At 42.9% G+C, this 69,567-nt stretch overlaps 2 protein-coding genes across 4 annotated transcripts; one reads left to right on the forward strand and one right to left on the reverse strand.

The window, feature by feature from the left end:
• Nucleotides 1-1,776: 1,776 nt before the first annotated feature.
• Nucleotides 1,777-37,362, reverse strand: SOCS6 (suppressor of cytokine signaling 6). Of its 3 annotated transcripts, none has more exons than XM_086372187.1 (3): nucleotides 37,314-37,362; nucleotides 31,172-31,362; nucleotides 1,777-7,413 (listed from the first exon to the last, which is right to left on the reverse strand). In XM_086372187.1, the coding sequence occupies exon 3, from the start codon at nucleotides 7,282-7,284 to the stop codon at nucleotides 5,710-5,712; it is 1,575 nt and encodes a 524-aa protein (XP_086228313.1). In that variant the 5' UTR covers nucleotides 7,285-7,413; nucleotides 31,172-31,362; nucleotides 37,314-37,362; the 3' UTR covers nucleotides 1,777-5,709. The 3 variants fall into 3 exon arrangements, with proteins under 3 accessions (XP_086228313.1, XP_086228310.1, XP_086228311.1); XM_086372184.1 differs by lacking the exon at nucleotides 37,314-37,362 and adding an exon at nucleotides 36,856-36,992; XM_086372185.1 differs by lacking the exon at nucleotides 37,314-37,362 and adding an exon at nucleotides 32,593-36,138.
• Nucleotides 35,363-39,847, forward strand: LOC147345875 (uncharacterized). The gene is made up of 2 exons (XM_086372077.1): nucleotides 35,363-35,454; nucleotides 36,324-39,847. The coding sequence occupies exons 1-2, from the start codon at nucleotides 35,363-35,365 to the stop codon at nucleotides 37,414-37,416; spliced, it is 1,185 nt and encodes a 394-aa protein (XP_086228203.1). The 3' UTR covers nucleotides 37,417-39,847.
• The last annotated feature ends 29,720 nt before the right edge of the window (nucleotides 39,848-69,567 follow it).

Below are 69,567 nucleotides of genomic sequence, written 5' to 3' on the forward strand. Positions count from 1 at the left end.
TGACTACAAAATTCAGCTGTGCTCAGATACAGATTTAATGGAGATGCCGCTGCTACTGGGCTCTGTCCGTGTCAGGCTCTGGTGCTATCAGGAGGCCCTGGATTCAGGGGAGGTAGCTTGGGGAAGGGGGATGGGCAAGGCAGATGAGGCAAAAACATCCATTCATAAAACAAGTCATGCAAAAACAGCAGGAAAAACAGAAGTCAAAAAAATTTTTTTAAGATGTTACAGGTTAGGAAGCCCTTAAAACTAGAAATTGGAATACAAATACACTAAAAGAATTAAAGGATTTTTTTTTAATGAAGTTTAAATGAAACTAAAGAGTTGAAAAGAGATTGGAGATGAAAATAGCAGACAATAAGGACTAAATTCAAGTGAAATAAAAGTTAAAATATTTTTGATTCAGAAAAGTTGAAAAGCGTAAGTAAAACCTGTAAAAAACCTGTAAAAAAAAAGGTTTTTTTAAAACCTTTTTTTTTAAAAAAAGAATTTAAAGATGAGGTGGCAGTGAGTACTGTCTGCGTGACCATCAAGTAGGAGGAACTTCATCTATATTATTTCATCTGATTGATGACTGTCATTTATCACTTTATAGATACTTCTGTCTCGGGTATTCTTTTGGAAAAGGTGTACGGATTCATTACATATTCTAATGTATTGTCTATAGATTATAAGATAAAATCAAGCATGTATCTTCTGATACTTTTTAAGTTGACCTGTCTTTATACTTAGAAATGTCTCTTAATAGTAAGCCTCCCTGGTGGCTCAGATGGTGAAGGATCTGCTTGCAATGCAAGAGACCCATGTTCTTCTATCCATGGCTCAGAAAGATCCCCTGGAGAAGGAAAGGACAACCCACTCAAGCATTTTTGCCTGGAGAATCCCATGGATAAAGGAGACTGGCAGCTACAGTCCACGGGGTCGCAGAGTCGGACGCGACTGAGCGACTCTCTCTACTGTAGTAACAGGTCTGCTGTTTGAATGAGTAAGAGTCTTTTTGGCTAGGGTGTTAAGTCTGTAAAGTCTAAACTTCTGCAGAGTCCTTGAGGCCTGACCATCTCTTTTCCTTAATTTCCCATTTCATTAGCACCACCATCAGCAAAGTCTGACACTGGAATCAATGCTGTCAATTGATACCAGTTCTAGAAAATGTGGTTAGAACAAGACATTATTTGCATTCTATGAAAGTCAAAATTTGTGATATATTCTCAACCAGGTCATTTAAAACTTTATCTTTGTATTAGCCAGGATAAAAGACCTGTTAAAACGTAACTGAACGACAAATTTTCAAGTGAACGTTCAACCCGATGTGGTGTTTTAAGAACTTCAAAACATATAAGGCAACTCAGTGGCTATTAGATATCATTGTCTATGAAAGGATTTTTAAGTAACTCCTACAGAAAGATCAGCTGATTCTATTGAATACCATGAAGTAATAAGGGGCATATTTTTTAAATGTCAAAATCCAAACATTTTTTATCATTTGGCCTAACATTCTGTTAAGAGAAGTTTTATTATTACTGTGTTCATTTTAATTAGTCTTTGTTTTGCAATGTTCTGCCAACTGGCTCCAGCCTTTGTGCTGAAGGCTTTAGGATATTAGCAACACTGGCTGTCTCCCCGTCACCATTTCACTTTTCCTGTTTTACTAAAACTTGTTGGTCCCTACCTCCAGTCTCTGCCCAGTTTATGGGACATCCAGAAATAATCTAGTTAGCCCTATACCAATTACAAGTCAAACTCTGCATCTGATTATTAAATAGACCACAAGGCAGATCTTGTGAACGAAATTTTTATTTACATGTTGTATCTAGAAGCAGATACATAAATTTTTTATACGATTAATCTCCAAAAATGTGCAAGAAATTACTATAGTTTGTTTACAAACCAAAACACGTATTAAAATCAATGGACTTTGGATAATTCATTCTGTGGTGTTCTCAGTACAAATGGAACACACCTGATTCGAAACATACAGAAAAAGTGTAAACTACAGCAATCTGGATTGCAGGTATTAATTCCATGGCACTCTGACGACTATAAAATTTCTTTAACCCAACACGTATACTTAGTACAAAATTCTATAAGAATTTTTCATCATCTCTGGAAGTAGAGCTTGGATCACTTTTCAGAAACAGCAACTACACATTTGCCATGTTATGACTGATTAATAAAAAGGATGTTTATAAAAAATCTTTACAGGATTAAAAAAGTATTAAACCGAATTTGTGATCACTAGCGTACCAATCTTTGTTTTAGAATTTTAAAGTTACTTATGGAACTGGCAAGTGTTCCTTATTAGAGTTTTCAACGTAACTGTCTATTGCTGGTAGTGTGATTTCAAATTAAGACTTCACATTGGATGAAAAGCCATGAAGATTTAAAACGGATTATTTTGAATCATTCATAAAGCAAATCTCTCTCATATACAATGGGAACTGTACAATGATCAAAATTGGCATTTCTGAAAGCATTGTTAAGAAAGAGATTCGGATTGGTAGCACTAGCAGGGACACTGAATATAACCTACTGAAGATGTCAGTAAATTTTATCCTGTTTTAGTAATACTGGCTCAGAAATTATCCTGTATACTGTACTTGGGTTATATTTCCTATATTCCAATGGTTTAGCCTTTTGGCATGATTTCTTTTAACAGCAAGATGGTTGCCCTGTGTAGCTGGTTTCCTTAAAAACTATTTTAAATTCTATGATCGTTTCCTGTGACATTTTTTGACCTTCTAAAATTTTCAGATTATTGCACCAAAATGGGGCACAGTTTTCCTTAGAGAAAGGAGACTTTTTCAAGTACTTTCTATGCTTTCTTATTATTTGTAAAAAATAAAAATAAAAAAAAAGCACAATAGTGTCCTAGGAAGCCTGGAAATAGCTTCTGGCTTCCATCATGTTTCTGGGATGAGATATTTGATAAAAAGCAACTCTGATTCATTTCATACGGCAGAAGGATACAGCTTTCCTGTGTTCTTTCTCTTGCCTTGAGCTCAGATTTTCAGAAGCAAACATTGAAGAAATCACTTACAAGCAGCATCCATGTCATCTAAGCCACCATTCAGCAGAATCCAGAAATTCACCCAAATGCTACCTGCACAAAAACTACAGGATGAAGACTTCTCTTTTTCTCCTTTCCATTTTTAACCAGACCGTTTTACTAGCCTATAAAGCCAATTGTTCACATTATGTTGTGCTGCCTCGGCCAAATGGTTCCCTAAACAAAAGCAAAAAACATTGCAATATTCCTCTCTGTTTGTAAATGATTTCTTTGCAAACACTTTTATTTTTATTGATACACTATCAGACCCTAGAAATCTGAAACTGGATTAGAATAGGGCATTTTACTTAAAGGAATTTTATATTATGAACATACAGAAGCACACTACGAATTGGCTTTCTGAATTAGAACAGTATCAAGACTTGCCCTCCATAAAAACACAAAATACAATTTTCAAGACATTTATATGGAAATCAGAATGATCTTAACTTGAAACCAAATGGCTCAATCTTAAAAACATGGTTATCATGAAGAAGGTGTGGGGAACAGGCTATGCCCACATAAGACAGGGTTCAGGGCAGTCCAAAGACCTCTGTGCACCACGGTCTCACAAAGAGTACATGTCAATGCTTCTAGAAACACGGAGAAGCCATCTCAACACTTATTATTAACACACAGTGACTCTGTGACAATACCTGCCATCTAATATAGATGCACAGGGACTTTTAACTCACCCTAGATATATTTTAAATTGTTTAAAAATAAATAGTTTTGCAAAAAAATAGTTTAAATGTCTTGCATTAATTTGATAACAAGTTTACAACTCTGTAATAGTTCTTAATCCAAATAGCTTATAATGAACACTTAAATTATATTATTACAGTATACTCCATATTCAATCTTATTAGGTGAAAACATATCAGAAAATGAAAGAGGAGTCTTTGCAACAAGGTACAATCAAACATTCCACCAAAATTAAGTACCTTTTCCCCTTTAAGTCAAATACCATAACACAGGTATTAATACACTGGGCCTTTTCTTGGTAATTCTCAGCTGACTCTAAAAAAAAAAAAAAAAAAAAACAGAAAAAAAAAATGGGGATACTGATATGTCTGGATGACAAAGCTATTAAATTTGACCTAAGACCTTTACTCTGTTTTTTTTAATGAGGATAAGAGATAGGAAAAGGAAGAAATGCCTTAAATTACATGTTTCATTGGAAGGGGAAACATTTCCTTTAAAGTTATGTAGCTAGAAACATCTTCTGGATGGAACAATTTCAAAACACTAAAGAATCTGCAGTGAATAAGCACTGCATTTCAAAATAACTAAAAAGTATTGGATATAACATACTACCCTCACCCCGCAAAGGACTGAATCAAAAGAGATGAAAAAATTAATGATGCTAATTTACTTAAGACTTGGCTAAATAAAAAATAGAAACCCTATGGATAAATGGCAGTATATATGGTAGGCAAATGCACACACCTGATTCGGTATTAACACTTCTGTTACACGGTGCGCCACAATTTCCACAATTTTTAAACTAAAGTCACTGGGATTTTTTGGTTTTGTTGCTTTTTTTTGGTGGGGGAAGGAAGTGTTAAATCTAGCACGTTTTAATGGTGAATACATAAAAGAAAAATATAAACCTAACTTTAAAACATTTTCTTTCTATTCAGATCAATTTAAAACTCTATATAGACTTTAATGTTGCAAGAGGATCTAGTCCATTTATGAAAAGCATTTCTACATCAAGTTCACCCAAGAAAATGTTGTCTAAGCTAAAGAAATTACAGATAAAACATTTTACCAGAGCAAAGTATAGATAACAAAAAATTGCTTATCACAGGAAACTAAGGTCATCTAATAATTTCTTTAATAGTTCTAGTTCCATAGGTCTTTATACGTTATGCCAATTTGTACCAGAGTTTAATGACAGAAAAGGCAACAATTTTTAAATTGGTGGTATACATTTCTTTACAACTTTTTAATGTAAGGCCATTTATTAAAAACAGACAAACCACAAGATGAAAATGAAGGCAACAGAAAAATCCAGCTTCTCAGAACCAAAAGACAGCACAACCTCAAACATAATTTAGAAACAAATGTGGCAGAAAGATATGTCGCAGACCTGCCTTCCATTACCCAAGGTTATGTCAGTTCACAATTGTAAATAAACCTTTGTAGAGCATGAAATTAAAAATCATTTTCAGTGTCGGTGTAAACTCTTGTGATTAATCACATAGCTATGCTGACTCAACACTATCTTTGAAGATGGGCCATTGAAAGAGAGACATAACAGGTTCATTCTGCAAGTTTCATTCAACTTTACTCAGGATTGGATACACATGAAATGTGCTTTTAATGCATAAAATCACAGTGGATAGCAGCAAAGGACTGGGGGTGGGTGGTAAGGAGAATCTGATCATTCACATTGTGATTATTCTGCGCGCTGATGGAAGAGACTTCACACCTCCTCAAACCTCCAGACTTCCCTTTTGTAAAGAACGAAAATGAACCCAAGACACCTCGCGGACGGTTCCCCACCCCTAAATGGACTGGACACTCTTTTACACATAAAACTGAAATAAAGAATATGGCAGCAAAAGATTCTGATGGCGATGAAGAGTCTGTAAACTGTATCTCAGTCTCTCTCTCTCTCTCACTCCCAAAGTGCACGATGCCGGGCTGCGGTCCTGTCAGTAGTGCTTCTCCTGTAGGTAATCCTTCATTTTGTTGGGCAGGGGCAGCTTCTGGATCAGGTCTATCCGGGTGTACTGGCGGATGACGAAGCGGCACAGGTACTGCAGCGAGCGCACCTGCATGAAGCGCGACACCGGGTTGGTGAGCCGCACCGGGTAGGTGGCGGAGCCCGGCAGGCGCGAGCGCGAGTAGCAGAAGGCGCCGTTCTCCGAGTCCCTGATGGAGTGCTCGATTAGGTCCACGATGGACGTGTGCCCCTCTACGTCCGGCTGCTCGTAGAAGCTGAACCGGCCGTTCGAGTGCTCGATCCGGGTGTGCAGGGTCTTGCCGTGTGAGCGGAAGCTCAGGCTGAGCAGGTAGCGGTCGTCTGAGCTGTCCCGCACCAGGAAGGAGCCGTCGGGCACGTTGGCCAGCTTGCCCTCTGCCTCCCAGCGCGTGATGGGCCCCCAGTACCAGCCCTGCTTGGCCAGCTTCTTGAGCTCCTCCGTCAGGCTGGTCACCGCCAGGGGGCCGCTGCTCTGCACCGAGTCGTACACCCTGGCCACCCCGGGAGCTGAGGTGGGGTCAAAATTCAAGTGGCAGCGCACGCTGTCGGCCGCGTGGGCATCCGGGCCGGCCAGCCCGGTGAAGGTCCTTTGGCTCGGATCGGTCTGCAGCGGAGGTAGCAGCGGGGAGAGGGGGGGCCCGTCGTCAGGGCCCGCCCGAGGGCTCGGCAGCACCCCCGCCGCGGGGCCCGCCAGCAGGCCGCCCACCGGCGGGTCGCCGAAGAGCTCGGGCGCTGGGCGCCCGGCGTCCTCGTCGCGGCGGGAGGGGCAGGGGCCCCCGGCGGCCGGGGGCGGCGGGACGGCCGAGACCTCCATCGGGGAGGAGCCGTCCAAAGGCACGGTGTACGGGAGGTAGTCCTGAGGCAGCAGGCCCAGGACCACAGGCACGTGCTCGCCCAGACGCAGGCGCAGGTCCCCAGCCACAGGCGCCGGGCTCCCGGGCGCGGCGGGTGGCTCCGGGCACGGGCAGGCGGGCTCGGCCGCCGGGCGGAGCTCACCGAAGTCCTTGCGCACGCCGTTGAGAGCCGGGCCCGTGCCGGGCGAGTGCACCAGCGCCTTGACCCGCACCTCCATCCGGATGCACGTCTCCTCCGAGGCGGTGGGCCGCAGCGGCCAGGGCGTGGGGCTGTAGTGGTGGCTGCGCAGTGACGTGGAGCGCATGGGCCGCGGCGCCCGCGCATCCTTGAACACCAGCGGCGCCGATGACGACGAGAAGGTATCCTCATCTGCCGCGCCCCCCGCCGCCGCGCCACCCTTGCCCTTGGCCTTCTGCTTGGCGCTCAGCCGCCTCTTCAGCGTGCCCATGAGGCTCTCGCTCTTGGCCCGGTTCTTGCCGCCTCCCTTTTCGTCCTCGCCGTGCAGCTCGCAGCCGGCCATCTCCTTCCCGTAGCAGCTCCCGAACAAGGACTCCTCTTTGCCAAAGTCGCTGGCTAGTGCTGGCTGTTGTACGACCATGAATTCTGCGTCTTCTTTGCTCTTACTCAAATTGAAAGACTTCCGGAAGGTCTTAAGGCTGATCTTCTTCATTCTGACGAGCTACCTGATCCGAGGGGCTCAATTTCTCTCGGGGAGATTATCCGCGAACATCTGGGCAGGCTGCAGGCGAGGCTGCATCCATGCGTTTTCCCAGCTTCATTACCCTTCTAGAGTCACTGTCTAAAAAAAAAAAAAAAAAATTTAAAAGGTCACATTAAATAATGTCTCCACAACAAGTCTTAGTTTTAATTCTTCAGCTTCTGAACAAGGATGCCTAAGTATAAGAAGGTAAGCTCCATTTGGACAGATTTTTTTCCCCCATTTCACGCAGCACAGTAGAACACTGCCTATTTGACCAACATGTGATAGTGCTTCAGGAACAAACCCTAATCCTTTTCTCCCTGCACCTCGCTTTGATTTAACCCTAATTATGGTCCACGTGCCTGTCCTTCCTGAGTCAGTCGCCCTTTTCACAATGACCCACACCGTCCCAGCCACCAGCCTGTGTCCTGCAGACATCCAACACTCAGCAAACAAGGCACCACGTCCATAACAAGCCCAACCGATTCTTCAACAACCTAGGTATATTTTTAAATCTTTAAACAGCTGTAAAAATGAATTAAAGGAAGTCCATAATCTGTGACAAGTTATCTGGGGAAAGCCTAGACATGCCCTCCATGGCCACGAGTCTACTGAGAACAGGGTCTGTCCACCTGCATGATCCCAGAGCCCCGCCAGCCCAGACCTCCCAAGACAGGCACTTTCACCTGCAGGGGACACCGGTAACAACAAGTACAGTTCTTCACAGTAGGAGAAACTGCATTATTAGTCTTAACAGGCAGAAAATGGTGATGTGAAGACTAACAAAAACCTCCCTGTGTTAAGTGATCATTTTCTGGCTCACTAGCAACAAATCCAATTTTGTCCACCAAAAAAACCGACCATCAATTTACAGAGATTAAGAAAACTTAATTACCAATATCCATAAAACTAGAGGCCGTGAATACAAGGAGAAAACAAACATGTTTAGCCCCCAAAACAGGAATGCTGTAAAGAAAGTACCGTTTATAATAATAACTGAAAACCAGCAAATTCTTGATAAACTAGATCAATGACTCAGTATCCAAAATGGATTATGTCTGGTGTGTCTGGAGTGTTACCCCAACATCTCCCAAACCCAAGCAGGTAAACCCACTACACTTAAAGCTTGACCTAGTGGGTCAGGCCCCATCGGCTTTCTATGAATGGTGTAAAACGTTAGTTCGGCTCTCTATTATTAAAAAAAAGCAAATCAAAACTACAACGAGGTACCAGGTCATACTCCTCAGACTGGCCATCATTAAAACCTCTACAAATAACAGGTGCTAGAGAGGATGTGCGGAGAAGGCAATGGCACCCCACTCCAGTACTCTTGCCTGGAAAATCCCATGGACGGGGGAGCCTGGTGGGCTGCTGTCTTGGGGGTCGCACAGAGTCGGACATGACTGAAGCGACTTAGCAGCAGCAGCAGCAGCAGAAAGGATGCAAAGAAAAGGGAACCCTCTCCTACACCACTGGTGGGAATGCAAATCGGTACAGCCACTATGGAAAACAGTATGGAGGTTCCTTAGAAAACTAAAAATAGAATTACCATATGATCCAGCAATCCCACTCCTGGGCACATATCCAGAGAAAACTCTAATTCAAAAAGATACATGCACCCTATGTTGATAGCAGCACTATTCACAACAGCCAAGACATAGAAATAACCTAAATGTTCATCAATAGATGAATGGGTGAAGAAGATGAGGTTTATAAACACAATGGAATACTACTCAGCCATTAAAGAAGAACAAAATAACACCATCTGTGGCAACGTGAATGCAACTGGAGATTATCATACTAAGTGAAGTAAACCAGAAGTAGAAAGACAAATACCGTATGATATCACACATACATGGAATCTAAAATATGACGGAAATGAACCTATCTGTGGAACAGAAAGACTCACAGACACAGAGAACAGACCTGTGGTTGCCTGTGGGTGGAGGGTGGGGAGGCACAGACTGGGAGGCTGGAGTTGGCAGATGTCAACCGTTATATACATAACGGATAAACAAGGCCCTACTGTGTGGCACAGAGCACAGGGAACCAGTCAATATCCTCTGCCAAGCCGTAATGGAAAACTGACTCATCTGAAAAATAGATAAACCATTTCTGAATAAAATGTAAGATATTAAAATGTTAAAAACAATCGCCTGGAGTCATTTGGAGCTCTCAGGGAGGGCTATCCAAGCTTCCCCAGCAGGCCATGTTGCCTCTAAAATTTTCTAACAATGGATGGGCAGGGAGAGCTCAAGTTCAACATATAAGCACTGAAGAGACTCAAATGTGAGTCAATTGCATGTAGAGGTTTTATTCACAGCTAACTTCCATTTGCAAGTAATTCTTCATAACGTCCCAATTTTGTGACATAATTTTAGTGACATTATCAGCCTCAGTTCTGGCAGGAAACAGCTGCAGTTGCAACCCTTCTAGGTCCACCAGTTACAGACATACTAATCACTAGAAACGTGTGTGTGCAGACACAGTTAATGCAGCGAGGAACACACACAGACTCGTCCCAGGGCTGGAGGGAAAACAGCCATGGCACGTGCCACATGCTGTAAGTCCAAGCTTCAGAGATGAACAAGGAGGTTAAGTCCTGAAAAGCAAGTCCAGAAGATGAAGAAAGATCCAGAACACGATGCAGAAAGGAGGCCTGACTAGGAGAGAATCTGCGGCAGGATCTGGACTGCCTGATCCTGCCCACAGGCACCCCGGTCTCCCCCATATCCTGCCTGCCCTGCTGCAGGACGACGACAACCTGAAACAGCTTCTCAGCTCCCTCAGTGAAGGACAACAGGGGCTGAGGCTCCTGTCCTCACCCCGTTCCTCCCGGGCTCTCTTCACTCGCCTCTCGGTGCTCTGAGAACACTGTAAACACGCTGCCACTGAGAGCTGGCTGCAAACGTCATACAACCACCCCTGCCCCCAGCTTCGGTCAAGTCTTCCCGATGTCACTGTCTCGATTAGACCTGCCCTGATCATGCCATTCAGGCTACACCACAAACCTTCTTACCCAGGACAACAGAAGTGTCTTGCTTTAACAGGCTCTCTGTTACCCTCTCCTCTTCCACTCACTGATGTGTCCCAGGCATCCAGGACTGTGGCAGGAGCCCAGGAGGTATGGTGATCAGACACCCCGCCCACCTCCACTTCCCTCTCACCTCACCTCAAGAGGTAATTCATCATCATAGGGAAAGGTTACACAGCTCCTTAACACAGTCAATAAAGTTCTACACTGTCTGGCTGTCCTGGGTGATTTCTGCTCCATTCATATTCACCATATTCTCACTCAACACAGAACTTTTTAACATACTGCTCCTTGGACCTGAACTGTTTCTGTTTTCCTTCTCCTCTTTGACTAATTCCTTTGAACCTCAGCTCATCTGTCAATTCCTCAGGGAGTATAAACTGCTCTTCCTGATTAGGTGAAATCCTCCAATTAGGGGATCTGAGGACACTGCACACCTCTCCAGCTTCGAATTTCCATCTGGGATGTATGCTTACATCTATTTGTATAATTACTTGATTAATACCTATGACCCCAGAAGGCTATAACTGACACAAAAGCAGAGACTAGTGTCCATTTTTTTCTCAGCGTGTTATCCCAGCACCCATCATGGATCTGGCCCAAAGAAGGTACACCACAGATAACTGCTGAATAAACAACAAAGTAAAATGAGCGAGAACCCTCAAAGGAAAGGTCCACAGTGACGGACGACTTGATGCTGATGTATTCAACTGCCTCAGCAGCAGAATCAATAACTGACTCGGATGTGCAAGTATCGTTTTTAACTCACCCTCACTAGGTCTGGCTTCCCTCGTAGCTCAGATGGTAAAGAATCTGCCTGCAGTGTAGGAAACCCGGGTTCGATCCCTGGGTCAGGAAGTTCCCCTGGAAAAGGAAATGGCACCCCACTCCAGTATCCCTGCCTGGAAAATCCCACGGACAGAAGAGCCTGGTGTGCTGCGGTCCATGGGGTCGCAAATAGTCGGGTACAACTGAGCGACTAACACTAACTACCAGGTCTGTGGCTGAAATGTCTCTGCTTCCCACTGTCGCATCCATTTCACAGAAAACATGACTGATAACTACAGTAAAATTACTTGGTAATTATCCACTTGATGACAATTCCTTTTTTCAACTATAAATCCATATGCAACTTAATAATAACATTCAATAAACAAAATTCAATCCCAAACATGAGAAACTACACAAAGTTCTATCAGGCCATATGGTCTTTTATCTTTTCCTTTCATTTTCTAGGCAAAGATTACTCTGGAATTTTTAAGAGTATCTGTTTTTCTGTTTGCACTTCCAAAAATATATGCCATCTTTTTATAGGACTACCATCTGTCTCATCATGCCTAAGTAAATGTTCTGAATTAGTTTCACTGCTTTTCTAATTGTAAAATTTTAAGTTTACACATGTATTGGCTTGGCCAAAAAGTTCACTCGGGTTTTTCCATAAGCGCGCTCAAGAAAACCTGAACAAACTTTTTGGCCAACCCAAAATGTGAATAAAGGTTCACATTGAAAATGTGCATAAAGGTTCAAGGGGAAGTTTTAGATGTGAATACGCCACCCAGGCAGAAGATAATATCTTCAAATAATTTCACAGTCTCTTTTTAAAGAAATGAGTGGTGGTAGTCATGCTTGGCATTTTAACACCTAATGAAAAAACTTTTAAAAGACAACATCAAAACAACTACCTAAACCTTCAACGAACAAAACAGCTTTATTGCTGTCAATTTTTACAAGTAAGGAAACTAGAGAGATAAAATTTGCCCCAACAGATTAGATAACTTGCCTCTAGGAAAAACAGCAGATCCAGACCTTAAAGCCAGCTGCTGGCGCCAAAACACACATTTTCTCCTCTGACAGCGGCCCTGCTGGTCGTGCTAGCGCTAAAGTCAGTGGTTCCCAAACTTTCGGGTCTCGGGACCTCTCTGCCCTCTTAAACATTACTGAAGATTACAAAAAGCTCTTGTCTATGTAGATTATACAGAAATCATTTCTTAATAGTCAGTTGCTCTGGGAAATCTGAAAGCTTTTCTTTAAACCCTATTACATTAGAAATTAAAACTGAGATTTAAAAATATTAATTCATTTAAAATGACAATGTACTCATTACACGATAACATAAACCACTTTTCAAGAAAAATAGATACGTCTTCCCAAAGAACTAAAATTCAGAGAGAAGAGGCACTGTTTTACATGATTGTAAATCTTTTCCCATCCGACTATATTAAGACAACTGGACTCTCGTCGGTGTTTGCACTGAATGTGTTACAATATGTTGTCTTAAAGTAGAAGAAGAAAACCCAACCTCTGATAGAAGCAGAACTGGAAAGGCAGGGTACTTTAATCACCTTCCGTGTAACTGTGGGTGGTCTTCTTGCACTAACAGAACAAAGTCAAGGGATAGTTTCTTAAAAGTCAGTATTGCTGAGAAAACAACAGAATGGGAAAGACTAGGGATCTCTTCAAGAAAATCAGAGATACCAAAGGAACATTTCATGCAAAGATGGGCTCGATAAAGGACAGAAATGGTATGGACCTAACAGAAGCAGAAGATATTAAGAAGAGATGGCAAGAATACACAGAAGAACTGTACAAAAAAGATCTTCACAACCCAGATAATCACGATGGTGTGATCACTGACGTAGAGCCAGACATACTGGAATGTGAAGTCAAGTGGGCCTTAGAAAGCATCACTATGAACAAAGCTAGTGGAGGTGATGGAATTCCAGTTGAGCTATTCCAAATCCTCAAAGATGATGCTGTGAATGTGCTGCACTCAATATGCCAGCAAATTGGGAAAACTCAGCAGTGGCCACAGGACTGGAAAAGGTCAGTTTTCATTCCAATCCCAAAGAAAGGCAATGCCAAACAATGCTCAAACTACCGCACAACTGCACTCATCTCACACGCTAGTAAAGTAATGCTCAAAATTCTCCAAGCCAGGCTTCAGCAATATGTGAACTGTGAACTTCCTGATGTTCAAGCTGGTTTTAGAAAAGGCAGAGGAACCAGAGATCAAATTGCCAACATCCGCTGGATCATGGAAAAAGCAAGAGAGTTCCAGAAAAGCATCTATTTCTGCTTTATTGACTATGCCAAAGCCTTTGACTGTGTGGATCACAATAAACTGTGGAAAATTCTGAAAGAGATGGGAATACCAGACCACCTGATCTGCCTCTTGAGAAATTTGCATGCAGGTCAGGAAGCAACAGTTAGAACTGGACATGGAACAACAGACTGGTTCCAAATAGGAAAAGGAGTTCGTCAAGGCTGTATATTGTCACCCTGCTTATTTAACTTCTATGCAGAGTACATCATGAGAAACCCTCTACTGGAAGAAACACAAGCTGGAATCAAGATTGCCGGGAGAAATATCAATAACCTCAGATATGCAGATGACACCACCCTTATGGCAGAAAGTGAAGAGGATCTAAAAAGCCTCTTGATGAAAGTGAAAGTGGAGAGTGAAAAAGTTGGCTTAAAGCTCAACATTCAGAAAACGAAGATCATGGCATCCGGTCCCATCACTTCACGGGAAATAGATGGGGAAACAGTGGAAACAGTGTCAGACTTTATTTTTCTGGGCTCCAAAATCAGTGCAGATGGTGACTGCAGCCATGAATTAAAAGACGCCTACTCCTTGGAAGGAAAGTTATGACCAACCTAGATAGCATATTCAAAAGCAGAGACATTACTTTGCCAACAAAGGTTCGTCTAGTCAAGGCTATGGTTTTTCCTGTGGTCATGTATGGATGTGAGAGTTGGACTGTGAAGAAGGCTGAGCACTGAAGAATTGGTGCTTTTGAACTGTGGTGTTGGAAAAGACTCTTGAGAGTCCAAGGGAGTGCAAGGAGATCCAACCAGTCCATTCTGAAGATCAGCCTTGGGATTTCTTTGGAAGGAATGATGCTAAAGCTGAAACTCCAGTACTTTGGCCACCTCATGCGAAGAGTTGACTCATAGGAAAAGACTGATGCTGGGAGGGATTGGGGGCAAGAGGAGAAGGGGATGACAGAGGACGAGATGGCTGGATGGCATCACTGACTTGATGGACGTGAGTCTGAGTAAACTCCGGGAGTTGGTGATGGACAGGGAGGCCTGGCGTACTGCGGTTCATGGGGTCGCAAAGAGTGGGACACAACTGAGTGACTGATCTGATCTGATCTGATTGCTGAGAAATCTACAGCCATATCACTTTTTTTTACTCTATTACATTTAAATCTATTGGTCTAGGTTACACTTTGAATGACTCTTTTATACATTCCTGAGTTTTTAACATCATGTATTAGTTATTTCATCATACAATATGAAAAAATTATTATCACCACTGATCTCAAAAGCAAAGTCTTTAAGTATTGTGAAGCTGCGAAGCCAAGAGCGGTAGGTAGAAGAAGTTCTGCAGTTGATTTTTGCTTGAAAGCTTGAATTTAACGTGGGCAACAACACTGTCAGTGAAGTGAAAGGCTGTACTTTAACCATTTATGAGAAACCGTCTACTAAACACTCAAGATGATTAAGCATATCTGTCGATTGTTCTTTTAGGTAAAAGCAGTGCATGATGACAAAGCAGCTAGTTAAGTCAATTGCTCACACAAGGCTTCCCTGTGGACGCCTTCTTTAGTATGTGGTAAAAGTGCTTTCTACACACTTCCAATTCATCATAAGCATTTTAAAAAGATGTGTATTCAGGGTCAAAATTTGATAAAATTAATAATTTTTATAGCTACATCAATGACATTCTTAAATGTAACTGGAATCTTCTTACCACAAGTGCTTGGAGGTGAAGAACATATGGCCATCATGAAAGTTTAATACTATCACAGTTGGTGCCCCAGCCTTGTTTGTGAACAGGCACCATCATTTTTATTCACGGCACTTTTGCACCCTCAGCAGAAATGGCAGAAACAGTGGAAAAGGCAAATAATGTTTTAGCATTATGATGAAAGGAGATCCACAGACCATATTTTGAGGACTGATAAGTTAAAACTATCTGTGAAGACAGTTTAAAAGAGAAAGACTTTAAATGTAGGCAAAGCATCCACATAAAAAGTCAGCAAGACAGGAGGCTGGTTCACCGTTGTAAATCTCTCTCTGCAGGTCAACACCCAGCCGGTCTTCCCGCATGCTATGGCTCATGCCCGTCCAGGTCAGTGCCCTGGATCCCACTCCCTGCTCCTGAACCTGTCAGCTCGCTACCTGTCATCACCTTTATCTAAAACAAGGGAAAATAAACACCAGATACTAAAGCCTTTCCATGAAGGGAGAATCAGAAATGAGAGAAAGGAACAGACCAATAAAAAAGAAAAGAAGGGTAATGGCCAATGTAAATGAGATGCCACGGAATTTAGGGCCCAGTGCTTGTTGCAACAGTAAATATGAAGGGGATACACCCAACTATAAGAAGAAAACGACTTTCAGAGCTGGTTTTTAAAACTCCAGTCGTATGTTACATTTTTACCAGTTGCATTACATCTGCTCATTGACTGCTTTACATCCGAGCACCACCACTTGGTCACTAGTTGGACCCCAATACCTGAAAAACCTCCTGGGCACTGCTGACATTCATCCAAACTTTGCTAAACTTACGATTCTTTTTTTTTTAAGTTCTTTTTATAAAAAAAAAAGTTAATTGATTTGTAAACACTAAATAAATGCAGACAGCTAAAATTTTTTCCTGTGGAATTAGATGTAAACAAAACCACTCTAAAGAACTATGAAAACAGTACCTTAAAAAAAAAGAAAAAAAAAATCTAGGCCTTTGTATGAAGACTGCTTTGCAAATGTGATTAACTTCTAATTTTACTTAAAAGTTAAGTGCCAAACTGGAAAATCATAGATGACGCATTATGTAAAGCCAGAGATGACATAATTCAAACCAACTTTAGTCACTGAATATTTAAAGAAAGACATTGGTCCTACACTTGGAAACAAAGAGTGCATATTTACTTCTTTTAATTTAAAATAAAATGTTCAAAAGTACAAGAGTACATACTTTCATGCAGTTTTTCAATGAACTAGTAAATATCAATACTAATTATTTTCAGAAAAGATCCTCTAACAGAAAAGAACTTTTGAAAAAAGGCATATGGTAATAACAACTGACTGTGAGAATCAGGAAAAAGGGGAAAATGGATTTACACAAAATAGAAATGCAAAGAGCTGCTGCTGCTGCTGCTGCTAAGTCGCTTCAGTCGTGTCCGACTCTGTGCGACCCCATAGACGGCAGCCCACCAGGCTCCCCCGTCCCTGGGATTCTCCAGGCAAGAACACTGGAGTGGGTTGCCATTTCCTTCTCCAATGTGTGAAAGTGAAGTCACTCAGTCATGTTAGACTCTTAGCGACCCCATGGACTGCAGCCCACCAGGCTCCTCCGTCCATGGGATTTTCCAGGCAAGAGTACTGGAGTAGGTTGCCATTGCCTTCTCCGAATGGAAAGAGCAGTTAACAATAAATCTATAAGAAATCAAAATATGTAAGAGTATGTGGAGATGCTATGAAAATTAAGCTGAAACTCAGATGAAATGCAAAATTTTATGGCTAATATATATTATTACACCAAAATTCTATCAGAGGAGGCAGGAACCCAAAAGAGGCTGACAGCTGTCAAGGAACTCGAGAAAGTACCCATGAACTACCAAGGCCTTCTCTTCCCCTGAGGAGAAAAAGTGACAAGTCACTGAAGACATACGTCCAGTATTCCAATACTAAACCACGTCCAATACTCACTCAACTACTTCAGGGCAGAGAGGGAAAAGAATGGCTCCCAAATTTATTTTTGAAGTCAAAAGAACATTGATACCACAACTGGACTAAGACAACAAATTAAAAAAAAAAAAAACACCAAATCTAACTTATGAATACCAAAATAGAACTCCTAAATATCAGCAAACATTGAGAGTGGTGGGGGGAACAACTCAGTAAGATACATCCGAGGTTTGCTGGTATGACTGTGTATTTGTAAATCTACTAACATAATCTACCATACATCAAGAAGAAATATTATGATCACAGCTGTAAATAACAAGAAAGATTTGAAAAAAATTACATAAATTCTTGATTCGCCTCAAAAGTAGTCTTTGCAGAATAGAAACAGATGGACATTTAACACAATAACTATAACAAAATTATGAACCATAATGAATAAATGCTGACAGGCGACAACAAGGACGCCAATTATCAATACTATTAATTAGCATTATTTTAACTGAGTAGCCAGTTAATCTGTCAACAGTAAGAAGCATAAATATTGGAAAGGAGGAAACAAGTTGTCATTATTTACAAATGACATGACTGAATGAATACTTGGAAACACAACAGATGCAGCTGAAAAACTATTGCGGGGGGAAGAAAATTCAGTCAAGTAACTAAAAATGTACACATAAAAATCACTAGTAATTCTATATTTTTTAAAAAGCTGATAAGAAAATATAATAAAAGACTAGATTCTACTTATAATGGTTTTTAAAAGATGGAGGGTCAGGATGGGGAACACATGTACACCCACGGGGAAAAAAAAAAAAGATGAAATTAATTTTTTAAATGTCCCTAACTTTATGAAAAAAATTCTCAAACTCCTCAGAAGGGAGCATAAAAGACCTAAAGACACATTATGTTCTTCAATAAAACAGTTAAATCCTGTCAAAATACTAGGTTCAAGACCCCATGAAAACATCAATGATGTTTTTGCAAGAAACCTGACAAGATGATGTTGAGCTCAGACGCACAAATGATGAAAAGAGAACCAAGACAGATGCTACAGGACAAATGAAAGGGATGAGCTGCACAGGATCACCATGCACTGCCGGGGCTCAGACCCGAAGGAGGACTGCAAAGTCAGGAGACAGACACGGCACACGGAAGGAGTCTGTGACGAGGAAGACAGCTTGAACTACTGGACGGAAGGCGGGTTACTAAGGAAGCGATGAGAGAAGGCTGGAAAACCACTTGAGCATGGTGGGGAAAGCAAGACTTTGACTTCATTCCTTATGCAACTATAAATTTCAGAAGGATCAGATTTGCAAACGAAATAGATAAATGAATGAAAGTTGAAAGAATCCTTAAAAAACTTAAGACGGCAAGTTTCTATGCATAACATAAAATCTTGACTCCATAAAGGAAAAGATAAACAAACATTAACAATGAAAATGTACGGCACAAATAAACCCAAAAAACAAGCTGGAGGAAAACTGCGAACACATATGTTGCTGTCGTTTAGTCTCTAAGTCATACCTGACTTTTTTGTGACCTCCGTGGACTGAAGCCCACCAGGCTCCTCTGTCCATGGGATTTCCCAGGCAAGAATACTGGAGTGGGTTGCCATTCCCTTCTCCAGGGGATCTTCCTGACCCAGGGATCAAACTTGAGTTGGCAGGCAGGTTTTTTGGTTTTTTTCTTTATAAAACACGCTGAGCTATCAGAGAAGCCTGTAAACACACATGACCAAGGATGAATTTCTGTCACATAGACCATGCTCTTAGCAATCAGCAAGAGAAAGGTATACAGTTCTAGAAGCAAATGAGCAAAATATAAATGAAAATGAAAAATTGACACAGAAAGGACCGAAGGAAAGTAAAAAAAACAAGCAAGAGAGAAATCAAGCAAGCAAGAGAAGGAGACAAATTCAAGTGGCCAGTTAACACCCTAGAAGATTCTCAACTCATCTACCACAAAGACATTAAACGAATTTGGGCAAGATGGAACTCTACTGATACACTGAGATTGTGGTGGTAGCTACATGACTGAATGTATTTGTATAAACTCAACAGATTGTACACTATAAAGGATGAGTTTCACTGAATATAAACTATTAAAGAGATGGGAATACCAGACCACCTTACCTGCCTCCTGAGAAATCTTTATGCAGGTCAAGAAGCAACAGTTAGAACTGGACATGGAACAATGGACTGGTTCCAAATCAGAAAAGGAGTGTGTCAAGGCTGCATCTTGATACCCTGCTTATTTAACTTATAATGCAGAGTACATCATGCGAAATACTGGGCTGGATGAAGCACAAGCTGAAATCAAGACTGCCGGGAGAAATATCAATAACCTCAGATAGGCAGATGATGCCACCCTTATGGCAGAAAGTGAAGAAGAACTAAAGAGCCTCTTGATGAAAGTTAAAGAGGAGAGTGAAAAAGCTGGCTTAAAACTCAACATTCAAAAAACGAAGATCACAGCATCCAGTCCCATCACTTCATGGCAAATAAGATGGGGAAACAGTAAGAGACTTTATTTTCTTGGGCTCCAAAATCACTGCAGATGGTGACTGCAGCCATGAAATTAAAAGACGCTTGGCTCCTTGAAAGAAAAGCTATGACCAACCTAGACAGGACATTAAAAAGCAAAGACATTACTTTGCCAACAAAGGTCCATTTAGTCAAGGCTATGGTTTTTTCAGTAGTCATGTATGGATGTAAGAGTTGGACTACGAAGAAAGCTGAGCGTAGAAGAATTGATTCTTTTGAACTGTGGTGCTAGAGACGACTCTTGAGAGTTCTTGGACAGCAAGGAGAAAAACCAGTCAGTCCTAAAAGAAATCAGTCCTGAATATGCATTGGAAGGACAGATGCTGAAGCTCCAATACTTTGGCCACCTGATGCGAAGAACTGACTCATTTAAAAAGACCCTGATGCTGGGAAAGACTGAGGGCAGGAGTAGAAGGGGATGACTGAGGATGAGATGGTTGGATGGCATTACCAACTCGATGGACATGAGTTTGAGCAAGCTCTGGGAGTTGGTGATGGACAGGGAAGCCTGGCGTGCTGCAGTCCATAGGGTCACAGAGTCGGACTGATTGAAACTATATGTTAACTTTAAAAATTCACTAACAAGAAAATTCAAAACAAAACAAGATAATATCCTTCACTGGTGAGTTTGAAAAAACTAAATCAAAAACAACGCTGGCAAGGGTATGGGGAACTGCTGCTGCTAAGTCACTTCAATCGTGTCCGATTCTGTGTGACCCCATAGACGGCAACCTACCAGGCTCCCCCACCCCTGGGATTCTCCAGACAAGAATGCTGGAGTGGGTTGCCATTTCCTTCTCCAATGCATGAAAGTGAAAAGTGAAAGTGAAGTCGCTCAGTCGTGTCTGACTCTTCGAGACCCCATGGACTGCAGCCTACCAGGCTCCTCCGCCCATGGGGTTTTCCAGGCAAGAGTACTAGAGTGGGGTGCCATTGCCTTCTCCATGGGGAACTAGCCCTGACCATTAACTAACTGCTCAAGTGTACACTGGTACAACTTGTGGAGGATTACTTGAAAATATTTATCAAAATTTTAGAATTCACATATGCTTGAGCCAAGTAATTATGCTATTAGGAATTTGTCTTTTAGATATATATACATGCCAAAAACAGGGACATATGGAAAATGATGTGAAGAGAATTAAAAAAAAAAAAAAACAGAAACTAATACTACTTAATCATTTACCTATTAATGACCTACACATGGGCGTGCTTAGTCACTTCAGTCATGTCTGACTCTCTGTGACCCCATGAACCATGGCCTGCCAGGCTCCTGTGTCCATGGGATTCTTCAAGTGAGAATACTGGAGTGGGTTTCCATTTCCATCTCCAATGACCTACTATTAGCAAATATAGGCCACATATTGGCCTACTATGTGCCAAGCCTTGGCATATACTGCGTCTCATTTAATCCTCATAACCCAGCGAGTTTAGTTCTGGGCATAAGAAGTACCGAGTCTGACACAGCAGGAAGCACTCACCTGGAGCTAGACTGCTCCGGGTCATCTGCATCCCAGCTCCAGCTTCATCAGCTGTGTCATCTTAGAGGTATTGGTGCCCATCACACAAGTTAGCGGTGAGGTTTCAAAGTGCTCATAAATGTGATGTCCTTAAAAATGCCGCCCACAGATTAAGCTATACAGGTGCTTGAGGCTAAAGGCAGCAAGAATAAAAGTAACACCCGCTCTGTACGAGTGGGGAAGCTGAGGCAGAAATCACAGCACTGGCCTCTAATCACACCCTGATTCTGCAGGATGATCCGCTTAATCTAAACTTCGCGAGACTTCTGCTGCATAATGCATTCTGGTCAAAATGTAGAATGGATCTGGATATCAGGGAGCAACAGTGAAAACACATGTCAAAAGCTAGTGAACTAGTTCAGTAAGTTACAGTCCATCCACACGATGGGGTATTAAAATGCATGAAGAAAGGGGTCCAGGAGACACTGGAAAAGGCAAGCTACAAAAGAAAAGGCAAATATGATCCCATGTGTGTATTTATATGGCTAAATATATACAGTAAAAGTCTCCAGGTATCAGTGACCACACATCCAGGCGGAGGACATGGGATCAGGAAGCCACACCTGCAAGGAGACATACGTTTCCCACAGAGGACCTTGCGGTGACCACTGAGAAGGTTTTACTTTACACAGAGCCACCACCACTCCCTCCTCCCCACGGGCTAGGTAAACAAGTGTTTGTCTGTGTGTTTTCGCCACCTGGGGTCACAAAAGCAGGACGCTGATGCCCTCGGGGTCAAAGGTCTCAACAGCTTTCCTGAATCACCCATCTCTGTGGACCCTCTTGAACTGCTTCCAATCCTCCCCAGCTTCCAAACTCCTGATGCACCTGCCCCCCCAACCCCAGGCCTGGCCTGGTCTCGCCCCCGGTACCTCACTCTCTCATTTCAGTCTTCTGCTTCCCACTGAGACTCACCCAGGGCTCCGCTCCTATAAACACCCGACGGAGGAAAGCCCTGGCGCCTAACAACCCCAGGACCTGAGCTCACCCCAGACAAGGCGTCCTCACCACTCACTACTGTTTCTGTAAGCTCCTTAACTGCGCTCACCTCTTTGCCTCCCTCTCCTACGGTATTATCACTCCAGCTCACACACGTGTCTTCACACTGATAAAACACTGCACTCCTCCACCAGTGTGAGGAGAGAGCTGCAAACCAGAGTTGAAAGATAAAGTCCTGACCCTCCAGGGCCTTCGATCCTAGTGCAGAATGTAAGTAAGCAAACATGTGCAGAAGGGTTGTAAAAGACACACATTTACAGCCCAAACGACGCGCTCATCCTTGAGAGGAGAGACCTTGCTCACTCCAGGAGGCAGAGGCTTCTCGTCACCCACTGCGATCACTTCTGCTGGTAGACTTACTTCCACCGCCACTACAACCACCAACCCAGGGGCATTACTGCGCATAAAAAAATGCACACTGATCTTCCTGAATCGTCACAATAACCCTATTTTCAAGGTTCCAGCTTTACTTCTATTTTATAGAAGAGTAAACTAAACCTTAGAATGTTTAACAGTTGTCCTGAAGTTGCAAAGGAATTTGCCAAGCGACAGACACAAGAGCAGACCGTTGCCGGTTTCCGATGACATGTCATTTTATCTGACTGCGTTAACACTGTATGGAGCTGGGAGGACAAAGCCTTGTGGTTCTGAGCAAGACTCTGCAGTCACCACTGCCTAATGACCCTGGGTACTATGCCTCAGTTTCCTCATCTGAAAATGAGAATTTTAAAGTATGTACCAAGGGGGATCCACTTCTGGCATGATGGAAAGGGAGACTGACAAATCTTCTCTGTAAAAAGCAGAGAAAAACTCTACAAAATCTATAAAGTTTTTCCTCGGTAAAAACTATAAAGCTGGGCAAAACTGTCAACAGCAACCATTTCAGCACTTTAGAGATAAACTAACTGCGTACAACTGAGAACTTATTCATAAAAACCACTAAGCATTGGGACTTCATGAAAATTAAAAATTTCCGTGCTCCAAAATGCATCATTAAGAGAAAAGAGAAGCTACAGATTGGGAGGAAATATTTGCTTACTGTGTGTCTGATAAAGGATTTGTAGCCACAACAAATATATAAAGAACTCTTAAAACTGAATGATAAAACCACCTGTTCTTAAGTGGGCAAAAGATTTAAATAAGACCTTTTACCAAAGACATACAACTGGCTAGTAAGCACATGAAAAGGTGCTTGACACTACTGGTGGTGAGGAAAATGTAAATGAAAACCTCAATGAGGGACCACAACCCACCCCAAGACGGGCAAGACCTAGAGTCAGCAAGAAGGGAGACAAAGTGGAACCCTCCCACATTGCTGGTGGCAACGTAAAATGGGCTGGCTTTTAAACATTCTTCTTTTTCTCCTTATTATATGGAAAATGATTAAAATGCATAACTAGATGTGCACACCACAAAGACTTATGACAAGGCGGGTGCGTTTCAGACCCCTAGGAATCGCCCCGTGTCCGTTTACACAGATCGTCTCCTTTCTGTTTTCTACACTGTATAGCACTTGTGTCTTGACTTTCTCCTCTTCTTGTGGTGTCCTGAGGAGCTGAAGTTTCTCAACGTATTTCAGTCGAATCTGTAAGTTTTCTTTTATTGTCCGCTGCTCCTATTGTCTTAAGAAACACTTTCAACACAGAAAGCATGGTATCTCCTGTTATTTCCTATAGAAAAGTATTAAAGGGTTTGCCTCTCACAGGTAAGTCCTTGGTTAACACTTGGTTAGTACTGACTCATGTGTGAGGAAGGGATTAATTCGCATTTTTGCACAGGGATAACCAATTGGCTCGACATATTCAGAGAAAAATATTGACCCTCTAAGAATCCAAAGAAATGCAAATTAAAATAGCAGTGATCTTTCACAAGCCAAATCAGCAAAGATTCTTCTAAATAATGATATTCATTAGTTGAAAACATCTTAATATAGTTGTAAAACATCACTTGGATATATGCAACTCTTAAAAACATACTCTTTGACCCAATAATGCTATTTTTATAAATCCTGAATATGAAAACAAAGCATAATAACATCCCCTGCAATTTATAATGTAGTGAAAAGATAAATTTAAATTTAAAAAATCAGAAACATTCTAATTTCCAACATTACGAGAACTGTAAACAAAATTCTTGCACATCTACACAATGGAACTTTAGGGAAACACTAAAACTGATATTTATACAGAGTTATAAATAACATGGGGGAAAAGTTCATATTGTTCATTTGTTATGTGCAAAAACACAGGAAATGAAATCTTATGTAAAGTGTGGCCTCAATTATGTAGAAAGAATAGGGAGGAAAATCAGACCAGAAAGAAATACAACATAACTGTCAACTGGATCACAGAAGACTTTGTAAGTATTATTTCCAGTACCTTATTTTCAAAATATTCTACAAAAAACATGGAGTGTTTTCTTCAGAACAAGGTCTGTAGGCTTGTTTGTTGGTAAGGCACTGTTTAGAAGGGGATGGCTGAGTAAATCCATCAAGTCAAAGTAGAGTGCAAAGCCTTTCCTCGTTTTTCAGGCACAGCATGACCACCAAACAAAAAAGCAGGTCAACAGGTAAAAACACTTATTATTTTTGCTGTATTAAGAACCTATACAGCCTCCTCCTTCTCCTCAGTCCACTTAAAATAACTTTTTGCCAATCTGACATTACATTTTATTTAGTGTATATGTAGTCTGGACTGAAATATTCAAAGTTTAAACGTTAAGAGTAATAACCCCACCAGCTCTTCAGTGGCTTGTATTCCACGGTTAATCACCGTCATTCCATAGAACATTCCTTCAATTCCCTTTCCCCATTCTCACTCGGAAAAACTCTCCTGGCGGAACCACAACCCTGGGGACACGGACTCTGCCTGCACCCTCCCCGGGAACGTGGCTGGAGAAACACCAGCCGTCTGGCTGGTCTCAGTCTGCAGTCGTCTCCGCGAGCCGCAGGGGCAGCCTGAATGCAGCCTGGAAGTCACGTTCCATCCCCTGGTCCACTGAGCTCTCCCCTTCCGCGCCGAGCACGTCTTGTCTTCCCTCAGACCTCCTACATCTCCCCCACCTTCAATCTCAGCTGAAGGCCGGGCTCCCTACTTACCGGAGACAATCGAGACCTTCAGAAGCAAACGTGACACTGCGGCGCCGCGGCAGCCCACGCCCACCCGGCTACCATAAACCCACCGACCTTTCCACGGGCCGCTCCGCTTGTGCGCCCGTCTCCTCCACCTGCCAACGAGTCCCCTCTGCTGGGTCACTCCTCAAAGATACAAACCAACCTCCCCCACCCCCACCTATGCTTCTCTCCTTTACAGCCTAACACCTTGGGGGAACCACGCGTATATGTGAGGACCCCCTTGCCCCCATTTTTCTTAAACTCCCACCGGAGACCTTCTCCCCCGCGGTTACGGGGACCGCTCTTGCCAAGGTCACTAAGGCTGGCTGTGCTGCGCTGACCTCCCGCGGACCAGCAGCGCCCCCAGGCACGCTCGGCCCGGCACTCAGACTCCAGTCACTTCTCCTCCGTCCGCACTCACGTCCCTCATTCTCACGCAGGAGATAACACTGACGTGCAGCCCCCTCCCGAACCGTACTTCTTTGCAGTCCAGTTCCAGCCAGTTCCTCTCTGGATTCTGCCGCTGCGCTGTCTTATGGATACCTGAGACTCAAGCTCTTTCAAAATGAAAATCTGGATTTTTTTTTCCTCCCTATCCCAGCCCTAAACCTGCTCAAGCTGCACTCTTTCCCACTTTCATTCATGGCTACTCCATTCTTCCAGTTGCTCAGATCAAAACCTTCAGCACCATCCAGGGCTCTCCTCTTTCTCTCACTCCACATCCAATCTCAATCCCTATCTTCAAACCATAGGCAGAGCCCTCTCACCTGTGGGTCCAATCAACACACTGGCCATCGGCATCCCTGCCGCAGCCTCCTCACTGCTTTCCTGCTCCATCTCCACCCTCCACCCCGACATCTTCTCTCAATATGGCACCGGTGCTCAGGGAACTGGCAACAGATGCCTGTTACTATCCTGAGTAATAAAGTCCTTTATCTCTGACCCAGGAGTCTCATGTCTTCTGGCAGCAGCAATGGAAATGTTTTTGGTTAACTTGGTAGCTTGCAAGTAGCATAAAATCTCTGACTTACTAAATAAGTGAAATGTAGTAAACGTAATAGAATCGCTTTGACTTCTTTTAGAGTCTCTGATCTTTGCACAATAAGCTTTTAGAAGTCATATGAATATTTGCATGGCTATAAAGGTAGATAAGTGGGTTTCCTAGGTGGCTCAGTGGAAAAGAATCACCTGCTAACAGAGGAGATGGGGGTTCAATCCCTGGGTCCGGAACATCCCCTGGAGAAGGAAATGGCAATGCACTCCAGTATTCTTGCCTGGAGAATCCCATGGATAGAGGAGCCTGGCAGGCTACCGTCCATGGAGTTGCAGAGTCAGATACAATTGAGCACGCACACACTGTGTTGACTTAAGTCGCTCAGCGATATCGGACAATCAAGTTAAGACGAATGGACTTAAGGTGCCATATAATTTAAAATTAAGAATGATGTTTATGAGTACAACAAAAGCTCTAATAAATTTTCAAGTTCCAACTCCCACTTTGTGGGCTAGATACAAAACCATACCACGGCACTCAGTTTTCTGTGTGACACAGCGAATCTCCAGAGTCTCAAATTCCCCATATAAAATGAAGACGCTGATCTCTAAAACACATGAAGCTCTAAAATTATCTGATTCAATGAGAACAAAAATATGCAGAGACTTAGAAATTTAACCTGTAGAGAACTTTTATGTGAGCATTTCTAAATACATTTTCCTATTACTGTGTCCAAAACATTCCTATTAAATTGAATATAGAAAAAGTCATAAATTCAGTCATTTAAACCATCAGTGGAGCTAGTTTATAAGATTTGATTACTGAAATAAATTCGCTCCTCGATTTTTTAACTGAGATTTTAACACGTTGGATTTGAAAAGTGTGTGCGCGCTAAGTTGCTCAGTTGTGTCCAACTCTTAGCAACCCCATGGACTGTAGCCTGCCAAGCTTCTCTGTCCATGGCATTTTCCAGGCAAGAATACTGGAGTGGGTTGCCATTTCCTATTCCAGGGGATCTTCAGAACCCAAGGATTAAACCCATATCTCCTGCACTGACAGGCAGATTCTTTACCACTGCACCAACCAGTTACCCATTAAAAAGTAGTATACCTATTACCAATTCATTACTGTCTCTATGTATATACAGGCTAATTTTTAAATTATTTATTTTTATCATTTATTTTCAAATTAATGATATACCATTTATTTTTAAACTGTTTATGGCGCTGATTCTCCGTTGCTGCTCGGGCTTTCTCGCTAGCTGAGGACAGGGCTCCTCCCAGCTGTGGTGTGTGGGCCTCTCGCTGTGGTGGTGTCTCCTGTCGCTCTACAGCACAAGCTCAGGAGCTGGGGCGCATGGGCTTAACTGCTCCACGGCACGTGGGATCTTCCCGAACCAGGGATCGAGCCTGTGTCCTGCACTGGAAGGCAGATTCTTTACAACTGAGCCACCAGAGGAGGCTGATCATTTTCTAAATGTTTACATTTTTACACCTTTCCAGGCACTTACCAATGTTTTAGCTAAAAAACAGCAACTTCCCAAATACTCTCACCACTTTCACTGCCTACAAGGAAGTATTAAACTACTGGTTAAACTACCAAGTAGGTAAGATCCTTTGAGAATTTTTGACCAACTGTTGACAATTAAGCAGGGCCCAAGTATCTGTCTGTCATTTACTTTTATTCAGGGGCAGGGGTGCTGTACCAAACAGTGTAATGATGAAGTTCTTTCACTACTTTTCCTTCTTCAAGATTTGTTTATACACAAGGTCTCTTAAATATACTGAACTACTAAAGCAAAAATTTTTAACTCCTAGTGGCAACATGCACATAAAAGTAACTGAAAAGTAAAGCAACTGCTTTGACTGCTTTCAGCCCTTAGGTCTTAAGACAAAGCTCCAATTTAAAAGGCAATTTGTCAATTATGTGTGCAAATTATCTGTGCAAATGCTTTTGCACAGAACATTTAAGTTTTTCATTTGATTTGCATTAAAGTATAAGAGTTTTAGCTGTAACAATCTTTTCCTCATTTTATGTAAGTATACACAAATAAAGAATAGCACATTTGGGATACAAAAAGTAATCCATGTAAGATTTACTAGATGTATATTAAGAGTGAATGCAAACTTGATTCATTGATAATTAGCAATAAAGGAGATCCCGTAGAGCAATAATTATTCAAATGAATGATACAGCCCTATTAAGCAAATATAAATATCTTACAAAATGGAAAAGGTCATACACATTGTAAAATGATAACTTAATTGTCAAAAGTAATCACTAATTCAAGGCTGCCAAACAGGGGACCTCTAATACTTTTAAAATGATGCAAGTGAAAATAATTCATGTTGCCCACTGCAGATCAGCAGGTATTTCGTAAATTAAGTTCCACAAAGTTCAGTGGCATGGGTGTGGCTTCATGACAGCACTAACTGAAAACACAATGAAAATCTTTATTTAAAGAAAAATCAGACTCGGGTTTCCCCCAAAGTAAAAGACTTTATTATTCCCTGATGCTGGCAAAACAAACACTTTGGACAAGCTTCTGATGAAACATACACTGCTTTATCACCACAAAAAAACCCACAAGGAATGTGGAATTTCCTGGCAGTCCAGTGGTTAGGACCCTGAACTTCCACTGCAGGGGGCCTTGGTTCAATCCCACCAGCCACTCAGCCAAAACATTAAAAAATTAAAAAATAAAATAAATTAAAAAAACACGAGGACAATGAAAACTGGAATGCAAACAACAGCAGATGACAACAGTGTTAACCAGCTCAGACAAATGAAAGAAAGCTGAAATTTAAGCCTGCTACAAGGGCAGGCAACAAAAACAAACCTAAGAAAAAATATCACAAATCTAAAACAAGAGTCAGATGCTAGCCATTAAAAAGTGGGAGTACAAAACATAAAACAAAAACTCTTACAGCCAAAATTAAAATTCAATAGAAGAAAAACTGAGAAAATCCACCCCCCAAAAAAAACCCCAAAATAAACCGACTTAAATATTTGAGAAAAAGCTAAAAAAAAAAAAAAAAAAAATTAACACATCAATCTAGGAGACCTAACACTCAACAAAGAAGAGCTTTAATCAGGAAAAGAAAGCAAATGAAGGGGGGAAAAGAAATTGTCAAAGAAAATTTTAAACTTTTCCCCAAACTGAAGAACGCAGTTTACACACTCAAAGACCATGGAATGCTCAGTACACACACCCAAGAAAATAAATAATAATCAGGCACATCATGGTGAAATTTTAAAATTTAGGTGATAATAGAAAGATATTATAAAGCTTCCAGAAAGAGAAGGAAAAAAAAAAATCACGCACACACGACAGGGAAAGAGATGGCAGCTGACACAGTGGTAACACTGAAAGCTGGAAGTCAGCCTTCAACTTCAGGAGGAAACCCGCCTCCAGCGCGGCCCACTTGCACATCAACAACCCTGCCTGAGCACAGCCCCGCACCGCACCCGCACCGCCCCCGCACCGCCATGTGACGGCTTCCGGCCAACGGACTTCCAGCAACAAGGACACAAGTCACTTCTGGGCGGGACATCTCGTGCTAACTTATCAGCGTACCTGCTGGGGTAACCTGGGGCCACCAGGTGATGCGACGGGGAACTGCAGGAAGACGCCAGGGGAGCCCCCGGCAATGGACTTGGTGAAAGAGAGCAAGAAGCATCATTTACACACTGAGGTTTCAGACATTTATCTGCCATTGCAGCATAACCTATCATGTGCCGACTAACACAGGGACCTTGTGATTCTCCAGGCAAGAACACTGGAGTGGGTTGCTGTGCCCTCCTCCCGGGGATCTTCCAGACCCAGAGACCCTGGTCTCCTGCACTGCTGGCAGATTCTTTACTGTCTGAGCCACCTAGAAAGCCTGAACACAGCCAGACAACAAATCAAATATTTAGAACACGGACATTTTCTGACATATAAGATCTCACACTCCATCACCTTTCTAGGAAGTTATGAGGATGGGCTCCATCAAATCAAGGAGGCAAACCAGGAAACAGAGACCAGGCAACGTCACCTAGAGAGAGGAGAAAGCAGCCTCTAGGTTGGCAGCTCCCGCCACTCGGCCTGTCTTCGATATTGTCCTTGCACCGACAGCCCTGCCGACTGCTGTCCCAGAGTCAGCGCAACTGTGACATCCTCCCTGAAGACACAGTCCACGTTCCCTGGCTACCAGAAGTAATACACCCTGACCCTGCATCGACAGCCAGGGAAGCTGCATTCTGAAATCTGCCAGCAACGTGGTACGTGACTCAGGCACGTTAGGTAACCACTCTTACCTGCCTCCTCGTCATCTGCATGAGGATAAGGTTATCAGAAGGTGCCCTCTAATTCGAGAAAGGCAGTAATTCTTCAAATGAATAAAAGCACTAAAATCCTAATACAATTCTTTTGTTTGGTATACGTTTATACACTCTGACAGTCAGCGATACTTGCTAGTAATGTTATTCCCTAAATATATATACGTATATTTTTACGTTAAAAGCAATGTAAATAGACAGAAATGACTTTAATCAGAGGGACGATACCTTCTTTAAAACCAAAAACACTTTCATTATTATTATAAACATCAAAAGGAAAATCACATGAAGTGACAGGTCTACGAGTAAAAAATTCATCTTCCGTTTTTTAAGAGTATTTATTAACCCTGCTGTCCCCACCACCCAGCGTGTTGCTGATGTGGCCAGAATACCACCACGTAAGAACAAGAGCAGGCAGCACCGAACGACAATCTGCAGCACCTGCTGCATACACCTTTTCCAAATAGCTCTAAAGAGTAACATTAAACTGGTTTTGCCAGAACTGTTATCTAAGAGCAGCTATATATTCCATTGCCTTCTTGGAAGAGACACTTTACAAACAAGCGTGTACATAATCTCACGCTGCCACTAAACCACTCCAGACAGACAGACGTCTCTTCACACAACCAGACTCACCTCGTGGCAGACTTCAGGATGGCATGGTGACGCCAGCAGGGGTTTTCTGACGCTCAGACGGCTTCGGCTTCCAGGCCTGCAGAGATCTGGTCTCGTCTTCTGCGTTTCTTGTTCTCTACTACGCAAGAGTCGGCTCCCCGGGACAACGGAATAGCCACCGCTCCCCAAACATAGTCTCCAAGTGTGATGTCCTTTTAATAATTTTAAGAAAAAATTTCAGTGGGATGGCTGTTAAGAGTGATAACACAATATTAAAACACACAGTAGGAGAACAAGTGCCAGGGACCTTGCGGGCAGCCGTGTGCGGTATGTTCCTGCTCAAGATTTCCCACCAACCGACCACGATGACCTGGGGCCAGTTAGCCCACCACTGCTCACACTGCCAAAGTGTCAGTTGCCCAGTCGTGTCTGACTCTTTGCGACCCCATGGACTGTAGCCTCTGTCCATGGAATTCTCCAGGCAAGAATACTGGAGCGGTTGCCATTCCTCTCTCCGTGGGATCTTCCCGACCCAGGGATCGAACCCAGGTCTCCTGCATTGCAGGCAGATTCTTTACCACCTGAGCCACTAGGGAAGCCCCACTGTAGCCATGTGTAATTCTCAAATTCTAGTAGCTGCACCAGCAGTACTTTTGTAGACTCCCATTCTCCTTCCTCTTTTATGTCCATTTTTCTCTTCTTCGTTTCACACCCTTTCCCCACAGAAGGCTTCTCCAGCAAGAAAAACCAAGTCTTATGCAGATACTGCAGGTTAATCAGAATACTTCTTTTAACTAATCACGATATAAGTGAAGTGAAGTCGCTCAGTCATGTCCGACTCTTTGCAACCCCATGGACTGTAGCCTACCAGGCTCCTCCGTCCATGGAATTTTCCAGGAAAAAGTGCTGGAGTGGGTTTCCATTTCCTTCTCCAGGGGATCTTCCCAATCCAGGGATCGAACATGGGTCTCCCGCATTGCAGGAGGATGCTTTACCATCTGAGCCACCAGGGAAGCCACCAATCATGGTATAGCTTAAACTAATTATTACTATTGTGCGTGCTCAGTGGCTAAGTCGTGTCCGACTCAGTGATCCCATGGACTGAGCCCACCAGTCTCCTCTACCCATGGGATTCTCCAGGCAAGAGTACTGGAGTAGTTGCCATGCCCTTCTTCAGGGGATCTGCCCAACCCAGGGATCAAACCCAAGTCTCCTGCATTGCTGGTGGACCATCTGAGCCACCAGGGCCCCTTACATGCATTATCTCACTTAATTTTTACACCGATGTGGAGGAAGGCACACTATTATTATTTTACAAGAAGATAAATAAGATTGTTATTTTATTTCAAAAATCACTGCCCTATAAAATCACAGGGCTGAAATTCAGGCCTCGATCTGCAGCCCTATAAGAGCGTGCCTTCACCAGCTATGCTAAGAGTCACCTAGGTCTCTGGCTGGTCTAATTCCAAATGAGTTCTTCCTTCTTGCCGCATCCTGAGGGTGCCAGAGGTTCCAGACAACTGAAGTCTCATCCCACCAAGTTCTGTAAGGCAACTTCAAGGGAAACGTGCCCTGGGGCGGATCCTCTCCTCGCACTCCAGGCAACTGTGATTCCAGATGAGATGGATCAGCCAGCCAGGTGTGTGAGTGAATTCAAACACCTCAGCCCGACAGGTAGAGGTGACTCTCCCTACGTGCAGCTATGTAGGCCATGGAGTTTCAAGAACTCAGGCCTTATTAGTGCTATGATTTATCCAGCTGAGCAGATCAGCGCAGACAGGGGTAAAGAAGAGAAACACAAAAACCAACAGACGTCCAAGACCCAGGCAGCACACCTCTGCCTTTACTGTGTGGACAACCACGTAGAAACCACAGGAGCTTTCTGCACCCCACGGCCCCACTCAGTGGACAGGAAGCATAAGGAGTGTGAGGAGGGCAGAGGAGAAAGACCACAGGCCCGGCACTCCCCAAGGAATTCAGTGATGAACCTTAGATCAGAAACACACGAACTGATAAATGGGGTTCCTGAAGGAGCTATGAGGAAGCGGAGCCAGGGAAGGCTTCCCTGAGACGGTGACCCTGGCATTACGATCCGAGGAAGAACCAACCCCAGGAGGAGCCACTGAAGAGCAGCCCTGTTCAAGGTGAGGACTGAGACGCAGCCTGGAATGCCGAGGAAGAGAAGGGCTGGACCATGACCGCGCTGAGGCAGAGGGAAGATTCTTCAAGACCAACTGAGGAGTCAGGCAGAAGTCACATTTGTAACAACGGTAAACAGCTTGGATGTCACTTTACACAAAACATCTGCGTACTCACAGTAACTCTGTCAGATGGATTATTACCCCCATCTTAGCCCCAAATGAGGAATAAAACTCCGAGGGGATGTACTGTGTATTCAAGGTCACAAGCTAGCAACCTACACGCCGCACTAAAGACTTAACACCTCCAAAACGTCCTCCATGTTCAAAGGGAGAGTGGAAATCCTCAATGACTTATCTCAGACTATTCTACATCTATTCTTCAAACATCAACAAGGCCGACAGTCACCCAAAACAAATGTCACAACAAAGTAAATGTAAAGTCTGTATGAACCATCAAAGACGACCCTGACGCCGGTTTAACGTGAAATGTGCCCTTAGTCTAAAAGTCTTCCCTACTTAGCACATAAAGCAACATGTTATGCAGCATAATAAATTAACCATAAAAACACTAATGACAATTTCACTCTCGGTACACTTTAGAACACGTCCCAGTGTTGTTTCTCTTTTACTACCTGGATAACTCTTTCAATCAAGCTAGTCATACAAGAAAGTTTCCCCTTATCATGACACACTAATATTATAAATGTCTCCCTTACAAAACGACTTTCACAATTTTATGAAAGTAACCGGACACCACAGATGTGCCATGTCCAGAAGTGGAAGAGGTTAGGAATGAGGGCGGAGAACTGAAATAGACAATCTTCATTTCCTATAAAAGATGCAACAAGCAGAAAACAGCAAAAGGTGATCTTTTTACCTCTAGGTCATTTACCTACTTGCCCTTTTTAAGTATTAAAATAGATGCATACACATCCATTAGCTACACCAGATTATAACTAACATGGGGAATCTGACCTCATGTGTGTGTGTGTTAGTTGCTCAGCCATGTCCAACTCTTTGCAACCCCATGGATTACAGCCTGCCAGTCTCCTCTGTCCATGGGATTCTGCAGGCAAGAATACTGGAGTGGGTAGACATTCCCTTTTCCAGGGAATCTCCCCAACTCAGGGATTAAACCTAGGTCTCCTGCATTGTGGGCAGATTCTTTACCATCTGAGCCACCAGGGAGGCCTCACACTTCAACATATTTGTTGAATACCTGACCTCATACTTCAACATATTTGTGTGTATCTTGTGTGTGTGCATGACCCATTTTGCATGACTGCATATTTATGAGTGAATAATAACAGTAATTGACACAAACTCAGAAATGATCCTGACAGTTTCCTTTTTTTTGGAGTACTGCATTAGTCGCTCAGTTGTGCCCAACTCTTTGCGATCCCATGGACTGTAGCCCACCAGACTCCTCTGTCCATGGGACTTCCCAGCCAAAAACACTGGAGTGGGTTGCCATTTTCTTCTACAGGGGATCTTCCCGACCCAGGGATCAAACCCGGATCTCCCACATTGCAGGCAGTCTTTACCACCTGAGCCACCAGGGAAGCTACGTAATAACTCTGAAATAAGATCACACGATTACTTCCATGAGGCAAATAAAAGAAAATACTAGTAAAAAAAATCAGCTTCTTGAAAACTGATCACAAGGGAGAAAATTACCAGAATTTTCTCTAAAGAGTGACGGTTACCTAACAAGACAGGCTTTAAGAAGATGCTTGCTTCTGTTCCCTAAAAAGAGGGCCATTTAAAGGAACCTGAGATGATTAGGAATCCAGTCAGCACAGCTGAGTTTTCTTCCCAGGGCACTGCCCAGCCCAGGCTGGCTGTAGCCCAGGTCAATGGCACCCCAACCCCTGCTTGGCCACTCCCCTGCAAGGTGCTACAGGGGAGGGTGTCAGGTGACACCCAAGAGTGTGCCCCTGGGTCCTGGGGAGGCCATGTCTAAGGCTTGCCCACCTTCCCACTAAGAGAAGGGAAAGGGGCAGTGCCAGGTACTTCCCACCAATTCAGGAGGTATTTAAAGATCATAAGGGGAAAAAGTGCTTCAAAAGAGATGCTGAAGGGAGGCCCCGAAAAGGTCAAGGTTCCGGTGAATAAGGTGGGGGATCCTACCCAGACCAGTAGAAAGTACTTGCCAGGTCACAGGTGAGCTGAGCTCTTCTAAGAATCCCAGTTAAGTCCAAGGCCAGTCTGACAGCTTCCCCAAAGGCAACAAGAAACCATGAGAGACAGTGTCAGAACCAAAGGGTTGGTCACATATTCTGCTTGGAGCAGGCGTGGCCTCTGAAACTTAACCATATCCATGCTACTTGATGCAGAAATACTGAGAAATAAGACAGCACCGGAAGCAGATCATAGGCTGTTTCCAGGTTTTCTCTGTGAAACTTGATAAACAGCGCCATTCATGTTTTTAAATAAAACATTCCCCACAGCACTACATATTCCACTGAACATTCATTCATTCAAGTAAGCTAAGTAGATTTCATGTTGTGATATTTGTTGCGTTAACCAGAAAAAGAAGAAAAAAAAAAAAAAAGTCAAGATCACTGCACACCTACTGCGACTGGGAACACCTCGCCGTTTCATCTTAAAGGAGAGGGCAGTTTACTTTTGTTTGATGACAGACATGTGTGCAGCCAAGGACCGCAGTCCATGAAGAACGTATTTGGGCAACGTTTTGTGTCTCATTCACATCTAACCGTGATTACTACGTTCTCCATCCTCATCCACAGTAAAGTGGCAGGTCGCCTTTTCCAGGGCAGACGTTTCAAGACAACATTCGTGGAACTGAATCCAACATTATTATCTACCGGAAGCCTAAGGTCTGCCCCCATATTCCCACCTGGCCCTGAGTTCCAAAAAGTGGGGCTGGGAACCCCGAATTCCACATGCCGACTAAACGTGAAGTTGGCCTGCAGACGACCGCACACGTTCCAAGTTCTGGGCCGGGACCTGCCCCGGGACAAATGTCAATAGATGTGACCCAGAAGGGAGGCACCAAGGTGTCCGCGAAGCGAACCGAGCGCCGCGGCCCGGCCCGGCCCCGGGGGCGGGCTCACGTACCCCCGTCCCCACGGCCACGAGGGTCCGGCGGCGCGTCCCCGCGCGGAGCCCACCGGGGTCCCGGCCACGCCGCGGCCCGGGCCTCCCGCGCGCGCCCGCCGGCCGCCGGCCCCGGGGTCCGAGCGCGCAGGCCCCGCGCCGCCGCCCCAGGCCTCGCCGAGCCCCGGCCTCTCCCCGCCGGGCTGCGGGCAACAAAGGCGGCGGCCCGGGCCCGGCGCGCGCGGCGAAGGGCCGGAGGCCGCGGGGTCGGGCCGGCGCGCGCGGCGGAAGCAGGCCTCGGGCCTCCCCGGCCCGGAGCCCCGGCCCGGCTTCCCGGACGCCGCTCCCCGCCGGCCCGGCGCCCGCCCGCGGACCCGCCGAGGCCCCGGCCGCTCCCCGGCCCGCCCGCGCCGGAGCCGCCCCGCGCCGGCCCGCGGAGCCGCGGCGCCCCCTGCGCCCGAGGGGAGCGGGCGGACGGCCCAGCCCCGCGCCGCAGACGCTCACCCGGCGGCGCCGCTCCGCGTCCTCGCCCCGCGCCGGCGCGACTGCCGCGCTCAGCCCTGCTCGCCCGCAACTCCGCCTCCCGCCGCCTTCCTCCTCCTCTTCCTCCCGCCTCGCCGCCTCCTCCAGGAGCGGCGCGCCGGCCGCCGGCCCGAGCGCAGCCGCCGCCGAGGAGCCGAGCGGGCTGCCCCGCGCCCACCTCTCGGCCCGCGGCGCAGGCGGGCGTCGGCGCGGGGGGCGGGCCGGCGGGGCGGGGCGGGGCCGGGGCCGGTGCGCGCCGGGGTCCCGGCGCCCGCACCCGCCCTCCGGGCGCCCCCGGCCCCTGCGCGCTGGCCCGCCCCCTCGTCCGCCGCCTTTGCAGCCTCGCCTCCGCGGCGGCCGGGCGGACGCGGGAAGGACCGTATCCACGGCCCTCGGGCGCCGGCCCCGGCCTCGTCCCCTGCGGTCGGGGGTCCGCTCACCTGGCGCGGTGACCGGGACCACCCGGCCCCCGCGGGCAGCGGGACGGAGTGGCCGAGCGCGCGCGCCCGAGCCGGGCCCTTCCCACACCTTTCTCTAGCTTAACCGTAAGATGTGCTGATTAAAAGAAAAACTTACTCCTTGTTTCAGCCCATCTGCTTTTCCCTTTAGTCCTTGTTAGTGGGGTTTTTTTTTTTTTTTTATGCATGGTTTTTTTTTTTTTTTTAATGCAGAAATAGTTTATTGTTTGTGCCGCCGAGTTCCGAGTTCCGAGGCAGTGTGATGTCAAGTTGCCTGTTGGTAACTTGACTCAAACTCTGTGGATTCTTTGCTACCTGCATATAGAATTAACAGCAAATTGGACTTTTGTCAGCGAGAAGCTACAGGAACATTTATTTCTCTTTTCATCCGAAGAAAAGTGGTTAAAGATAAGTATCATTAAAGTCTAACGAGAATTAGTGTTGGCTTTGAAAGTTGTATTTCTTGAATAGCATGGAGCTTTTAAAAAGGAAACAAGGCTAGGGGAAAAAAAGTCTTAAAGTTTTTCCAAAGTGAATGTATATCTGAGTTATACCTCATTAAAGCTGTTAGTTTTTTAAAAGTTTAAGTAATTGATCTTAATTCTTATGAATGTTCGATATACAATTCTCATCTAAACACCAAACCCAGATTAATAATTTAAAAGTTGCATTGTCAGGTGATTCAGCTGGTTTGTATGACTGAATAGTATATATATAAGGTTGATGTCATCTGGTACATGTGATTCACCAGACCTCTGTCATCTTTAGTTCTTATTTCAATTTGTTATTAAATTCCTACAGGGACTTCCCTGGTGGTCAACTGGTTAAGACTCCCTGCTTCCATTGCAAGGGGTGCAGATTTCATCCGTGATCTGGGAACTAATAGCCCGCATGCCTGGAGAGAGGCCGAAAAATAAGTAAAAATAAACTCCTATTATTAGTGTTAATCTGATTTAAATGCAACTCAGTTCTCAGATGTCCAATCACAGTGAATGTTGACTGAAATAGATCAGTCAGGTTAGTAAAAATAGTACTTATTAATTAGAGATGAAACAGGACAGAGGATGAGATGGTTGGATGGCATCACTGACTCAATGGACATGAGTTTGAACAAACCCTGAGAGAGAGTGAAGGACAGGGAAGCCTGCTGCAGTCCACGAGGTCTAAAAGAGTCAGACACGACTGAGCCACTGAACAACCCCAACAACAGAGATGAAACAAACTTTTCAACCCACCCCTCTTGTGGTAAGCCCATTCAGAAGAAGACGCGGGACAGACTGGAAATCGGACTGGTGTTTCCTTACCTGATCTGAAGAAGGCCAGTAGTTGGAGGCTGGGGAGCAGGGCTGATAAGCATGAAGGTGGCAGTGGGCTGGCTGATCAGCACGATAAGCGTGATCCAGGAGACAGGATCAAGACCCCGGCTTCTGAGTCTGGCAGAGCTGGTGTGGCGTCTCAGCCTTGACAATTCATACAGAGGTGTGAGCTTAACCAAGCTTCTCAGTTGTAACCTCGGTTTCTTAGAAGAAGAGGGGTGAGAACGGGGGAGGTGTTTTTATATTTTTGTATTAACTCTATTAAATCAGTTCATTCCCAACTCTTTGAGACCCCATGGACTGTAGCCCAGGCTCCTCTGTCCATGGGGATCTCCAGGCAAGTATGTTGGAGTGGGTTGCCATTTCCTCCTCCTGGGGATCTTCTTGACTCTATATTAAACAGTGGTGGCAATTGCTTGAGATAATGCTCAAAACCGTTTAACTTGGTACCTGGTCCGTAATGATTGCTGTTACTAGGTAATATGTATTTTACAAGCAAGGTATGCAACTATTTTGGGGCATATATTATCTACTTTATTTTAACAGTGAGTTTGTAAGATCTGTATTATCATCATCCTCACATTACAGGTGAGAAAACTGTGCCTTCTTGATTATAAGTAGTAAGTAACTTTCCCAAGTCACACCCTGCTAGAAGGCAGAGTTGGAATTCAGACTTAGGTCTCTCTGACTCTAAAATATGAGCTCTTAACCATTAAAATAATAGTGATATAACAGTATGAATAATACAACAACAACTTTAGGGTAGAGATACCCCAGTGGATAAATTAAAGTCTCCATGCTAATCTAGAAAAATGGTACTGATGAACGTATTTGCAGGGCAGGAATAGAGATGCAGACGTAGAATACCGACTTGTGGACACCGTAGGGGAAGGAGAAGGTGGGACCAGCTGAGAGAATAGCATTGACATATATTAAATAGATAGCTAGTGGCAAGCTGCTGTGTTACACTGGGAGTTCAGCTTGGTGCTGTGTGATGAGAGAGAGGTGGGAGGGAGCGGGGTGGGAGGAAGGTTCAAGAAAGAGGGGATATATGTAGACATAGCTGATTCACTTTGTTGTGTAGCAGACACTAACGCAACTTTGTATAGCAATTATCCAATTAAAAAAATTTTAAAATGGAAATAGTGCTGTAGATAAGAAATAACACACTAATTACTAATAAAATTTTTATAAAGAAAATCTCCATGTTTGGCTGAATTCCAACATTTTGGCTTTAGTCAGCACTGTCTGATACATCATATGCTTAGTCGTGTCTGACTCTTTGAGACCCCATGGACTGTAGTCCACCAGGCTCCTCTGGCCATGGGGTTTTTCAGGCTAAAGTACTGGAGTGGGTTGCCATTTCCTCCTCCAGGGGATCTTCCTGACCCAGGGATTGAACCTGTGTCTCCTGTGTGTCCTGAATTGCAGGCGGTTTCTTTACCACTGAGCCATCCATTGAGGAGGCCCCTGTCTGATAGACACACTTGCTAAAAAGGCGGTCCTGGCAAAGGGCCCTTTGCCCTTTGGAAGGAGTTCAGTTCTTCCTCTTCCTCCTGAAATCACAGCTTGTAGAGCCACAAAGAACCTTCCGGACCATGATCGGCATCCTCATAGTATGGAGGAGGAAAGAGATTCTAAGAAATCATATGACTTGCCCAAGTGACAGAGTTAAAAGTAGCTGAGTCATGACTTCAACTGCCCTCTCCCAGTTTCAAGTCTGGCTTGATTTCTAGTATTAAAGATCTTCTTTCCTCCAGAAGAGAAAAAATGTGGACCTTGGACTGAAAAAAACTGGATAGAAGAAGTAGGATGGGACATGGTGGGTAGCCTTACAAACTCATCCTGACATTGCAAGTCCATCCTCGGTGCTAAAAGTCCTGGGGGAAATTGGCCCAAGTAAGCAACACTGCACACTTTCTACATCCCTCTTGCTTTCCACGGCTATTCTGCTGCCTCTCACCTTCTGTCTTTGAGGCTCATGAGAGGTCTTCCACTCGTGCAGAGTCCCCTGATCGGGATTTGTACTGGATGGAAGAGTGTCCCCAAAGATACATGTCCTTAGCAGAACCTCTGAGTGTGACCTTGTTTGAAAGTGGGGTCTTTGCAGATGTCATGAAGTTGGTACTTGGTCATACTGGAGTAGAGAGGGCCGTTCATCCCATTTGATTGTTGACTTCATAAGAGGAAAAGAGACACAGGACAGGCATGCAGAGATGCTCAGGGAGAATCCCAGGAAGGCAGAGAGGGCAGTGATGTGCCCACAAGCCAAGGACTGCCAGAACTGCTGCCAACACCTGGAGCTGGAAAAGGCAAGGAAGGATGCTTCCCTACAGCTTCAGGGAGAGCATGACCCTACAGGCAGCCTGATTTTCTGCTGCTTTATCCTCCAGGACCAGGAGAGGAACTATTTCTGTGGCGTTAAAGCACCCAGTTTGTAGAGCTTACCCAGTGGCTCAGTGGTAAAGAATCTGCCTGCAAGGCAGGAGACTCAGATTCAATCCCTAGGTTGAGAAGAGCCCCTGGAGAAGAAAATGGCAACCCACTCCAGTATTCTTGCTTGGAGAATTCCATGGACGGGAACCTGGCGGGCTACAGTCCATGGGGTCGCAAAAAGAGGTGGACATGACTGAGCAATTAAACAACAACCCAGTTTGTGATGCTTTGTTGTGATAGCCACAGGGAGTCCTAGGCCTGCCCACCCCTCCGCCCTCCCCCTAACCCCTTCCACCCTGAAGGCCTGTTCTCTGGAATGAAGTCATTGCAATCGCCTCCCAGGCAAAGCTTCTCCTTGTAGAGCTTCCCAATTACTAGAGTCTCCAAACGTCCCAGTTTGCCCAGGATGGCACCAGGTTATAACTATCAGTCTGGCACAAATGTGAACAGTGCCACCTTTCATCCCGAAGTTGTTCCTGTTTGGAAAATAAATTCTGTGTTCACCCTGCATTCTCCGTAAAGCACAGAAGAGTGACTCAGTTACTTGGCATTCAGAGAGAGGTGGACCCAACCCACTTCTCCAGCCCCGCCGTCCACTGTTTCCTCATATTACACTTTGCCCGGCCAAGCCGCGTAGCTCCATCTGCAAGCAGTCCCGCCCTGTGCTTTTCTCTTCGCCTAGAATGTTCTTCCATCTCACCACACCACCACCCCGCCAACAAACACACCCTCTGATTACTTCTATACATTGAAAACCTTACTCATCATCTGTCAAGGCTCAGATCCACCCCATCAGAAAAGACGTCATGCTATCGAGAAAGCGCACATTGGGTTTTACAGCACATCCTATGCTCTACCCTGAATTGTAGCAGTTCTCCTTTGAGTGCAGATACGTTGTCTTATTCGTCTTTCTATTATGCTTCTAGTACCTAAAATGAAAAATGTTCACACAGTAGGGCCTCAGGAAATCTTTGATGAATAAATTTGAATATTTCATTCCTCTTTCCATCTATTTGAGAATATCCTGGTGATAAATGAGTTTTCAAAACCCTTTTTAAAGATCCACGTTAATATAGAAGAGTGGCTAATTTGTCCTTCAGGAAGTGACAGGTACCTGATCTCCAGAGCATAATTATGTGGACCCCCCAAAATATTGCCTGCCACATCAGTAAACATCCAACAAGTTGCCCACTGTCAAGCCTTCAGCCACATTAGCAGCTCTGAAGGTGCACCCCGAGGGGGATTCAGGATGAGAAAACAAGATAACTGCCACTGGATAGTTGAGATGCTTATCAAAGGAATCATCGCAGTGAAGCCAGACACTTGCATCTTCCCATACATGGAAAGGCACTGGATCATTATCTTGGGATGCCTGGATGTTTCAGTGTGATTAGCAGTAGGTTTTTGATGTTCAACTATGTATGTTTGAAGCAAAAACTGCTGTATATCCTTGTGTGTGTGTGTGTGTGTGTGCGTGCGTGCACGTGCATTCAGTCTTGTCCAACTCTCATTGACTCCATGAACTGTAGCCTGCCAGGCTCCTATGTCCATGGGATTTCCCAGGCAAGAATATTCAAGGGGGTTGCCAATTCCTTCTCCAGGGGATCTTCCTGACCCAGGGATCAAACCTGCGTCTCATATGTCTCCTGCATTGATAGGCGGGTTCTTTACCCGTGAAGCTTCAGTATATCCTTACTCCTCCTCTAACTCTTTGGAACACTTCCTCAGAGCTCTCCAAGAGGCTGAAGTTCAGGCTATTGTCCTCAGAAAGCCACTGAATAAAAGATAATTCTCGACTTCTAGCTTGTGCAATTTTTTTCAGTTGGCAATTATTAAGAGGAAGTGCTGCAGTCCATGGGGTCGCAAAGAGTCGGACACGACTGAGCCACTGAACTGAACTGAATAATTTTCCTGGGCTATTTCAATCAGTAGCTAGATTCTGCTCAGTGGGGATATGCTGACTGTAAAGGAATGGTGCCTACCTCCCGAATGATGGAATCTGAGGGTTTTTAAGACCTGGCAGGAGGTATGTGGGAACCTATTTGTTTGCTCAGAAAGGTGGCACTTCCTCAAATTATCATCCCTACATGGTGACTGTCCCTTGTAGGCTTAGTTTCCTATTTATTCTTCATTTTCTAGATTCCACATGTGTGTTATTTTTCTGTCTTACTTCACTCTGTATGGCAGTCTCTAGGTCCAGCCACTTCTGTACCAGAGAATTCCATTTGTTAAAAAACTCTTCTTTACAGCAAGATAACGCACTGAATTCAAAAGCTAGAAATCCAAAGTAGGATCAGCATTTTATAGAAAAGTAAACTTCTACATATGTTCAGTCTTCGTAATTTTAAAGCATCAGGAAGACCTAACGATCCATAAAAAAAGAGAAATAATACTGTACCTTCTATGGATGGATTAAAATTCTCTATTAGAGCATTGTTCCATTATATTTGGAGTCATTAAAGTAAAAATTTCTCCCTAGAAGCAATATGACTTTTAGACATCATCAATTGTTTATATTCTGTAACCTAAGTATTACTATCACATTGTTATTTGATTTTTGCATCATTTTTAACTTTTCATATCTCTGTTTCCCCATTCACCTATAGTTTATATGAAATTCATTTTGCTCTTTATAATTAACAGCAGACATTTAAAAAGTGTGAGATTTCTCCTAGGGCAAGAAGAAATATTGGTCATTCAAATGTCTTGTCACATAACAATAATGAACACACCTGGAATTGGCATGCACACATTTTCCATCCTGAGTCACATGTTAGTGGCTGACAGAGAACTTGAGATCAAAAGGCACTCTCTTTGAAACAATACCTGCCATAGAATTTCCTGTGCATGACTTTCCAACAGGATCCATTTGAATGTCCCCCTGGACTTGAGTTTTGCTGGAGACTGGGAATCATAGGTGTTAAGTACCCTGATGTTAAGTGCTAATCTAACCGCAAAAGGAATGACTTCAAACCCTGTTTTGCCTGAATTAGCCCACCTACATAGCTTCAGGGTGCAGAAGAGGCTGTACACATCCCATCCTCCAATGAGGGAGGGAAGGGGCTGTCTACTCCCTATTTGAAACCATGTAAGGGAAAGCTTCAAGAAAACCAGAGCTCTGGACCTATGCCCTTGGAGGACGTGCTGTAGGACAGGAAAATGCTGAGAATATAGCCTGACCTGAGCTGCCCTCCCCCAGCAAGAGAAAGAGGAGACCGGCCCACATCCCCAGGCGTGGCAAGCCAAGGAGGCACCCTTGGGCTGTGTAGGCTACCCTGGTGGCTCAGTTGGTAAAGAATCCACCAGAAATGGGTGGATCCCTGGGTCGGGAAGATCTCTTGGAAAAGGAATGGTAACCAACTCCAGTATTGCCTGGAGTATTCCAGGCAGGATTCTTGCCTGGAAAATCCCACGGACAGATGAGACTGGCAGGCTTTACCGTCCAAGGGGTTGCAAAGAGTCAGACAGAACTGAGCATAGAGAAATAGAGATATGAGCTGGAGGCAGGAAATCACAGAGGACTTCTTTCTGTCCTAAAAGGGTGCTGAAGAAGGAAATACAGTAAGTCCCCTACATATAAACATTCTGAGAGTGCCTTTGTAAGTCCGCTTTGTTCATAAGTCCAACAAAGTTAGCCTAAGTACCCAACTAACACAATTTGCTGTATAGTATTGTAGTAAGTTTATAATACTTTTCACAGAATGTAGTACATCAGTTCAGTTCAGTTCAGTCGCTCAGTCATGTCCGACTCTTTGCGACCCCATGAACTGCAGCACGCCAGGCCTCCCTGTGCATCAGCAACTCCCGGAGTTCACCCAAACCCATGTCCATTGAGTCGGTGATGCCAACCATCTCATCCTCTATCATCCTCTTCTCCTCCTGCCTTCAGTGTTTCCCAGCATCAGGGTCTTTTCAAATGAGTCAGCTCTTTGCATCAGGTGGCCAAAGTACTGGAGTTTCAGCTTTAGCCTTAGTCTTTCCAATGAATATTCAGGACTGATTTCCTTTAGGATGGACTGGTTGGATCTCCTTGCAGTCCAAGGGACTCTCAAGAGTTTTCTCCAACACCACAGTTCAAAAGCATCAATTCTTCTGCACTCAGCTTTTTTTATAGTCCAACTCTCACATCCATACATGACCACTGGAAAAACCATAGCCTTGACTAGACGGACCTTTGTTGGCAAAGTAATGTCTCTGCTTTTTAATATGCTGTCTAGGTTGGTTATAATGTTCCTTCCAAGGAGTAAGCGTCTTTTAATGTCATGGCTGCAATCACCATCTACAGTGATTTGGGAGCCCAGAAAAATTAAGTCAGCCACTATTTCCACTGTTTCCCCATCTATTGGCCATGAGGTGATGGGACCGGATGCCATGATCTTAGTTTTCTGAATGTTGAGCTTTAAGCCAACTTTTTCACTCTCCTCTTTCACCTTCATTAAGAGGCTCTTTAGTTCTTCTTCACATTCTGCCATTAGGGTGGTGTCATCTGCATATCTGAGGTTATTGATATTTCTCCCAGCAATCTTGATTCCAGCCTGTGCTTCCTCCAGCCCAGCGTTTCTCATGATGTACTCTGCATAGAAGTTAAATAAGCAGGGTGACAGTATACAGACTTGACATACTCCTTTTCCTATTTGGAACCAGTCTGTTGTTCCATGTCCAGTTCTAACTGTTGCTTCCTGACCTGCATACAGGTTTCTCAAGAGGCAGGTCAGGTGGTCTGGTATTCCCATCTCTTTCAGAATTTTCCACAGTTTATTGTGATCCACACAGTCAAAGCCTTTGGCATAATCAATAAAGCAGAAATAGATGTTTTAAATAAAATAGATGTTTTAAATAAAGCAGAAAGTAGTACATAAAAATGCAAAAACAAAACAAAACATTTTTAATCTTACAGTGTGGTACCTTGAAAAGTACAGTAGTACCAGCTACTTCCCTGGTGGCTCAGTCAGTAAAGAATCTGCCTGCAATACATGGGAGACCTGAGTTTGATCTCTGGGTTGAGAAGATCCCCTGGAAGAGGGCATGGCTACCCACTCCAGTATTCTTGCTCAGAGAATCCAATAGACAGAGGAACCTGTCGGGCTACGGTCCGTGGGGTGGCAAAGAGTCAGACACAACTGAGCAAGCAAGCATACCAACTATACCACTGCTGCTTTTATGCTTGCTTCTGGCTACCCTGGGCTTGATATAAAGATACTGTATACTACTATAGTCTATACAGTACCGTACAGTAGATTACACGGACCACAACCACTTGCAGAGAATGCATGCATATGACCATGCACACCAAACACATGAACTAACTGATGTGATTGGACATGTGGACACATGTTTGCATCTTTGTAAGTTCTAAACCTGAAGGTTTGTGTCTAGGGGACTTACCGTACTCTGACACTTGTTAAAACGGTAAGGAGGGCTTTATTTTCATAGGTGTCAAGACTACAGCAATAGGGCAAAGTGATTGGGCTTTAACTCTGGGAACAGTAAAGACAGCTATTTATAGTCAGTGAGCAGGGTGAAGGGAGTCAGCGCACGGAAAATTATTAAGAGGAGGCAGGAAGGAGGGTTCTTGCTAAACCACCCCCATCTTGTGAGGGGACTCAAGCAGCCCAAGGGGAAGAAGCCCACGTGTACGGGAACAGAGGCCCTCTACCCAAAACCCAAAACCCGCACCGCACAGGTGAAGGTTAGTGGGAACCCTAGCTGCAGACAAGCCTTGGAATGACTGCAGCCCACACCTTGCCTGCAACTTCGTGAGACCCTAAACCAGAGTCACACAGCTAAGCTGTTTCTGAAATTTTGACCCAAAGAAATTGATATAATAGAGTTCATATCCTGCTTTAATCATCACATACTATATCTCTGCCACTGAAAGAATGGGAAGTGCAATGTGCAGCCTGGGGACAAATAGGATTTCTAACTAGCCAATAGCTATCTGAGTATGCCAATGACACTATTGTATTTTATGATTTTTTTTTCAGAATTTTAAATAAACTTTAGAGAAAAATAGCTGATTATTTTTTTAATCATCAAGGCTTTGCAGATATTTGAACATACTCAGAAGCTGACAATGCTTGATTAAATGTTTTATAATACGGATATTTTTTGGGGGGTCGGATCTCTGACCAGGGATTGAACTCACACCCTTTGTGTTAAAAGTGTGGAGTTTTAACCACTGGGCCACCAGGGAAGTTCCTATAATAAAGATTTTCTGTGCTTTTTTCATTAACTTTTGTGTGTGTGTGGGTGAGTGGAGGGAATATGTTTCTTTTACCCTGATTAACCTCCCTTCTCCATTCATATGAGCCTGGATTATAAAATTTAGTTTGTGATAGACTGAATGTTTAATTTAAATAACCCAATGAAATATAAACATATTAAGAAAATAACCCTCAACATCTGCTCGTGAGAGTTCAAAATATAGAAATTGCTTACTTTCTTAACTCCATGTTCTCGTTAAAAAACCAACCAACACCCCTACCACCACCAAAAACCCCCCACACCCTCACCTCATTCTTTTTTAATCTCTCTCCCTAGTTTCTCTTTACTCTTGACGTCAAGATTAACCCCCTGCTGTGCCCATGGTAATCATGTTTTGCAGGGAAGAAATGATGCAATAATTATATGAAAAGGGGGGGCGGCAAACCAGTTTTCAGCATCATCTTATTGCTAAAACTTTTGCTCCGGCGGCATTGGGAGTAACTCGAAAGTAGAGTTAACTTTTGGTTGTATTTTAATAATGATCACAACTCGGTAAATGCTGAGTCAGCCACCTAGGCACCTCTGTCCTCTCTCCTTTTCTCATCCCGTGGTGGTCCTCATGAAAAAGTATGACTTCAAATGAAACTCAGAAGTAGAAAAGGCCTTATAGTCACTTAAGAATAGCACTTTGCAAAGAATTCTTCATTATGCAAGGAACTAAGGAAATGTCTAGCAATAAATACCTATTTGACTATTACATTTTCATTAGCACACAGTGCGTACTTTAGTACGGTAGCAAACTAATGCCAGTTAAAAATAGTCGATGAATAATTTGGACCCAGATCTTCAGAAATAGTCTTCTCACAGATTCGCCCTTTAAAATAACTGCTGAGTGTGCGTAAACTCAGGAAAAATCTGGCACCTCCAGGATTTAACTTGAAAAGAGAAAGCAGCAAAAGACCTAGGGAGCTATTAAGGAAACATCAGTGTGATTCAGACTTCCTTCTGTCACTGACTATTTTCAGGTTGAGTTTTGTTTGAAAACAATTCTCCTGGGATGGGGAGCAAACAATAGCAGTCCCAGCACTTAGCCGTTCCTTTTCAGAGGACTCGCTGGAGCCCTGACAGGTCACCACCACAGAAACATGCCTCAGCTCAGTCACTGCTAAGCTTGAGAGGCAGAAGTATAAACACTTTATTCCCGACAAATGGCTGGAGAGTATTTAAGTCTTTATTTCCGGCCAGTGCAGAGAAGTCGGCTTAAATTTTGGACAGGTTGAGGGTAGGCCAGACACACACAGGGAAGGTTGAGAAAGCACACAATGATAGATCTGAATTTAAGATTCTTCCTACATTGGCCCCCAGGTTGTTCCAGGGCCTTCCTGAGGGCTGGCCGAAAACACCCTTTAATTTTACCCCTGCTCCGTCATTCTGACAGGCAATGAAGTCCCAGAGTTCAAAGTCGTGCTTTAACACGGCAAAAACTTTTACCAACTAAAACGTGTATAAAGCAACACAAAACTCAGACATTTTCTGTGGGATGACATAAATTCTCTTTGTATTTCCTAAGCTTCTGGTTGATTACATCCTTGTGTGTCCCTTCTTATTTTGAAACAGGAGTTGAGAATCCATATAGTGAAAATGAAGAAATACCCATGCAGGTTTAAATAACACCTAAATTTCAGAAATACTCTGGTTAAATATTTTAACATGAATGCTTCCCGTTTAGAATGACTCATTGTTTCAAAATATTTTGGTTGAATATTAATTTTGGTTTATTTTAAACTAGTGAATAGAAGAATCTAAAAGGCAATTTCCTCTCTAATCTTATTTATACCTTTTATTTTCCTGCATCAGAGGCTTTAAAATCAATTACCTAATATATATATGATATATATATATATATTTAATTCCATCTTGTAATTCAAGACTGTTACAAGAATGAAGTGTTTCCTAAGTAATTACTACAAGAAAGGAAGGAAAAAACTAAAATTATTTTACTCTAATTCATACTTTATAAAGCAAGACCAGAGCTTTCTTGTTAATTTCTCAAACTAATATCATATCAAAGAACAGAAAGAAAAGATTTGACAATTCCTTTCAGATCATCAAATCAGTGGAAATAGACACATTGAAATGGATATTCAGTTCTAATTAAACTAATTGATACCAGTAGCTTAGTTTTGAGAAACTCAAACTAAAACTAAAACTCAGGTTTCAGAAATGTTTGCATAGGATTTTCTATTTTTAGTGTTTGTCTGTAAAAAAGAGTCAAATGTTTGTCCAAGAGTAGTAATGCTCTTATCAATGTCAGAATAAAAATTCAAATTTTTAACATCCAGAAAGAAGCAGAATAATGTTGTTGCTTTTTTTTAACTGAAAATTGAAACTGTAACTCTGTAAAAATACTTTTAGCTGTTTATCAAAGCTAACTTGAAGCCTGGGTGTCTCTCAAGATAAAATTTTCCTCATCCTATGTCAGTATTAAACATTTCTTGTTACTGAAAACATAGCCACATTCTAAGAAAGCATCAATCAATGAATAATTAACAAATAGAAAACCCCATCACTAAATTAAGAAGAAAAAAAAGAACAAAAAAAACTTTATCTCAAGGTCTGAAACGCTCAACTAAGATGCCTCATTTCAAGAATATTTGTGAGATGTTCCAGCCACTAGGGATCGCTTCAGGAAACTGGCTTCATTTGAACCATGGTTAAAGTCCTTGAGAGAATTTCTTAAAGAAAAAAAAAAAAAAAATTACTGTACAGGCCATTCTGGGCTCATTTCATGGGCTTGGGACCAGTTCTGCTGCTTGGCATCCAAGCCAGAAGGTCCCACAACTGTTGGTTAATGCTCTGCCGTGGAATTCAGAGTGGCTTTCTTTTAGCATTTGAGTTTTTTAAGTGAAGCGTGCTCTAGGGGCTTGGAGCCTCAGCTCATACGTATTCCAGCTTCCACTGTCTCCCAGTCAGGTTCTAAGTCACTTGCTCCATGAGCCTGGCCCCAGGCCCTGCTGTTCACCCGGCCTAGTCTCTGCCCGAGGTCCACCTGCCCGGTGATGCAGGTGGGAACTGGGGCCAGAAGCGCATGCGCAGCACATCCCGGCGGGGGCCGTGACTCACCCAGGGCTGGACGCACCTTGGTTCTTCACGGATGATGTGCAGTACTAGGGTCTTGCCCTCTTCCTTCCAGGTCCCTAGAGCATCCCTCAGAGGAAGTTGCAACACCCTTGGCCTTGGGCGGGGGGCAGCTGGCCCGGGGGCAGGAGAGATGTCGCCTCTGCTTCCAAGCAATGAAGGCAAGGCATAATGGTTTGAAGCCAGGGGGCAGGAGGCTCAGAGAGGGAGCGGGGACCCAACCGTTGATGACCTGCACCCACACCAAGTCTGGGGTAGGGGCATCTGTGAGGTTCTGCACTAGTTCTGCAAGTGTCCTGGGGCCCAAGGGAGCATGGCATCAAACAGCAAATTAAAACACACCAATATGGCAGAGAGACCCTTAGGAACAAATATCTTCTAAATGGTATTTCTGAGACATTTGTCAACGTTAGTAAAATTTACACAATTCTGTTACTGATTTGTAACTTCAGTGGGATAAGAATAAAGTCGCTCAGTCGTGTCTGACTCTTTGCAACCCCATGGACGGTAGCCTACCAGGCTCATCTGTTCATGGAACTTTCCAGGCGAGAATACTGGAGTGAGTTGCCATTTCCTTCTCCAGGGGATCTTCCCAACCCAGGGATGGAACCTGGGTCTCCCGCATTGAGGGCCGATGCTTTACCATCTGAGCCACCAGGGATAAACAACTATCTATATAGGTATAGATGTTGCTTATGAGGGGCTGCCCAGGTGGTGCTAGTAGTAAAGAACCCGCCTGCCAATGCAGGTAGATGTGAGAGACATGGGTTCGATTCTTGCATTGGGAAGATCCCCTGGAGTAGGAAATAGCAACCCCCTCCAGTATTCTTGCCTGGAGAATCCCATGGACAGAAGAGCCTGGCAGGCTACAGTCCGTAGAGTCGCACAGAGTCAGACATGAGTGAAGCAACTTAGCACACACACATTTGCTTATGTCAGGGGGCCATTTTGGTATAAGTTGTTTTGGGCTCAAATCCACGCTGACGCTACTCCTGTCTGTGCTGTGTTAAGGAGGCTGTCCTCTTGGGGTCCCCTCCTCTGGGCTTCCTTGCCCACTGGTGTCCAAGTAGGTCCAGCAACGTTAGGAAAGAGGATGTGAGTAGAGACATGCAACAGAGAGAATTTGGGAGCTTGTTCCCCTGGTCGGTCCTTGCAGAGGCTGCCTTCCTCGGTTTTAGGTCTTCTAGACATGCCTCTTGGCCACCGCTCCCTGGTTCACGGGGGTTGTTCCCTCTTCTCGCCATTTTGGGTGGTAATGGACTTCCGACTGTTGCCAATTCCTGGTGTCATTGTCCTGTGTTAGTCCTTAACCGTGCTCACCACGCTGTGTACTCTTCCTTGGTGATGTTGTTCAAGTTGCTCAGTCATGTCCAACTCTTTGTGACCCCATGGACTGCAGCACACCAGGCTTCCCTGTCCTTCACCATCTCCTGGAGTTTGCTCAAACTCAAGTCTGTTCATTAAGTGATGCCATCCAACCATCTCATCCTCTGTTGCCCCCTTCTCCTCTTGCCTTCGATCTTTCTCAGCATCAGGGTCTCTTCCAATGAGTCAGCTCTTCGCATCAGGTGGCCACAGTATTGGAGCTACTCCTCCTTCCTTAAGCTTTCTTTGGTGAAGCCCTTTATGTTTTGCCAGTGCTCTGAGTGATACGGCACCTCTTATTGACACAGTGTCCAAATGGCTGCAGTTCAGCTATCTAGTTTGGAGGGGTTTTCCTGGAGCACACATCTTAGAAATTCTGTCATTTCATTTTCTGGATAATCTCTAAGCATCCTCTGGTGGCCTGGCAATATGCTGACTTGGCTAAGGCTAACCAGCAGTTCCCGGAATTCTCGTCCCTGTGTATTTCTGGTTAGGGCTGGCCACAAAGACATTTGAAAAGGGGAAGTGAAGTTGCAGTTATATTACTCTTACGCCTGGGAGATCGGTGGAGAGGCCTACGGGGCAGTTCATTCCTAGTGTCATGTACCTTCCAGCCCACCTCGTGGGTGTCTGCAGCTGCTCCATCACCCGCACATCCTGCTTTTCACTTTTGTGATACCTGGACCAGGGGTGTGTGTTTAGCTCTAAGATGAAAAGTGCCAGGTCCCCGCGTGTCTCTGTGGGCCCCATTTCAAGTTCATGCACCCAGTTAGTTCCCTTTCCTGTCCTCCAACCCTTCACCTTCTTCCCTTTCTGCCCCTGGCCCTGTGGGCAGAAGGTCAAGCACTGCCTAACCAGTTGCTAGGATTGTGGGAGGTCAATCTTCATAACATAACCATATATGAATGATAAAGAATATATATATATATATATATATATATATATATATAGTGGTTCTATGTCTCTGCTAAATCCCTCACACAGTGACACTACTATTCTCTTATCTTCCCATATGTACATTAGATGTTCAAATCCTTTTGTTATATTTTTATCTCTCTTCTTCATTAATGCCATTTCAACTCATTTCAGAGACTCATTACCTTCTAAAATATCTTAGAAATAGCGCTGTGAGACTGTATTCTCTCTGAGAACATAATTAAGTAATTAGCATCAGTCTGGATGCCTGATTTGAGGCCATCTCACAGAAGCTAAGATTTGGACATTAAAATTCAAATTAGCTATTTTTCATTTTTCTCAAACTGTTGTATGATAGTTATTAGGTTTTTTAAAAATATTTTAAAAATCATTGGCGTATAAATTTGAAATGTTCTGTGCATTTCACTTAGCTGTGTTAATCCCATTCTTTCTCATCTTGTCTCTCTTTTGTTTATGGGTGCCTAAATCGGTCAGAAGTACTAGTGTATTACACCATAATGGTGGTTTAGTCGCTCAGCCTTGTCTGATTCTTTCGACACCATGGCTGCAGCCCGCAAGGCTCCTCTGTTCATGGAATTTTCCAGGCAAGAATACTGGTTTCCTCCTCCAGGAGATCTTCCCCACCCAGGGATTGGATCCGCATCTCTTGTGTCTCCTGCATTGGCAGACGAATTCTTTACCACTAGCGCCACATGGATGTCTAATTTGGGCAGAAAATGGGGTGTTATTTATTCTTTTATTAAACTAGTAAGCAGCATCCTTTCATTCGTATTTTACCAGTGGAAGGTAAAGACCTTCTATTATTGGACCAGTACAAATCCATCCATGTAAACACATTCCTGATTGTGACATCCTTTGCAATCACAGAAACATCTTTCATATTCCACATATTTGAAACTCATTATTATGTCACCCATGCCCTTTGTGGGCATAAGAAACAAAGGATGCTAATTAGTGTACGTAAAAATAAATTCTAGATGTGGCTACATTCCTATTTTTTTTTCTTACTTTGGAATTTATCCTTCAAAGTTAGGACTCAGATGCGTAGTTTATTCATTGTCTGATATCCACATCTGATTAAAAAAAAAGGTGATATGATGTTAGGTAATAATATTCAGAACAAATTAAGTTGGGACTTTTTTTATGAACATCTTTGCTTTTATGGATTATGTGATGTTGTGGATTGCACCCAAATATTTTTGTATTAGAAAAGGGAAAATTTTACTTTTTCAAAGATAAGTGTAATAAACATGATCAGCATACCTAAGAATCATAAGATCTTTTATTTCATAAAGGAAAGTGAGTGAGCAAAACCTGAATCTTAACTTGTTAATTTGTGAGGTTAGCTAAGTATAGCACAATCATTATTTGGAAAAAGTTATAATTTAAATATCTTTTTATATGCACCAGTCTGAAAAATATTATTTAATGTAACCACTTTTTTTTTTACTATGTGAACTCTATCTTAAGAGATAAGTAAGAACATTCATATTAATAAGGACATGCATTATCTTATTTAATTAAATGCCATCCACAGTGGAACTCATCAATCTGAAGAGGATACTGCGCTTGAGTAATGGTAGACCATTGCAGAAACTAAGCCAAGACTTCCTTCTAATTTTAAAAATCATTTTCTAAATCCAATAGATATATTGGCATAGTGTTCATTTTAGTTAAAAGATGTTTATTTTAAAAGTGACTGGCACAGAACCTGGCCAGTGTTCTATTTCACTAATTTTATACTCCTGGAATATTCACTTCAAAGAGATGAGAAGCATGGTCAGTTCTGAGCGAGAGCTAAGTTTGTAATTAACACAGAGTTTGTTTTGATGGGCTGAAGGAAGGACAGAGAAGTAAATTCACAATAATGGCATCTGAAATTAATATTAAACTTTCCATAGTAAAATATATTTTGTATAATTTACCACTAGCAAATTGATTTTATTTGTGTGATATATATCCCATAATTCTTTAAAATATAGACTAGTATGATCAACAATGATACCAAAAACAGTCATTACCTAGATTTTAAAAAATCATTGGAAAAGAAGCAGACAATTTCTGTTTTCAATGTGGAGAGAAAGGAAGGGACATTTACCCTATGCATTTTATTCCTTGCTTAATGGAACAATTATTGGACATTTTGAAGAAAAAGAAAAGATTAATATTTCAACAAAAGAAAATGACCACATAATCTTAGATCCAGAATTCCTGGTGGAATTCCAACAGATAAATTAAAGAGCTGCTTTCCTTTTTAGGAAAACAGAGTAACTAAATTATCTTCTTTTAAATAAGACTGATTTTTTAAAAATTCCTTTTGCATTGATCTAAGGTGATTTCAATATTTTCTAATTTGCAACATTGAAATGATCCTTTCACATAGTGTGATAATTATTAAGCATATTATTTTTCTTGGATTAGATGCCTAGCATTCTAGTTCATATTAAAGTTATATATTCACTTTCAATCCCCAGTACCTTACTCATGAATGGTAGCTCTTTAACTTTCTTAATATATTAAAATGAACAGAAAACCATCTAAGTGCATCAGTATGAGCATGTTTACATGTCTGGAATTTTGACCAGATCCCCTCACTCTGTTGGCTTCAGCAGCACCAAGTTATAAGAGAAATTTTGAATGATGCCATTTGGATTGATTTTCCTACATAAATTCAAAGACAAAGATGGAGGTTTCAGTCTAGGAAATTTTATTGCCAGAAACGCATCTTTAGTGTTCTAAGTCTATACAAAAAGAGTCACTGGACTTTTTCCCACCCGTATTTTAATGTTATGAAATAAGTTACCTCAACTCTCCTGCACGGGTTTCTACTCCAGAATATAACTGCAGTGCTAAACCTTTAGTAGAGGCCAATCTATTTGCAGAATTGTCTGTCATGAAATTACTGATTGATCCCTTTGGTTGGACCCTGTTAACTGATTACTTCTCTTTCTTTTAGATAGATTTATAGACCTATTAGACATCACATAAAGCTAGTAATGTAGAAATGTTCCTCAACGAGGCTGCACAGACTGTGTTAGAAAGTATGATGTGAAAATTTTAAAAGCAGTTTTAGAGTGTAGGACCACCTTTAACACTTTTATTTTTCCTAGAAAATTGCAAATCCTTGAAAATAATGAGAACTTCTTAAAAATAAATTAAACTTAAACAATATAGTGCATCAAAACATACATGCAAAGCTTTCTTTTGATATTAATCATATACTTCTTGCCATTTTTATATTTTGATGCTTTTGCAAATTTCTTCTGTGGTCAGAGTGCAGTGGAAATTTATAAAATTCTAAATAATCAAGCATTACAACTTAATATTTTATCTGAATTTCAAAATAATTCTAAGTGTGTTTAATTTTTAAAAGGATCTTTTGTTACATTGATGAATGAGTTGTTGATATCCAGCAGTTTGTGAACTCTTCGGGAAAAAAGCCAGGATCATAAGGCTATGGCATGGTTTCACTAAAATCAAGTCATGCTGCACTAACCTTATTTCTTTTTTAGGCAGCGTGACTAAAGGGGAAATTAAAGGGCATGCTATAGACCCAGGGTTTCTGGACTTGAGCAAAGCATTTGACAAGTTCTCTCACATAACGTCTTTTAGGATCAACAGAGAAATGCTAGCTGGGAGGCAAAGACACATTGCTGGAAGGAGCTCTAGATTAATGATCATCATCAAGGGCAAACTTGGTCTTTGGCCCTTTGCTGATCAAGTTTATTAGTGATTTAGCTAAAGAGCCCTTTAGATTTATAGCTTGTATGAAAAACTGAATAGAATGACCTGGAAAATTGGGTTGAATTTACAAAAGTGGAATTTAATTCAATAAGTTCATAATCCTTGGTCTTTAAAAAATTTTTTCGAACAAGTGTGGTTGGAGGAAATTTAGCTCAGCAATTTTAGTGAATATATAAATCAGCCGTATGATAGGACGTCGGCAAAGCTACCCTGACCTTGGGCTATATTACTGGCACTGTAATACCCAGAGTGAAGAAGACAATTGCTTCAATCCACTCAATCAGACCCCACTTGGGAATTACAATTTCTGTGTGCAAATTGGAGCCTCTTCAAAAGAAAGCAACCAAAATGGTAAAGGAATTCCAAAAGCATATGATCTGGGAAACAGCTAAAGAAATGGGGGCATTGAATTGGGAGACAAGAAGACTAGAGAATATAAAATCGTGGCTTTACAGCATTTGAAGGATGGCCAGGAAAACGAGGATTAGACTCCTGTCTCATCCAAAGGGAAAACACGGATGATTCTCCTTACAGAAAAGGAGAAGCTCTTCCTGAAGATCAACGTTAGCTTACACATGAAGAAGTGTTAGTTGCTCAGTCATATCCGACTCTTTGCAATCCCATGGGCTGTAACCCGCCAGGCTCTTCTGTCCGTGGAATTCTCCAGGCAAGAAATACTGGAATGGGTAGCCGTTCCCTTCTCCTGGGGATCTTCCCGACCCAGGGACTCAGGTATCAAACCCAGGTCTCCCGCATTGCAGGCAGATTCTTTACAGTCTGAGCCACCCAGGGAAACCCATAAATGTAAAAGGATTGATGGAATTAGCAAGTCAGCACTTCACCAACTGTGACTGAAATCACTGCCTCAATCCAGGATAATCAATGGACACTAAAACTAGGAAGAGAAAGGTTGGTGAGAAATAGGGTATTCATACGGTGTCAAAAGGTTACTTTCTGCTATCACACTTATTTTATTTTTTTAAATTTTATTTTATTTTTAAACTTTACATAATTGTATTAGTTTTGCCAAATATCAAAATGAATCCACCACAGGTATACATGTGTTCCCCATCCTGAACCCTCCTCCCTCCTCCCTCCCCATACCATCCCTCTGGGTCGTCCCAGTGCACTAGCCCCAAGCATCCAGTATCATGCATCGAACCTGGACTGGCATCTCATTTCATACATGATATTTTACATGTTTCAATGCCATTCTCCCAAATCTTCCCACCCTCTCCCTCTCCCACAGAGTCCATAAGACTGTTCTATACATCAGTGTCTCTTTTGCTGTCTCGTACACAGGGTTATTGTTACCCTCTTTCTAAATTCCATATATATGCGTTAGTATAGTGTATTGGTGTTTTTCCTTCTGGCTTACTTCACTCTGTATAATAGGCTCCAGTTTCATCCACCTCATTAGAACTGATTCAGTTGTATTCTTTTTAATGGCTGAGTAATACTCCATTGTGTATATGTACCACAGCTTTCTTATCCATTCATCTGCTGATGGACATCTAGGTTGCTTCCATCTCCTGGCTATTATAAACAGTGCTGCGATGAACATTGGGGTACATGTGTCTCTTTCCCTTCTGGTTTCCTCAGTGTGAATGCCCAGCAGTGGGATTGCTGGATCATAAGGCAGTTCTATTTCCAGTTTTTTAAGGAATCTCCACACTGTTCTCCATATTTTAAAACCACATTTTGTGCAGGCATAGAGAACGTATTTGGAGAAGGCAATGGCAACCCACTCCAGTACTCTTGCCTGGAGAATCCCAGGGACGGGGGAGCCTGGTGGGCTGCCATCTATGGGGTCACACAGAGTCGGACACGACTGAAATGACTTAGCAGCAGCAGCAGCAGCAGCAGAGAATGTACTTGTGGACACCGCAGAGTAAGGAGAGGGCAGGACGAATTGAGAGAGTGGCATTACATAGTGGAGTATTACTCAGCCATTAAAAAGAATACATTTGAATCCGTTCTAATGAGGTGGATGAAACTGGAGCCTATTATACAGAGTGAAGTAAGCCAGAAAGAAAAACACCTATACAGTATACTAACGCATATATGTGGAATTTAGAAAAATGGTAACAATAACCCTGTATATGAGACAGCAAAAGAAACACTGATGTATAGAACAGTCTTTTGGACTCTGGGAGAGGGAGAGGGTGGGATGATTTGGGAGAATGGCATTGAAACATGTATCAGATCAGATCAGATTAGATCAGTCGCTCAGTCGTGTCTGATTCTTTGCGACCCCATGAATCGCAGCACGCCAGGCCTCCCTGTCCATCACCAACTCCCAGAGTTCACTCAGACTCACGTACATCGAGTCAGTGATGCCATCCAGCCATCTCATCCTTTGTCGTCCCCTTCTCCTCCTGCCCCCAATCCCTCCCAGCATCAGAGTCTTTTCCAATGAGTCAACTCTTCGCATGAGGTGGCCAAAGTACTGGAGTTTCAGCTTTAGCATCATTCCTTCCAAAGAAATCCCAGGGCTGATCTCCCTCAGAATAATATCATATATGAAATGAGTCACCAGTCCAGGTTCGATGGACGATACTGGATGCTTGGGGCTGGTGCACTGGGATGACCCAGAGGAATGGTAAGGGGAGGGAGGAGGGAGGAGGGTTCAGGATGGGGAACACATGTATACCTGTGACAGACTCATGTTGATATATGGCAAAACCAATACAATATTGTAAAGTTAAAAAAATTAAATAAAATAAAAAAGAGAGAAAAATAAAAGAGAGAGAGTGGCATTGACCCGGGTCTCCTGCAGTGCAGGCAGATTCCTTACCGACTGAGCTACAAGGGAAGCCCTATTGACATATATACATACATTCAAATTTGTTTACTAGAAAAAAATGAAAGTAATTGCTGTCCAGTCAATATTATAGTGCCTGATATTCAAAAATACAGCCCCCTTCATTGAATCATGGGTTTCAGGGAATTATATTGGAAGGCCATGAAATAAAGAAATGGTTCATTTGTGAGAAACCTATGATGATAAGCCTTCCCTGGTGGCTCAGGCAGTAAAGAATTGTCCTGCAACACAGGGGATGTGAGTTTGATCCTTGGGTTGGGAAGATCCCTCAGAGAAGGGAATGGCTACCAACTCCAGTATTCTTGCCTGGAGTATTCCTGGAGAGAGGAGACTGGTGGGCTACAGTTCGTGGGGTTACAGAAAGTCAGACATGACTGAGCGACTAACATTTTCTACGATGATAAGGCAAGAAGGGTATTCTGAGGAACAATAGCATTGGTGTGAAAAAATAAGCAAAGACTTTTAGGCACCATTTGTTAAAGTAAGACAAAAGCAAAATCTACTAATATGTTGGCACAAACTCTTGACGCTAAAAGAATCATTGCGAGGTCTCTGTGCCTGCAAGACTTGTCTCGGCCATAATGCATCAGTCTGCCCTACTGCTTAGAGAAGACTATGTCAGAGAAGCTACGGTCATAGAAGCTCATCTCAGGTAAAAGCTATCTCAAGTTTTTAATAAGACAGATTCTTTTTCAACTAGTAGAAAAGATAAACTCATTAGGGAAAAATGTCAGTTACGTGGCCTATGTTATATAAATCTGATTTTACTCCTTAAGTTTTAGAACCAAGTGTGATAAACTGTGATCCCACAGTAGTCACCTGTGATTTATTACAGCTCTTCACCACTGCCAGAGCTTTGCTTTTTTTAGACTTTGGCTTTTCTTTGAATTGTTCTTTTTACATTTTCTCTACCGACGGGAAGGAAGTCAATTTTATTTACATAAATCTAAAACTGTTTAAATATCAGCTTATTTCCCAAACCCGAAAATTGGGGATCAGTATATCAAAAGTGGGGCTTCCCTGGTGGCTCAGACAGTAAAGAATCTGCCTGCAAGGTAAAGAATCTGCCTGCAGTGTGGGAGAGCCAGGTTCAATCCCTGGGTCAGGAAGATCCAGGTTGGGAAGATGCTACTCTCTCAATTCTTAACCCTTATTACGACTTCTGGGATTCCCCGGTGGCTCAGACGGTTAAGAATCTGCCCACAATGTGGGAGACCTGCGTTTCATCCCTGGGGTCCACAAGAGCCCCTGGAGAAGGGAATGGCGACCCACTCCAGTTTTCTTGCCTGGAAAATCCCAGACAGAGGAGCCTGGGGGGCCACAGTTCATGGGGTCACAAAGAGTCGGACATGACTGAGAGACTAACACACACATGTATAAAAATTGGGGCTTCCCTGGTGGCTCAGATGGTAAAGAATCTGCCTGCAAGCTAAAGAATCTGCCTGCAATGCAGGTGACATGGGTTCGATACCTGAGTACGGATCAGGAAGATCCCCTGGAGGAGGAAATGGCAACCCACTCCAGTATTCTTACCTGGAAAATCCCATGGACAGAGAAACCTGGTGGGCTACAGCCCACGGGGTTGCAAGAGTCAGACACGACTTAGTGACTGAACCACCACCATGTCAAAATTATAAGACAAATTGTTACCTTCCAGTTTTTTATTTAGAACAAAATTTTCATATAATAGGCTTGACCTCTGTCTCATAGAGTCACAGGGTAAAGCAAAATTAATTCTTATGGAGAAGAATACTGAGAAAATGGGAACTGGATCTAGGTTCTGAATCCTGTGGGTCGTGAATGAGACAGAAAGTGGGGGAAGTGAGCCTGGGTTCACAATGGCCGCTCCAGGTAAGGGCTCTCTGTGCTGCTGCGTCTGACACCAGGGTGCTAGAGAAAAGAAAGAGGATTTGGAGACAACATCAAGAAGCCAAGAGGACTGGTACATTTCACACCTTGGTGCTTGCATACATCTTGGAGATGACTTTTTTGCATCATATTTTTTTAAAGGTCTTTTCTTTTGATATTCACTATTTTAAAAATTACTGTATTAAGTCTGTTACAATACTGTTTGTGTTATGTTTTGATTTTTTTTTTTTTTTTTGGTCATGTGGCATGTGGGATCTTAGCTCTCTGACGAGGGATTGAATCCACACCCCCTGCTTTGGACGGAGATGTCTTAACCATTGGATCACCAGGGAAGTCCCCTTGCACCATTGTTTATAGTCAAAATATGTTTATTATTTTTGCATAACAGATAACTTGTCTCTTCCTCCCTGAAATCTGTAACTTCCAGAACTCTGACATCTCAATTTTAACTGAGAGCTGGCCACAGTTTACAATTTCTTTCTTTTTTGCCATGTTCCAAAGCTTGTGGGATCTTAGTTGTCTGACCAGGTATCAAACCCGAGACATTGAAATCAGCAGAGTCCTAACCACTGAACCACCAGGAAATCCCCTACAGTTTGCAGGGTCTTGACTTCATGTTGGGAGCCCTCCCTAGACCATAGATACCAGCCATCCTCTGTTTTTGAGGAGCTCACTGTTGGAGATGGGCAGGAGGAAAGAAAGAAGTTCGTTCCATTTTTTTCTGCCTCATCTCTTTGTTGATTATGGCTTATTTGATTGGTATATATACTTACTCTGCACGATCCCACCACATTTCTAAAGCAGTCGAGGAAACTGTTCCCTGCCCCCCACCCTCTGCCTTTTTGTGGCCTTGGTTTTCCCTCAAGGGAAACTGAAATTTATCTAGATTTCAGCTGGACAAAATTGATAGTTAGGAAGAGAAAGAAGCATATAATGTGATTATGTGTGCCCCAATACTTCCTAGAAATAGCCCCGTGGACCAAATTCCCCTAAGGAGATGTTTTGCCCTTGTAAGGTCCATACAGCAACTTATAATTATATAGCCATTTATTCCTTTTCCTGCTCCCAATCTGACTGATGAACTTATCTAACCATGCCTTTAAAACCCATGTATCATTTTTCACCATTAATCAGTTATTCATGAGTTTTATTCATGTCTGAAGTATGTTCATCAGGAAAAATAGCCTCCATTTGCATTTTAATTGACCAATATATAGTGGGATCTGATAATACACATGGTGATTTCTGGCTAAGTAAAAGCTTATGTTTAGTAAGATTAAAATGATCTTTATTTGACAGTTCTCTGATGTGATTTTCATGAATGAACTATAGTAAAAAGTAGGAATTGCTTATATGTTAAACTGGTTTTAACAATAACCATCCAACTAGGATTGCCAAATAAAATGTAGAAGAATTTAAATAGAAAACAAAAGTTTTTTCCATTTTTTTCTAAATTTCTAAATTTCAGGAAAACAGCAAATAATTTGGTGTATAAATACACATATAATATTTGGGGGACATATTTATAAGAATATTTATTGTTTATATGAAATCGAAATTTAACCGAGTGCTCTGTATTTTTATTTGCTAAATCTGGCAATCCTGAATACATATATATATACAACTATGTACAAAATCAAACCAACCACATAATAGTCTACTGTTAACAAGGGTTTCCTATGTTAACCATGAATTCTCTTTAAAATATATTTTTGATAATTTTGAAAGTAATTGCTTTACTTGAAATTACTTAAGTCTTTTCAGATTTCTTTGTCTATAAAATATAAACAGCCTTATCTATATATAATCTTGAATGACTTTATCAGTAGCACCAGGAAACAGTGTTGACTTTCACTTTCTACAAGACCTTCTAAAACTAACACCAAAAAACAATGTCCTCTTAATTATAGGGGACTGGCATGCAAAAGTAGGAAGTCAAGAAACACCTGGAGTAACAGGCAAATTTTGCCTCGGAGTACAGAATGAAGCAGGGCAAAGGCTAACAGAGTTTTGCCAAGAGAATGCACTCGTTATAGCAAACACTGTCTTTGAACAACACAAGAGAAAACTCTACACATGGACATCACCAGATGGTCAACACCAAAATCAGATTGATTATATTCTTTGCAGCTAAAGAGGGAGAAGCTCTATACAGTCAGCAAAAACAAGACCGGGAGCTGACTGTGGCTCAGACCATGAACTCCTTACTGCCAAATTCAGACTTAAGTTGAAGAATGTAGGGAAAACCACTAGACCATTCAGGTATGATCTAAATCAAATCCCTTACAATTATACAGTGGAAGTGACAAATAGATTCAAGGGATTAGATCTGATAGACAGAGTGCCTGAAGAACTATGAATGGAGGTTTGTGACATTGTAAGGAGGCAGTGATCAAGACTATCCCCAAGAAAAAGAAATGCAAAAAGGCAAAATGCTTGTCTGAGGAGGCCTTAAAATAGCTGAGAAAAGAAGAGAAGCTAAAGGAAAAAGGAAAGATATACCCATTTGAAAGCAGAGTTCCAAAGAATAGCAAGGAGAGATAAGAAAGCCTTCCTCAGTGTTCAATGCAAAGAAATAGAGGAAAACAATAGAATGGGGAAGACTAGCGATCTCTTCTAGAAGATTAGAGATACCAAGGGAACATTTCATGCAAAGATGGGCTCAATAAAGGACAGAAATAGTATGGGCCTAACAGAAGCAGAAGATATTAAGAAGAGGAAGCAAGAATACACAAAACTATACAAAATAGATCTTCATGACCCAGATAACCATGATTGTGTGATCACTCACCTAGAGTCAGACATCCTGGAATGCTAAGTCAAGTGGGCCTTAGGAAGCATCACTACGAACAAAGTTAGTGGAGGTGATGGAATTCCAGTTGAGCTCTTTCAAATCCTAAAAGATGATGTTGTGAAAGTGCTGTAGTCAATACGCCAGCAAATCTGGAAAACTCAGCAGTGGCCACAGGACTGGAAAAGGTCCATTTTTATTCCAATTCCAAACAAAGGCAATGCCAAAGAATGCTCAAACTACCACACAATTGCATTCATCTCACATGCTAGCAAAATAATACACAAAATTCTCCAAGCCAGGCTTCAACAGGATGTGAACTGTGAACTTCCAGATGTTCAAGCTGGATTTAGAAAAGGCAGAGGAACCAGAGATCAAATTGCCAACATCCACTGGTCATCAAAAAAGCAAGAGAGTCCCAGAAAATCATTTACTTTTGCTTTACTCACTATGCCAAAGCCTTTGACTGTGTGGATCATAACAAACTGTGAAAAATTCTTAAAGAGATAGGAATACCAGACCACCTGACCTACCTCCTGAGAGATCTGTATGCAGGTCAAGACGTAACAGTTAGAACTGGACATGGAACAACAGATTGGTTCCAAATCAGGAAAGGAGTACGTCAAGGCTGTATATTGTCACCCTGCTTATTTAACTTACTTGCAGAGTATATCATGTGAAATATGGGGTTGGATGAAGCACGAGCTGGAATCAAGACTGCTGGGAGAAACATCAATAACCTCAGATACGCAGATGACACCACCCTTATGGCAGAAAGCAAAGACGAACTAGAAAGCCTCTTGATGAAAGTGAAAGAGAAGAGTGAATAAGCTGGCTTAAAGCTCAGCTTTCAGAAAACTAAGATCATGGCATCTGATCCCATCACTTTATGGCAAATAGATGGGCAAACAATGGAAACAGTGACAGACTTTATTTTCCTGGGCTCCAAAATCACTGCAGGTAGTGACTGCAGCCATGAAATTAAAAGACACTCCTTGGAAGAAAAGCTATGACCACCCTAGATAGCATATTAAAAAGCAGAGACATTACTTTGCCAACAAAGGTCCGTCTGGTCAAAGCTATGGTTTTTCCAGTAGTCGTGTATGGATGTGAGAGTTGGACTATAAAGAAAGCTGAGTGCCGAAGAATTAATGCTTTTGAACTGTGGTGTTGGAAAAGACTCTTGAGAGTCCCTTGGACTGCAAGGAGATCCAACTAGTCAGCCCTCAAGGAAATCAGTCCTGAATATTCATTGGAATGCTCAAGCTGAAACTCCAGTACTTTGACCACCTGATATTAAGAACTGACTCATCTGAAAAGACCGTGACGCTGGGAAAGATTAAGAGCAGGAGGAGAAGGAGATGACAGAGGACAAGATGGTTGGATGACATCACTGACGCAATGGACATGAGTTTGAGTAAGCTCTGGGAGTTGGTGATGGACAGGGAAGCCTGGCATGCTGCAGTCCATGGGGTCACAAGGAGTCAGACACAACTGAGCGACTGAACTGAACTGAACTTGCTGTTGAGATAATCATGTTCTGTCTTTCCAACTTTTCATTGTGTGAAACCATGGAATACTTGCTATAAAATTTCATATCTAGAAGGTAACAAATACACAAAATTTTGCATAGCTAAGTCTTAAACATTTGTTTAATTGATGTGCGATTTTCTTCTTTCTTAGAAGAGTTAAAAACAATCTTTTGAGTCAGTGTATGTCCCTACTTCAGAAAAACAATGAACATACTGTATCTAAAAATAATCATCAGATCACCCATCTTAATTTTCATTTCTCATTTTCCTTGACTTCAAGGGAAATATATTAGTTTCCAGTTACTGCTGTAACAAATTACACAATCTTAGTGGCTTAACACAAAACATATCTATTCTCTTATAGTTCTACATGTGACAAGTCCAAAATGAATCTGATGGGGCTAACATCAAGACGTCAGCAGGGCTGGTTCCCTTTGGTGCTTCTGGGGAGAATGGTTTGTTTACTTTCTCCGCTGCTAGAGGCCCCTGGCCTTCCTTGACTCGTGATCCTGTTTTCACATCACCCCCAGTTCCTGCTCCATCATCACATGTAGGAGGACTCACTCTGATTTTTCTGTTTCTTCTATCTGATCCTAGTGACTACATTGGGTTCACTCTGGGAATCCAGTATAATCTCGATCTCAGAATCCTTGATTTAACCACATCTGCAAAATCTCTTTACCATGTAAGGTCACATGGTCACATGTCTGGAGAACTCAGACATGAATCTTTGCAGGAGGGGGCCAGTCAGGGAGGGATTTCCACAGCTGTTTTATGAATACATTATGTATGTATACAAACACATATATGCATACATGTTCATACTCATGTGTCTTATATGTGTACTGTATTTATGTTGTTTGGGTTTCTAAGATGGCACTAGTGGTAAAGAATCTGCCTACCAATGAAGGAGACTCAAGAGATATGGCTTCAATCCCTGAGTCTGGAAGATCCCCTGGAGGAGGGCATGGCAAACCACTCCAGTATTCTTGCCTGGTGAATCCCATGGACGGGGAGCCTGGAGGGCTACAGTCCACAGGATTGCAAAGAGTCAGACACGACTGAGTGACTAAGCACAACACAAATATATATATATATATATATATATATATTCAATAGCAGTGCTTTTCACTCACAGGAACTCATTTGAATATTATAAAACACAGAAGTAAGGTAGACAAGACAGGTATTGTTTTATTGATTTTCAAAAACTTATGAGTAATCAAAATAGCAAACTTCTTTTCTAGGTAAGATTAAATCACTATGTATTCTTTTTCCACATTCAATTTAATGAATTATAATATTAATTCTAAATTATTTTTTAAACTGCTAAATAATAGCAAGCTTTTTTGAGTATTCACTCTGTGCTAAGCATAATGCTGTATTTTATTTCCTTAGTATTTTATTCTAACTCATAGGGTTTTACTATGAATTAGAATCTATTATTATTCTTATTCAAGATGACAATAAAGAGGTATAGAGAGGTTAAGTAATTTAGCAGTAACAACAATTTTTAAAACAGGAGCTTATTTTAAGTATTTACTCAGGCACTCTAGTACTCTCTCTCTGTTGTTCCATTTAATCCTTACAAAACTTTTACATAATAATGATATTAATGTCCACGTTTAAAAAGAGGTTAAGGGATGTGCCCAAAGGCACACAGTAAAAGGTACAGCCAGTGTAGAAATCAAGGTCTATCAGATTCTGGGGCTCATATACCTTAAAAAAGCTGTCACCATGGAGGAGTTGGTAAAGAACCTGGCTGCCAGTGCAGGAGATACAAAAGAGGTGGGTTTGATCCCCGGGTCGGGAAGATCCTCTAGAGAAGGAAATGGCAACCCATTCCAGTATTCTTGCCTGGAAAATCCCATGGACAGAGGAGTCTGGTGGGTTACAATCCATGGGGTTGCAAAAGAGTTGGACACGACTGAGCACCTGAGCACACATACTTTAAAAGCTACCTTAGTGATTCTAAAAAGAAGTCATTGTTGGCAGATCGTTAACTTCTAGGCTGTAGCAGGCTATGAGCCACAGGCAAAGTAGAAGGTAAGAATATTTTTCTGGAAGTCAATTATGTACCTTGTCAGGACGTTTGCTGCATCTGGCAGGTTATATGCAGAAGGTGACTGTGAGCCTGCATAGAGCTAATAACTATTTTTTTTTTTTGATAGTCAAGTTTCTCCACAGAAGCCAAACCAATAAAACCAAGAGAGAGCTAGACAGAGAGATGTATTATAAGAATTCCCTGATGTGATTACAGAGTTCAGGAAGTCCCAGGATCATGTACAAGCTGGAAAATCAGAAAGGCTGATGATGTAAACTGAAGTCCAAGTCTAAAGTCCTAAGAAGCTGGAGTGCTGATGTCTGAAGGCAGGAGGAGGTGGACGTCCCAGCTCAAGCAAACAGCAAATTTTCACCCTTTCCCTGCCTTTCTGTCCTCCAGATATTGGAGGACGCCCACCTGCAAGGGCAGGACAACCTTCTTTACTTAATCTACTGATTCAAATGCTAATCTCTTCCAGGTAACACCATTGCACCTGTTCCCAGAAACACCCTCAGAGACTCACCCAGGTATAATGTTTCACCAGCTATTGAGGTATCATTTAGCCCCGTCGACTGGAGACAAATCTAACCATCATGCTGTCATCCTTCTTTGAGTTTAGGGTAGTTTATAATTCTAGGTTGAAATTTTTCCTCTAAAGGGTGACCGCATGGCCCCATGGTCTTCCAGCTATTGAATTCCCTGCCTTTACATAGGACCTGTTTTTGCTTTTTTTTTTTTTTCCTTCTAGGAGCAAGTAAGATCCTCCTCTTATCCCCATTGCTTTGAAATTTCATAAAATAGTTTCTGTTTTATTTTAGATCTTTTTAAAGACTTAGAAATTTTTTGTTTCTATTTTATTTTTTACTTGTGGCCGTGCTGGGCCTCCGTTGCTGCTCGGGCTTTCTCTAGTTGCAGTGGGCAGGGGCCACTCTCCAGCTGCAGGGCTCGAGCTTCTCTTTGTGGTGGCTTCTCCTGCTGCAGAGTGCAGGCTCTAGGGCTGGCGGGTTTCAGTCACTGAGGCAGGTGGGCTCAGCCGTTGTGACTCATGGGTTTTAGTGTACAGGCACAATAGTTGCAGGACATGGGCTTAGTTGCTCCTCCACACGTAGGGCCTTCTCAATGAAAGGGTTGGAATGGGACTTTCTAACCCTTGTCTCCTGCATTGGCAGGCAGGTTCTTTACCACTGAGCCACTGAAGCCCTAGTTATTATTACTATTTTTTTTAATGTGGACCATTTTTAAAGTCTTTATTGAATTTGTTATGATATTGCCTCTGTTTTATATTTTGGGTTTTGGTGCACAAAGCATGTGGGATCGTAGCCCCTCAACCAGGACTCAAACCTGCACCCCTTGCCCTGGAAGGGGAAGTTGCAACCACTGGATCTCTGGGGAAGTCCCAACAAGATATTCTTTGACATTGGTCTTTTCCCATTCATTGTCCTGTGCTGTTGATAGGGGGTTATTAGTCTTATTTTTCAGTCTGTGCGATGTTCTATTACAACTTTGATAAGTCTATTTTCTCTGTTCTCTGTTTCTGGAATTCTTACCAGCTGGGTGTTGGGTCTTTATAGTATAACCTTATTCTTTTCGTACTTTTCTCATATATTCTTTCTATGCTGGTAATTCTCTGAGAGGTGTGCTCTCCTTTATCTTCCAATCCTTCGACTGTATGTTTTATTTCTCCTATTGTTAGGGGAAGCACACTGACTGAAACCGCCCACCCTGGACAGGCCCTTTAGTAACCATTCGCATGAGTTGTTTTATGACAGGAGATCCTGGTAAGGAATACAGAACTAATAAGCCACCAACAACTAGAAGAGTTCCGGAAAGGTCAAAAGGAGACACCGCGTGCTGGTCTACTTCCCAGAATCCCTCTCGCTAGCATCCATCTTGGCTGAGCGATGCCTGCGCCACCAGGAAAGACTCTGAATTAGAATGATTGGCCAAAGACCACCCGGAAACTAACCCCATCACCACAAAACCTGAGACTGTGAGCCACGTGGCAGAGCAGTTCTCCTGGGTTCCCTTACCCTACTG

The sequence above is a fragment of the Bos grunniens genome, chromosome 24 (assembly GCF_055505025.1).
Source record: "Bos grunniens cultivar Pamir isolate PY7600 chromosome 24, Bosgru_T2T1.0, whole genome shotgun sequence".
NCBI classification, from domain to species: Eukaryota; Metazoa; Chordata; class Mammalia; order Artiodactyla; family Bovidae; genus Bos; species Bos grunniens.

Coding starts and splice junctions, on each gene's coding strand:
- SOCS6 (XM_086372187.1), bottom strand. CDS start 7,284: ATGAAGAAGATCAGCCTTAAGACCTTCCGGAAGTCTTTCAATTTGAGT.
- LOC147345875 (XM_086372077.1), top strand. CDS start 35,363: ATGCTGAAGGGAGGCCCCGAAAAGGTCAAGGTTCCGGTGAATAAGGTG. Junction 35,455..36,323: donor AAGTACTTGCCAGGTCACAG/GTGAGCTGAGCT, acceptor GTGTCCGCGAAG/CGAACCGAGCGCCGCGGCCC.